General features: G+C 42.4%; 2 protein-coding genes across 6 annotated transcripts; both read left to right on the top strand.

Moving 5' to 3' along the window:
• The first annotated feature begins 962 nt into the window (after nt 1-962).
• LOC106586183 (RNA-binding motif, single-stranded-interacting protein 1) lies at nt 963-43,077 on the top strand. Of its 4 annotated transcripts, none has more exons than XM_014173152.3 (14): nt 963-1,312; nt 13,732-13,910; nt 23,547-23,605; nt 26,778-26,875; nt 31,060-31,217; nt 32,036-32,115; nt 33,058-33,173; nt 33,491-33,540; nt 33,710-33,797; nt 34,237-34,287; nt 37,716-37,781; nt 38,076-38,153; nt 38,453-38,531; nt 40,512-43,077. In XM_014173152.3, exons 1-13 carry the CDS (start codon nt 1,241-1,243, stop codon nt 38,522-38,524), a joined length of 1,167 nt encoding a protein of 388 aa, XP_014028627.1. In that variant the 5' UTR covers nt 963-1,240; the 3' UTR covers nt 38,525-38,531; nt 40,512-43,077. The 4 variants fall into 4 exon arrangements, with proteins under 4 accessions (XP_014028627.1, XP_014028624.1, XP_014028628.1 ...); XM_014173149.3 differs by having other exon boundaries at nt 37,671-37,781; XM_014173153.3 differs by having other exon boundaries at nt 964-1,312; nt 26,778-26,869.
• An 8,787-nt stretch (nt 43,078-51,864) lies between these two features.
• On the top strand, nt 51,865-56,907 carry LOC106586182 (CD302 antigen). 2 transcript variants are annotated; one of them, XM_014173148.3, is made up of 6 exons: nt 51,865-52,034; nt 54,056-54,181; nt 55,027-55,137; nt 55,645-55,827; nt 56,134-56,151; nt 56,253-56,907. In XM_014173148.3, the coding sequence occupies exons 1-6, from the start codon at nt 51,944-51,946 to the stop codon at nt 56,459-56,461; spliced, it is 738 nt and encodes a 245-aa protein (XP_014028623.1). In that variant the 5' UTR covers nt 51,865-51,943; the 3' UTR covers nt 56,462-56,907. The 2 variants fall into 2 exon arrangements, with proteins under 2 accessions (XP_014028623.1, XP_014028622.1); XM_014173147.3 differs by having other exon boundaries at nt 56,131-56,151.
• The last annotated feature ends 4,041 nt before the right edge of the window (nt 56,908-60,948 follow it).

The raw sequence follows: 60,948 nt of genomic DNA, 5'->3' as shown, positions 1-60,948 counted from the left end.
ACAACAAGCCAGGTGAAAGAAAGAGCCTGGTAGAACAAGAAAGAGGTCAAAAAAGATGACCACAAAGGCAACGACCACCTTAAGGTCAGCATGCATTCACATTCTGACTACATCACCACTGTTGGTTTTCCAATCAGAGACTGAGAATGGCAGGTGAATTGGTTTTGATTTATAGCCTAGCGCAGCCTCTAAGTGTATGTTTTGCTATAATAAAAAGCTGGGTCACCCTATCACTCACAATTGGGATCTCTGCTGAAGAGGGGCTTGAATCCGTACTGTTACATGCAGTGTCTTTGCACAGTTACTTCTCATCGATAGCATCCATAGACTTTGTAACTATTACTGGATTAGAACAGTTTACATTTTCAATTGGTTGTATATCTTTTCAATTACATTTTTCCATGTGTATTTTCATCTCACTGTTTGCTCTTTTTTGTCTGCTTTCATCAGTCTGATTAATACTTATTTCAACGAGTGTCCTATGGCCATAACCCTCAATGTACGTTTTCTTTCATTGTTGATTATCTTCATAAAAATTAAATCATTAGTGTTTAACGGACTAAGTTGTGGCCTGCGTTCATTCAATTTCTTAAATATTCATCAAATTGTAATAAGATACGAGTCCTGGATCGATCAAAAATATCGTACTGCTCCTTTAACTATCTGATGACCGAACTATGGAATGTATGGTATGCATTTCAGACTAGACGAAGTGTAGCAAAACAGGGAAACATTGTTTGTAACAATCTATCGTTTATAGACCTTTTATTTTATCATACCAGCTATTAACCAGCATGGCCTCTACATCTTATATAGGCTGTTTTGTTGTAGATTATCTCCTTGGAATTTGCTGAAAAAGTTATTATATAGTGTTGTTTTCATGTTATCCAGTGAAGTCATCATCCCTATACCGGATGGAGTAATGGTTTTTCCCACCGTAGCAGGGTCGGTTCTGCGGAAGACTCAATGCAAATCAATGAACTCAGTCAAAAGATCGGGGTTGGGCAAACGAAGTTCATACTGATTCACGGATACATTGCCATCGCTGTATAGTACAGTAGTATATGTCAAATACAGTATACTATTTAGGCCTACAGTAGTCTATAGTCTATGCTTTAGTGTAGCAAAGATACGATTTGTTTTAAAAACACATCTCTGGTCAAATGTACAACTTCTCCTAAACAGCCATTGGATACAAATAGTTCAAAATAAATCTGTTTTGGGACTTTGGAAACCGGCGATGATTTTTGCGAATTCTGCGAACATTTTTGCGAATTCTGCGAACCCATTGAGGACTCCGTATCGTAAGCAGGTAAATAGCCTATTTGATTATACAATTGTAATCCTCCTCACCACCAAGCGGACGTTATCCAAATCGCCAAGCAGGAATGTTTTGTTGGTCAGCCTATGGTGACGAATATCTTAATCGCAGAGAGAATTGAAGAACAGAAAGTTTCGTTTTCATTTGTAAACAGACTTTTACTGGGCATTTTAAAACGTATTTCAACTCATGTAGTATTAGTGGGTTACTCTGAAACTGCTCTATTCTCGTTGATTTCTTTCAGTAAACTGGTAGGCTATTGCTTCTGTTGTTTTTATGGTCCTTATGTCAGTGTATGTAGACCTTTAAAAGTAGCTACTCATCAACCTTTTCTGTGACCTGGATTTTAACCAACAATTCATTTAGTTCATGGTTTCTATCATATAGTTTGTTATCAAATGCAATTCATTTGATATGTCGTGGTAGAGAAGTGAAGGCATCCTCAAGAGAGGCTCTCTGAAATTCCACATTACCTTTAAACTTTGGAGATTCAGGAGCTTGCCCTCGCTATTGTAATGGGAAATTCCATGATAACAGAGTGTTAATGAGACAGATTTTTTTTGACGTTGTGTGCCAAACAAAAACCAATAATTGCAATGTTAAACAAAGCATACAGCTGTATTTACAAGGACTATTTTTAACAATTTCCACTGTATATTTTACAAAAACACACTTAGTTGAAGAACAGTGCAGATGCAACGTTTGGTAACAGAATGACGGTTTATGCTGTTTCTGCAATCATTCTCTTACCAAACTTTGCACCCGCACTGTTCTTCAACTAAGTGTGTTTTTGTAAAATGTTCAGTGGAAATTGTTAAAAGTAGTCCTTGTAAATAGAGATATCTGGTTTGTTTAACTTTGCAATCAGTGAAGAATCGGAGTCTCATCGCCACTCTGTTACTGTGGAATTGCCCTCGTGTTCCAATGTAGAACTGGTTCAGCAGCACTGCCTCAAATGTTGATATTTGACCTATTTATATTACTGGAAGGATTCTATGTAAACCATCCTATATCACTTTTTCACATTTTTCAAACCTACAACAATGTAACAATCCACCCAGATAACATTGAGGTCATGAAGAAATGTATTGGAATGACCTTGATATAACTGAGTGATAATTTGGAAAATATGATGTGCCTCTGTAGCTTGCTGTTTCGCATGTTAAATGAATGCATAGTGGAATGTAATTCAATCATGCATCCGATTTTCCCAACTTAGAATGGATTAACATTCCTGACATAATGAAACGATTGACGGTGTTGGATGACTTCAGGATTATTCATATTCGGTATAATTCAAGTCTGCTGTCATAACAAGAGGCCAGTTTTAGTTCAGTGCTGGGATAGTGCTGTGAGGGCGCGGTCTGTGTTACTGGAAGCCCAGTGTATTTCCAGCTCGGATATGACGGCTCTGCTGGTCTGGAGCATGCTGATAAGAGGCTGGGTTCTCCTCATCACACTCCCTTAGACTCTGGAGCTCAATAGGCATGCAGATGTATGAAAACAAGCAGGCTTTCAGTCCTGTAGAAAAGAGAGTTTCTATCCTTTTAGCATGTGGGTTTAGCCGAGGGAACTGCGGGCATTTTCCTCAAAGATTGTCTTTGTTCATATATATCTTGAGCTGATGGCTCACTTCCTAGTTGGGGGCCTGATGATGAGATCAGACGATTATGTCGAGCTATAACATTCATTAAATCTTCTCTGTCTCTTCACTATTACGTGGAACAGACTGAAAGTTATGTATAGAAAGTTAAAACAAGCCATTGAATACGTTGGATTGCTGTGAAGGGCGACATGATAATGAAGTGCTTGTTGTTAAAATGTTCATAAAGCACAAATATCCAACAACACCATCTTTAACATTACGAGAATAATCGACATGGCTCTCAACCTATACCCAATGCTTTCTGTACCATGTGCACTTCATACCAGATGCATCTGTTGAAAAGGTGACTGTGATTGAAGGACCTTTACAGTTAACAGAAAACACGTGAAAGAATTGACTGTTTTTTGTAAAGTGACCTATCAGGACATGATACTCTTTGACAGATGGCCTGGAGATTACATGTGATCCTTCTTCTTGCATATTACCTGAATTCATGGTATTTGGGGCATGTTTAAAAAAAAAAAATCCATGCAATGATTCTCAATCAGGTTCTACTGTCAGTGTGACCTAGGAAGACACATGTCAGCTTTGACCTTTTATCTCCTTTTTCTCGTGTCTTTTAGGCTAGGACTATGTATTGAGTTATACGGCCAACTCAATAGGAGAATATCCAATGCCACCTTTGGGTCCAGACTTTCAATGTATTCTTTATTTAATGCCCTTGCATAGTAACATTGTTGTTAACAGAACGAGACATGATGCTGAATGATGACTCATACAACAGTAAGTGGTTGAATTTGTGATATCTGACCATGGATAGTGAAAGGTGGTTTAAAATGGAAACTCCTGTTCCCTATAGATCCCACCATGAGATTTATGCCCGAAACAGAAACATCCAGGGAATGCAAGATAAACATGGAATAGTGGGGTGTTGGGTTTCTTCCGCTGTATTTCATGGAATGGACTTCCCTGTTCAAAAAGTACAGTGCCAAAGACCAGGGTTATTTTTGGCAGATTGGAATAAGAAAGTTGCATTTATGTCAGTTGCAATCTTTTGTCTAGAGGTTAATAATAGCCCGTATGTCAGATATGATGCTTGATAGATCAATTGTATCTCAAAACCTCTAGCCGATATGTTATGACCTCAAGCATGCACGCCATGGTGATTAATGTCTTAACCTGTCCTCCCACCATATAGAGGGAAAATACATGGGATCCTTCAAACGCCAAGAGTCCCGTCAGAGTTAATCGAGGACAGCCCTCCGAGATAATTTTAGAGTCATAGCAGCACTCTTTGTGAAAAGGTAGTCATTTAATTTGAATAGTTTCACACCATATAAAGAGCTGTAAGTGTCAGAAAGGAAAACAATGAAGGAAATGAAATACTCATCATCGTCGTCTTGAAAACAGCGGGTCAAGTCGGTTTCCGTGGTGAAGGTATGTGAACCGGAAAGGAAGAAGATCTCTTGCTTGGAACGAGTCCATCTTGAGGATTGCGCAATTCTGTCACCACTTCATGCTTGGGATTCCATCAAATCAAATTGTATTTGTCACATGCACCGAATACAGGTGTCGACCTTACAGTGAAATGCTTACTTACAAGCCCTTAACCAACAATGTAGTTTTAAGAAAAATAAGTGTGAAGAAAGTATTTACTACAATAAACTGAAGTAAATAAATATATAGATATTTTTTAGGGCCTTCCTCTGACACCGTCTGGTATAGAGGTCCTGGATTGCAGGAAGCTTGGCCCCAGTGATGTACTGGGCCGTACGCACTACCCTCTGTAGTGCCTTGTGGTCGGAGGCCGAGCAGTTGCCATACCAGGCGGTGATGCAACCAGTCAGGATGGTGCAGCTGTAGAACGTTTTGAGAATCTGAGGACCCATGCAAAATCTTTTCAGTCTCCTGAGGGGGAATAGGTTTTGTTGTGCCCTCTTCACGACTGTCTTGGTGTGTTTGGACCATAATAGTTTGTTGGTGATGTGGACACCAAGGAAATTGAAGCTCTCAACCTGCTCCACTACAGCCCCATCGATGAGAATGGAGGTGTGCTCGGCCCTCCTTTTCTTGTAGTCCACAATCATCTCCTTTGTCTTGATCACGTTGAGGGAGAGCTTGTTGTCCTGGCACCACACTGCCAGGTCTCTGACCTCCTCCCTATAGGCTGTATCATCGTTGTCGGTGATCAGGCCTATCACTGTTGTGTCGCCTGCAAACTTAATGATGGTGTTGGAGTCATGCTTGGCCATGCAATCATGGGTGAACAGGGAGTACAGGAGGGGAACAAGCACGCACCCCTAAGGGGCCCCCGTGTTGAGGATCAGCATGGCAGATGTGTTGTTACCTACCCTTAGCACCTGGGGGTGGCCTGTCAGGAAATGCAGAGGGTTTAGTCCCAGGGTCCTTAGCTTAGTGATTAGCTTTGAGGCCACTATGGTGTTGAACGCTGAGCTGTAGTCAATGAATAGCATTCTCACATAGGTGTTCCTTTTGTCCAGGTGGGAAAGGGCAGTGTGGAGTCCAATAAAGATTGCTTCATCTGTGGATCTGTTGGGGTGGTATGCAAATGTGGGTGGGTCTAGGGTTTCTGGGATAATGGTGTTGATGTGAGCCATGACCAGCCTTTCAAAGCACTTCATGACTACAGATATGAGTGCTATGGGTCGGTAGTCATTTAGGCAGGTTACCTTGGTATTCTTGGGCACAGGGACTATGGTGGTCTGCTTGAAACATATTGGCATTACAGACTTGGTCAGGGACAGTTTGAAAATGTCAGTGAAGACACTTGCCAGTTGGTCAGCGTGTGCTCGGAGTACACGTCCTGGTAATCCATCTGGCCCTGCAACTTTGTGAATGTTGACCTGTTTAAAGATCCTACTCACTTCGGCTACGGAGAGCGTGATCACACAGTCGTCCGGAACAGCTCGTGCTCTCATGCATGCTTCAGTGTTAGTTGCCTCGAAGCACGCATAGAAGTAATTTATCATGTCTGGTAGGCTCGTGTCACTGGGCAGCTTACGGCTGTGCTTTCCTGTGTAGTCCGTAATAGTTTGCAAGCCCTGCCACATCTGCCGAGAGTCGGAGCTGGTGTAGTAGGATTCAATCTTAGTCCTGTATTGATGCTTTGCCTGTTTGATGGTTCGTTGGAGTGCATAGAGGGATTTCTTATAAGCGTCCAGGTTAGAGTCCCGTTCCTTGAAAGCGGCAGCTCTACCCTTTACCTCAGTGCGGATGTTGCCTGTAATCCATAGCTTCTGGTTGCGGTATGTACGTATACCTGATGTGGTATACTCTTCAATGCAATCAGAAGAATCCCGGAACATATTCCAGTCTGTGCTAGCAAAACAGTCCTGTAGCTTAGCATCTGTGTCATCTGACCACTTCCATATTGAGTGAGTCACTGGTACTTCTTGCTTTAGTTTTTGATTGTAAGCAGGAATCAGGATGGTAGAATTATGGTCAGATTTGCCAAATGGAGGGCGAGCTTTGTACGCATCTCTGTATGTGGAGTAAAGGTGGTCTATAGTTTTTTCCCTCTGGTTGCACATGTAACATGCTGGTAAAAATGAGGAAAAACAGATTTAAGTTTCCCTGCATTAAAGTCCCCGGCCACTAGGTCCCCGCCCATAACTCATTGAGTGCGGTTTTACAGCCAGCATCAGTTTGTGGTGGTAAATAGACAGCTATGATGAATATAGATAAACTCTCTTGGTAAATAGTGTGGTCCACAGCTTATCATGAGATACTCTACCTCAGGCGAGCAAAACCTCAAGACTTCCTTAATATTAGATTTCGTGCATCAACAAATAGACACAGATCTTGCCAATGCACGGAAAATCCAGCCAGCTGTATGTTATCCATGTTGTTGTTCAGCCACGACTTGGTGAAACATAAAATATTACAGTATTTAATGTCCCATTGGTAGCATAGTCTTCATCGGAACTCATCCAGTTTGTTATCCAGTGATTGCACATTGGCTAATACAGTGGTTCCTCCTTTAAAAGTTGTGAGCTTGCAACGCAGGACTTAGAGGTACCCAGCATCACAGCTTCATTGCTCCAGACCACCTCAAGGGGGAGTTAGAGCACTCATTATGCATTTGGGTCCCAAGGTTTTTATATGACCAATCATATGGAGTGGTTCCAATGACGAATTTTGACGCGAGCCACCCTTGCCCTGTGGCGTTCTTCAACAAAGATGGCTTACAAAACATTACGGTGGAACCAGATGTAAGTTGTTATAACGTAATAACGAGTCAAGCTAAAAATGTACAATTGAGAGGAATATGTTAGTTAATGTAGAGACAAACGTTTGTGCACATTTGTTTGTCATAAAGTTAATTTTACGACTAGCCAACATTAGCCAGCTAGCTAGTGTTAGGAGAATTAATTTGTAATTCGTTTAATGTTTTAGGGACTCCTGAGAAAACCAGCAAACCAGGCTGTCATCTTGTGAAACAGTGGATGTAAAGAATCTAGCTAGCTAAAGCATTTACTGCAAATTGAATGTACAATTGTGTAAGCTTGCCTTGCAATGTAGCTGAAGTAACATAGCTAGCTAACTATTTACTTGCTTATTGTGTAGTGGAGGATAAAAATAATTGTATGCCTATGGATGTGTAGCTAGCTACAGTATGTAGCAGATCTGTGTATGGACCCTAAAACGTTAGGTTCTGAACTAATATTCATTCCAATCTATGAACCTCAGCTATCATAGTTGTATCAACTTCAAGTCTGAATGGCATTAATGAAGCCTATGGGTAGAGTAGAGTATAATAACTTTATTGTGCCAAGGATGCAAGTCCTATATACACATGTACTGTAGTTATTACCACGCATGAGATTCCCAAATTGTAGCCTGTACATTGAATATATTCACTGATTTACTCGTCCTTGGCGGTTCAGGAATGGATCTCTGAGACATTCTTTTTCAGCCACATCATACTCCATTATTTGAATGATGCTGTGTCTGCATGTATCTATTACAATTATACACTTCAACAGTGTTTACTACCCCAGCTCCTGGGACATCAATGATTACACATTGTAACTATGCAATAGACTAGAAACATGATTGATTTGTAATTCATATATACAGAAAAAAACAATGCACATCTAACTCCCTTCATCTGATTTAATCTGAGGACACAGGATAGTATTTCAATGAGATACTTAATTTCAACCAGTGGAGAATGTGAAACGCTTTATTGAAAGAAGTTCATTATCCAGGTGTTTTAAATACATAAATGCATTATAATTATGATAATTGTAATATTATAAATACAAGTTCAATCTGTACTTCAATGCACATATGGTGTGCATTATAAAACGAGGAAGAAAGATGAGGTGGGGAGAGAGGTGTAGAAGACAGAAAGGGAAAGAGGTAAGAACAGCGGGAGACAACATATGATTCATGAATTACAGTGCTACCCTGATATTCTCTCAGTTCATAACAATTGCGGTGTCTCCTAACCAGCCTCGGGCCCCTAGTTGGCCTGAAGTTTATCTTAAGAGCGGGTGAGGTTGCGATGACGGGACTGGCTTCCTCTCTCACATCAAAACATACCTGCAGATGAGAGAGCATGATTAAGCCTTGTTTTTTTATTCTACCACGGTCAGTCATCTTAAATCAGGAGGTGAAATGCAAAACTGACCTTGGATCATTAACTCTGGGACTACTAAATCTCTGTCTATATTTCAATGTAAAGCATCTCTTTAATAATACTTCCTGTTGACCCGACCAAGTGACCTCTCACTTATGATCATACTGTGCACTCTGTGTCAGCCTGTTCAGATGCGAGAGGGGTTCACCAAAACAGCTGATATAACCTAGAGGATTTAGGGGGGAGGGGGATGAAGTGAAGAAGAGAGACTGTTATTGTGTGTGTGTGGTCTCACCTGGTGTCCACACTAAGTGGCTACAGAGTACTTTATGCTGAAAAACAGACACATGAGGACAAACAATAGAAGATAATGTCAATATAAGATACTGTATGTGACGCAGACACCTATCGGAGTGTACCTGAAACGTTTAAATATAGAAGGCTATGTGTCTCACCACTTGATTATTGCAAGGCTAACCCACAGGGAAATCATGACTTGGCAGCAACAGATAGTCTAGTGAAAATGCCTGTGTTTATGTGGTGTAAATCTGAAAATTAGCAGCTGACATCTTAAGGGTTTTTTAATTAATCTGAGACAGGTTCCATGTACAACAAGACAGGCAGAGATGGAGAAAAATAACACAGAACAGTTTAATTAGCTCTGGTTATAGACACTTTTGCCAGCAATAAAGCTTCCACGGCCTGTTCCTCGGACAGTGAACATCTGGCAATATCTACATTTTCGACCCCTAGGTCAGCTCGCTCTCTGAAAGTAAAGAAAACAGCTTATTTTTTATAGATATGAAAACAATAACTGAGAAATGACCGTTCAATCTAAAGCAGCAGATGTCGTTTTTAGGATACGTCAATACAGCCCAGTGCTGCTTACCTGAGATGCCATCTTCAGAGGTGTCCGCTTTGACTTCCTTTGTGTCGGGAAAAAAAAGTTGCTTTCAGAACAATTATTTTTGATTGAAAATAAATCAAATGTACCTCCATAGCATATAACAATTTGCCTGTGAATAACCACACATTTATACAAACATGCTACTGTATGCAGAATTCTTGACGCACAACCAAAGCTGCTGCCATATCCTGCCAGCACGCCCACAAGCGAGCCACTCAGAAGCAGAATGATGACCCGTGGAAGAGGGAAAGGAATGAGATTTGTTGCAAGTTGGCGAGGAGGACTAATAGCTGAACAATAGACTATTCAACCTTTACTAAAGAATAGTCTAATAGCCGAGCTAGGTGTGAAAAAAAACTCCTATCACAGACCAGATTTGCCCTAACGACCAAGGGGTAGCTTGCTACTCAATTCAATGAAGTAATGACTTTTCAAATAGGTAACCTTACACGTTATGTTGGCTGATAATTTGTTTGCTACGCTGTCCTTACGAACCACATAGCATATCATTACAGCAGTATGTACTGGTATGTTAGCTAGCTACCTAACGTTAGTAGTTATACATCAAACCTGCCAGTATATTAACTATAGGCTATCTAACTACCCAACGTTTATTGACTTGAGTGTTCTCGTCATTCTTAGCTTAGCTAAATGGTATAGTCGTTGTGCTTTCTCAATGGACATTCGGGTGCTTTCAGAAATTTGCTCTGGCTATCTATAGGCTGGACAATAGAACGAGTCAAATTTCACCCAAGGCAGAAAAACGGCTTAAGAACGTTGGCTAAACTGGAACACTAGTGCGAGCCCATAGCAAATTCATGGAATCGAACGTTCGCGGAGCCTGTTTTGACTGGAGTGATGCTTAAAATTCCATTAAAAATGTATCTCTTTTTATTTTACCGCTACAATCTGTTCGTCGGACAAAACTGGAAAAAAACTACTTGTGGAGGAAGTAAACATCTGCACCTCGATGGTGTCAACTGTGCATATGTCTGCGTAATGAAAAAGTAGGGAAAAAATAAAAACGTCGGGCTATTTCAGGTCTAGCGATCGATGACAAACGAGCTCGCTGCCCAGAGGAGCGAGGAGGAGATTCTCCTGATTTACTATGGTACCCGTGTAACAGTTTTACTTCCTTCTCTCTCCTCGGCCCCTACCTGGGCTTGAACAAGGGACCCTCTGCACACATAGACACCAGCCACCCTCGAAGCATCGTTACCCATCACTCCACAAAAGCCGCGGCCCTTGCAGAGCAAGGGCAACAACTACTTCAAGGTCTCAGAGCGAGTGACGTCACCAATTGAAACGCTATTAGCGCGCACCCCGCTAACTAGCTAGCCATTTCACACTGGATACACCCGACTTGAAAAAAATCAAAATATACACATTGCAAGATATTTGCCGAAATAGACAGACATGCCTATATTTCCCCCATAGGAAACAATGGGAAGACTGCAGAGTTCCAATATTATTTTTGTTGTTTACATTTTAACTATAAAACAATGTGAGCAGGTCTCATTACCAACAATAGCGAAGCAGGCATTGTGATATTGAACAATAAGCTGGGAATAGAACGTTTGGAAGGTGAGTTGGTGCCACGGTGCTCAATAGAACTAATAGGAGCTGGCAGGGTGAAAAATGCACAAAAATAAGGCCTGTTTTTTCGCGATTACTTCAAAACGACTGCAAGCAGCTGGGAAATATTATGAAACTGGGCTCCACGGCGGATGTAATGAACTAGTTTTTATCAGAAAAGAACGTTGTTAAAATGTTTGTGTCCAGCCTACTATCTACACGGATTTCAGAGCACTCTCGTCTGAGTGTACCAGAGCGCAGAATAATTACTTTACGAGCGCTCAACACGCGTTGAATATGGCCGGTGTCAGTAAACATTGGAAAAAAATAGTAATTAAATTGTTTCCAGCAGCACATTTTAAAGTCACCAACACTCTGGTTAACACGAAAACTGCCTTACCAGCTCTGCTAGGGTGAGTAAAATGGTCAGAGTGGTCTCATTTGTGTCTGGAAGTAGCTAGCAAGCTAGCCAACGTTAGCTTGGGTACTTGACTGCCGTTGTAAGGCCAGAACTCTCAAATCAACCCTACTCCTCGGCCCGAACGTCCAGTGTGCGCTCCGAGAGCGAAACGGTCTGAATTTACAAACGGACAATTTTTTTCTGAATGGAAACACCATAATATTAATCAAATTAATGAAGCCAAATTTCTTAAAATCAATCCCATATACTACGTTATTACAAAAAAGGTTCTAAATTCTCTGGTAATGCCAATACGGAATACTATCAATTGCTTCTCAAAGATGCCCTCTGGTGGTCAAACTAGTAATAACTTGCAGTAACAGAAGAAATGGCTGAGAATTAAATGACGTGCCACAGAATGCTGCAGCAGCACGCAGGGTGTGCCGCAGTATGACGCAACTTTTAAAGGAGGAACCACTGTAGGACTGATGATAGAGGCGGATTACCCACTCGCCGTCGGATCCTTACAAGGCACCCCGACCTACGTCCCCGATATCGCTCTCTTCTTCATGCGAATTAAGTAAATCCTTTGCGTCCGACTCGTAAAAGAAATATATATCTTCGTAAAGTACAAGGTGAGTAATCGCTGTCCTGATATCTAGACGCTCTTTTCGGTCATAAGAGATGGTGGCAGAAACATTATGTACAAAATAAGTTACAAATAACGCAGAAAAAACACACACAATAGCACAATTGGTTAGCTGCCGTTTTACGGGCTCCTATCTCCTCCGGCGCTATTGTTTCATCTCAGCTTCCTCTCTTGTGATTCCTAAGAGGGGGAAGGGTGATAATCAGTGTCAGACACAGAACAGACACACAGATCAGTTTTAGAAGAGGGCCAGCTTTTAAGATCATAACATATGTGGCCCTACTAACAGGAAGCATGCTACAGATGTAGGATGTTAATTTCATCATCCTGTTGCAGGAGAATGTTCCTGCAATGCATTTGATGTTTAAAAAGTCTTCTGAAGTTTGTAATTTACACTTTGAAATATCAGACTTGGTTTTCCCTTACGAAAAATGTATCAACCCCTATAAAAATGTCCATAATTATAATCCACATAACATTTTTTTTTTGTTAATCCACATAGCAAACTGGCTCAAATTAAGATCTTACATCTGTGTAATAGCCTATTGCTCAATCACACAAGGGATCTTTTCTGAGATGTGGAAAACAAGCTATTCTTGACACGGCCCATCTGATTTATAGATGCTGATTGAATTAGAGCAAGCATCTTGGATATATATCTGAAATTCAATACTGGAAGAACTGGTCGACACATTGTTCGTGTACATAACAGAAATTCTCATCTCTTTCCATTTGATTCGAGAGGGTACATCGTTGGCATCCGGCAAGTTACAGAAAATGGGTGGCATGTCATTGTTTCAATCACGCTGATCCTCAGAGTTCAGAAATAGCAGTACTGGTCTTGAGGTTGAGTCACATTCTGCGCCATACCTTAAGTCTGCATGTTAGTGTAGGGGAGCATTGGAATGGGAAGAAAGCCATGTTGGGGGTGTGGTTGTTAAGATGTCTAGTTTGGAGTCAGTCAGTCACCAGGAGGCGATGGCCTCGGAAGGGCTCACTCTTTCACGGACAACCATCCTGTCTCACACTAGTGTCAGAGCAGATTTGCAGGCCTCTCTGGACCCAGTTTGTGCTGACTTCTCTCTATGTATCATTGCTCTGTGAAATATGAATCCTCACACTGGGCACCCACTCAATAGTCTCAAATGATGGAGTATCGGGACAGTTCATTTTTTAGTATGCACCAATATGGAAGATTTAGCTGGGCCACACAACGATATGCTTGTGGTGAAGACAGATGGTTTTCTGGTCCAGCGCACTAAAATACTGTTATTGGTTACAGTGGGAGTGAGTAATAAGAATCTCTCTGTGTAGCTCGTGGTGGAGACAAGATTCATGGACAAAGCTGAGGGTTGGAATAAGATCCACGCACACTTTGTTAACCCACTAATGAAATGCAGACTTTCATTGTTTCATGATTACTCTCTGGCTGGCAATCACTAGCTCTGCAAGACATCAATACAAATTTAACAGATATATTTATTTGAGCAATTAAATGGCCCTGCATCCATGCGGCAAGCCAATGTAGTCTGCTTCGTTTTGAGAAGTATATTTCTCTCTCTCATTTTCTCCCTCTTGTTTAGATAAAGGGAACACCAGTATTGCACTTCACACCGACATGTTGTTTTGTCTTGGACTGACACCATTCTGTGTGTTTCCCTTTGGCAGCCACCTGTTGCCTCCTCCTCCCAGCCCATGGCTCCGCCCAGCCCCAGCACCAACAGCAGCACCAACAACAGCAGTAGCTCCAGCACTGCAGGTTGGGAGCAACTCAGTAAAACCAACCTGTACATCCGAGGCCTTGCCCCAGCCACCACCGACCATGATCTGGTCAAGCTTTGCCAGCCGTGAGTACACTTCCTTCACCTTTTGATTACAGCTATTGACTGGTTATTGACTTGTTGGCTGTGGTCACCAACACCATGACTGTGGTAGAGAGATTCAAAGCAGCAGTTACTTATTTGACTTGAGTTGGAAATAATAACAGCCTGTTCAAACCAAATCAAATCAAATTTTATTCGTCACATGCGCCGAATACAACAGGTGAAATGCTTACTTACAAGCCCATAACCAACAATGCAGTTTTACAAAAAATACATGTTAAGTAAAAAATAGATAATAAGAAATAAAAGTAACAAATAATTAAAGAGCAGCAGCAAAATAACAACAGTGAGGCAACACAAAGGGGTACCGGTACAGAGTCAATGCACAGGGGCATTTTTTAGGGTCTTCTTCTGACACCGCTTTGTATAGAGGGGAATGGGGGATACCTAGTCAGTTGTACAACTGAATGCCTTCAACTGAAATGTGTCTTTTGCATTTAACCCAACCCCTCTGAATCAGAGAGGTGCACGGGGCTGTCTTAATCAACATCCACGGCGCCCATGGAACAGTGGGTTAACTGCCTTGCTCAGAACGACAGATTTTTACCTTGTCAGCTTGGGGATTCGATCCAGCAACCTTTCGGTTACTGGCCCAATGCTCTAACCTCTAGGCTACCTCCCAAGGTCCTAGATGGCAGGAAGCTTGGCCCCAGTGATGTACTGGGCTGTACCCACTACCCTCTTTAGTGATGCAACCAGTCAGGATGCTCTCGATGGTGCAGCTGTAGAACATTTTGAGGATCTGAGGACCCATGCCAAATCTTTTCAGTCTCCTGAGGGGGAATATGTTTTGTTGTGCCCTCTTCACGACTGTCTTGGTGTGCTTGGACCATGATAGTTTGTTGGTGATGTGGACACCAAGGAACTTGAAGCTCTCAACCTGCTCCACTACAGCCCTGTCGATGATCTCCTTTGTCTTGATCATGTTGAGGGAGAGGTTGTTGTCCTTACACCACACTGCCAGGTCTATGACCTCCTCCCTATAGGCTGTCTCATCATTGTTGGTGATCAGGCCTACCACAGTTGGGACTGAGCACGCACCCCTGAGGGGCCCCCGTTTTGAGGATCTGCGTGGCGGATGTGTTGTTACCTACCCTCACCACCTGGGGGCGGTACGTCAGGAAGTCCAGGATCCAGTTGCAGAGGGAGGTGTTTAGTCCCAGGGTCCTTAGCTTAGTGATTAGCTTTGAGGGCACTATGGTGTTGAACGCAGAGCTGTAGTCAATGAATAGCATTCTCACATAGGTGTTCCTTTTGTCCAGGTGGGAAAGGGCAGTGTGGAGTGCAATAGAGATTGCATCATCTGTGGATCTGTTGGGGCGGTATGCAAATTGGAGTGGGTCTAAGGTATCTGGGATAATGGTGTTGATGTGAGCCATGACCAGCCTTTCAAAGCACTTCATGGCTACAGACGTGAGTGCTACGGGTCGGTAGTCATTTAGGCAGGTTACCTTGGTATTCTTGGGCACAGGGACTATGGTGGTCTGCTTGAAACATGTTGCCATTACAGAAGGTTTGTTTGAGGGCATAGCAGGATTTCATATAAGTTTCTGGGTTAGAGTCCCACTCCTTGAAACGACAGCTCTACCCTTTAGTTCAGTGAGGATGTCACCTGTAATCCATGGCTTCTGGTTGGGGTATGTACGTACAGTCATTGTGGGGACGACGTCATCGATGCACTTATTGATGAAGCCAGTGACCGATGTCGTGTACTCCTCAATGTAATTCCGAAGTCATCATGATATGTCATTATTTGTCAGACCTCTGCAAGCATAATTTCTTTGAATCTAACTCATACAAAGAAAGGAACACTGAGTGTACAAAACATTTCCATGACATGGACTGACCAGGTGAATCCAGGTGAAAGCGATCCCTTATTGATGTCACTTGTTAAATCCACTCTAATCAGTGTAGATGAAGGAGAGAAGACAGGTTAAAATAAGTATTTTATTAAGCTTTGAGACAATTGAGACATAGATTGTGAATATGTGCCTTTCAGAGGGTGAATGGGCAAGACAAAAGATGTAAGTGCCTTTCAACGGGGTATGGTAGTAGGTGCCAGGTGCACCGGTGTGAGTGTGTCAAGAACTGCAATGCTTCTGGGTTTTTCACACTCAACAGTTTCCCGTGGGTATCAAGAATGGTCACCACCCAAAGGACATCCAGCCAACTTGACACAACTGTTGGAAGCATTGAAGTCAACATGTGCCAGCATCCCCGTGGAACGCTTTCGACACCTCGTAGAGTCCATGTCCCGATGAGGCTGTTCTGCAGGCAAAGGGGGGTGCAACTTAATATTAGGAAGGTGTTCCAAATGTTTTGTACACTCAGTGTATTTTCAGTGAAAATCAAAATACTTTAACATTATGTTTGGTGTTGCATGGTCTCCTTGTGATGTCACAAGGCTATATGAAGAACAAGACCTCAGTTACCAGTGGACCGTCTCCCTGTGCAGTTAATAGATAAATAGATACTAATAAGGTTAGATGACCCACTGTAGCTCAGTTGGTAGAGCATTGCACTTGCAACGCCAGGATAGGGGGTTTCGATTCCTGGGACCAGCAGAATGTAAAATGTATACACGCACGACTGTAAGTGGCTTTGGATAAAAGCGTCTGCTAAATGGTATATATTATTATTATTATTATTATTATATTACTGCGGTGTTTTAAGTAGAACCTAGCTGGGACAGGTCAGATCACTGGACCAGAGAGGGAGAGGGAGAGAGAGAGATAGCAGTGAGTGAAGGAGGGGGGATGGAGATATTTGAGTAGATGATGGCCAACACTGCAAGGGGAGAGCTGACAGGGGCATTACATCTGAATTTAAAATGAAAGATGATATTGGAAGACTACAAGGGCAAACCCAGAGAGCCTTAGCAGCTGACAGTATCTGAAGCGAGACAGTGGGGAGTTTATGTATGCAGAGGATAAAGGAGCCATCCCAGCCCGCTCTCATCCAGAGCCCCATTGTGTTATTGTGTACCTATCTATGGAAAAGACCACCGAGGTGACTTTGAAATCTTATTTTCATCTCCCAGACCCCCTGCTTTAGCTTCCCCCCCACCTCCACAATGTGATGTTGACTTTGCAGCACATTCAACCCCTCGATCTCCCAATCGGCTGGCATAGATCCTCTATCCCGTGTTTAGAAAGAGAGATACAGAGTGATAGCTGCTGTTTAGCGACCTACACCACACACAAGATTGTCTGGAACACACACATCTATGTTTACTTCTCCTAAAAAATTACTTAAAGGGGAATTTATTAATTGAAGAAAGCAAACCGGTATTGAATGTTTGAGTCCTGCACGGGTTAGTTTTTTGGAGCTGCACCCGCCCTGTGCCGGCCACATTAATTCCGAGCACCACCCGATACCCGATATCAGGACAGATTTTTCTCCGCAACCCGACTCTCCCGCATATAATTATCCTGAGAGCTGACCTGTGACCCGCCAAATAACATACATTTATTTAATTGTTTTTATGACTCCAAAGTCGGCCCAACTAGGTTATTAGGCTATTCCCTTTCCCTGTATTAATTAATTTGCCTGCATGTTTTTTCAACATTTCGATAAAAGGAAACCATGCCATGAATTAAAAACGATATGTTCTTATTTTCACAATGCTAAGCGGCACATTGACAATTCAAATCGCTTAAAAAAAAAAAAAGGAGCCTTCGAATTAGCCTTCTTACCTAATGAAAGACTATAGCTGACATAACAAAACAAAACCTTTATGCTTAGATAATCAAATAGCTTAATAAAAACTCCAATAAACAGTTCCCAGATTCAAATAGGCTACAGGCTGCAAAAATAGCCTACATTTATTTAGTAGGCTAAAGGCTACTCAAATGTTTACCAGTCTCACAGGTTTAAACTTTATATGGCCTGCATATGGTCTAAATTAACTAAAGCCTGAATTTATGTAATAATGAACTCTGGTTAGGCTACGTTAGCCATTTTCGCGTAAGCTAGGCAAGCCAGGGAAAGTAAACTTGAGAACACTGTCGCGCGTGTGGGGAGGGAACATAATCTCTGAATTTGGACAAATTAGTAATGTTTTAGCACCACACAACAAGGTTAAAAAAATATATAAGATCTTGATTTAAAATGTTTCCGACCCGCAATATATTTGTTCTGAACCGGGAGCCGACCCGTGGGTTGAAAGAATGTTTTAAATTCCACCCGCCAGCTGATTTATTTTGTGGGTTACCTGCGGGGAACCATGGGTATCTGACCCGATGCAGGACTCTATTGTATGTACAGTGAAAGGCAGTTAGATTCACTCTGATAACGTCATGTACATAAGGGAGTCATATCCAGACCATCTCTAGCACTGTTGATGGTTTGTCATAGCGCAGCCGCTGGCTGTTGCCATTTTAAGATTTGGGATTAGAGCTCACTTTAGAGATTCCGGGTCAACGGTTCTTGCTCTTTTACCCTGTGTTGTAACTAGCTTAATCCTTCCCCTGACTGAAATGTTCTTAGCGTATAAACTCACCCTAATCAATGTTATATCAATGCTGATTTTCAGTGACTAGTAGCCTAAATACTGGCAACAGTTCAGCCACACTCTCCCAAAATAAACTCTTAAAACGTTATATGAAGAACGTTGTGTTCAACAACCAATCAGTGACCCCGCTTGAAATTGGAGTGCATATTAACATTGAGATCGCAGAGGCCAGTGTGGTTGGTATGACCATGAATGGACACGAACAGGAGTTGGCTAATGCACAAACAGACTGGACCACCAGTCTACTCAGTCAGTAGGTCAGGGGTAATGCACCTTAGCTAGTTGTTTAGACAATCTAAAGAGGTTGGAATAGATCCCTGTGTTTTTCCAACTGATCCCATCTGAGCTGATCCACCACCCGATCCCAAAATATCCCAAAATAAAATCCTGAAACCTCTACTTAAAACCTTGAGGCAATAGTTGAGGATTCAAAAAGCACAAGGTATAATCAGTTCTTGTTGATAGTAAAGTGATTCTTCATATCGCATAAAAAAATAAAAAACACTTGCTACTCAGGAACACTTTACAGCCCTCAGTCAATACGAGGCTGTTCCCTTCGGCCATAACTCAATCCTGCTATTTTCAGAGCAGACAGAACAGTATCCCTCAGTGCTATCCGCAGGAATCAATAAGCATGCAGTGAATAGTAATCAGAGCCCTTTTAGCCACTGTAATGGGATAAAGGCAGGTGGAATGGGAGTACATTGTTCTCCTAGCTGCTGCTGCCACCACTTTCTCAGAGAAGACATTCTACCTGATTCAAACAGCTCACCCTCATCTGTCTTGACAGCACCAAGCAGCTCACCCTCATCTGTCTGACAGCACCAAGCAGCTCCATCACACTGTGATAGATGGTTAGTGAAAGCTAATGGAAAAGGGGGGAGTCTAATGGCTAAGGATTTCTTAAGAAGCGTATTTTCCTGGAAGATGTGTTTTAGCACACACACACAGAGAGACACCATTGGCCGTTGTCTATAGCCTTCCGCATGTTTCTGTTCAGCTGGTGCCTGGCCGAGCCGAACAAGTGTGCTCGCATACTCCCTCAAGTGGCAAAATGAGGAATCTTCTCTCTTTGAATGACTACAAACACTTCATTGAAGAATCCCATCGCTACTGTTGACCAATCACCGACGAATGGGCGTAGACTTCGGTTACCGACTTCGGCTTGCCTCGATAAAAAATGTCTTGTGCACGAACAGCCGGGAAAAAATTAACTAAAACGTCACAAAATGTTGCCATAATACATTGAATTTTGTAAAGTATTCAGGCCCCTTGACATTTTCCAAATTTTGTTACGTTACAGCCCTATTTTAAAATGGATTAAATAGTTTTTTCCCCTCATCAAATCAACCTACACACAATACCCCATAATGACAAAACAAAAACATGTTTTTATACATTTTTGCAAATGTATAAAAAAGAATCCCGGAAATATTTACATTTACGTCATTTAGCAGACGCTCTTATCCAGAGCGACTTACAAATTGGTGCATTCACCTTATGATATCCAGTGGAACAACCACTTTACAATAGTACATCTATATCTTTTTTGGGGGGGGTTAGAAGGATTACTTAATCCTATCCCAGGTATTCCTTAAAGAGGTGGGGTTTCCGGTGTCTCCGGAAGGTGGTGATTGACTCCACTGTCCTGGCGTCGTGAGGGAGCTTGTTCCACCATTGGGGTGCCAGAGCAGCGAACAGTTTTGACTGGGCTGAGCGGGAACTGTGCTTCCGCAGAGGCAGGGAGGCGAGCAGGCCAGAGGTGGATGAACGCAGTGCCCTTCTTTGGGTGTAGGGACTGATCAGAGCCTGAAGGTACGGAGGTGCCGTTCCCCTCACAGCTCCGTAGGCAAGCACCATGGTCTTGTAGCAGATGCGAGCTTCAACTGGAAGCCAGTGGAGTGTGCGGAGGAGCGGGGTGACGTGAGAGAACTTGGGAAGGTTGAACACCAGACGGGCTGCGGCGTTCTGGATGAGTTGTAGGGGTTTGGCATAGGCAGGGAGCCCCGCCAACAGCGAGTTGCAGTAATCCAGACGGGAGATGACAAGTGCCTGGATTAGGACCTGCGCCGCTTCCTGTGTGAGGCAGGGTCGTAGTCTGCGAATGTTGTAGAGCATGAACCTACAGGATCGGGTCACCGCCTTGATGTTAGCGGAGAACGACAAGGTGTTGTCCAGGGTCACGCCAAGGCTCTTAGCACTCTGGGAGGAGGACACAATGGAGTTGTCAACCATGATGGCGAGATCATGGAACGGGCAGTCCTTCCCCAGGAGGAAGAGCAGCTCCGTCTTGCCGAGGTTCAGCTTGAGGTGGTATATATGTAAATATCACATTTACATAAGTATTCAGACCTTTTACTCAGTACTTTGTTGAAGCACCTTTAGCAGCGATTACAGCCTTTGAGTCTTCTTGGGTATGACGCTACAAGCTTGGCACACCTGTATTTGGGGAGTTTCTTCCATTCTTCTTTGCAGATCCTCTCAAGATCTGTCAGGTTGGATGGGCTGTCAGGTTGGATGGGCAGCGTGTTTTCAGGTTTCCAGAGATGTTCAATTGGGTTCAAGTCCGGGCTCTGGCTGGGCCACTGAAGGACATTCAAAGACATGTCCCGAAGCCATTCCTGTGTTGTCTTGGCTGTGTACTTAGAGTCATTGTCTTGTTGGAAGGTGAACCTTCACGCCAGTCTGAGTTCCTAAGCGCTCTGGAGCAGGTTTTCATCTCTCTGTACATTGCTCTGTTCATCTTTCCTTTGATCCTGACTAGTCTCCCTGTCCCTGCCGCTAAAAAACATCCCCACGGCACCACCATGCTTCATCGTAGGGATGGTGCCAGGTTTCCTCCAGACGTGATCCTTGGCATTCAGGCCAAAGAGTTCAATCTTGGTTTCATCAGACTGAGAGTCCTTTAGGTGCCTTTTTGGCCAACTCCAAACTGGCTGTCATGTGCCTTTAACTGAGGAGTGGCTTCTGTCTGGCAACTCTACCATAAATGCCTGATTGGTGGAGTGCTGCAGAGATGGTTGTCCTTCGGGAAGGTTCTCCCGTCTCTACAGAGGAACTCTGGAGCTCTGTCAGAGTGACCCTCGTGTTCTTGGTCACCTCCCAGACCAAGGCACTTCTCCCCAATTGCTCAGTTTGGCCAGGCGGCCAGCTCTAGGAAAAGTCTTGGTGGATCATCATTCTTAAATGGAAGAAGTTTTGGAGGCCACTGTTCTTTGGGACCTTCAATACTGCAGAAATGTTTTGGTACCCTTCCCCATATCGGTACCTCGACACAATCCTGTCTCGGAGCTCTACGGACAATTCCTTCGACCTCATGGCTTGGTTTTTGCTCTGACATGCACTGTCAACTGCGGGACCTTTATATCGACAGGTGTGTGCCTTTCCAAATCATGTCCAATCAATAAAATTTACCACAGGTGGACTCCAATCAAGTTGTAGAAACATCTCAAGGATGATCAATGGAAACAGGATGCACCTGAGGTCAATTTCTAGTCTCATAGGGTCTGAATACTTATGTAAATAAGGTATTTCTGTTTTTTAATTGTAATACACTTGCAAAAATGTCTAAACCTGTTTTTGCTTCGTTATTATGGGGTATTGTGTCTAGGTTGATGAGGATATGTTTTTATTTAATTCATTTTAGAATAAGGCTGTAACATAACAACGTGGAAAAGGGGAAGGGGTCTGAATACTTTCCAAATTCACTGTATTTGCCCGAACTGTTTGGATGGGAAGCATGCGGACACCTTTACCCTGAACTACTGTACCGATGTCATATACATTCGATGCTAATCTACAGTTTTTTTGCAGAGTTAAACTGTGTCCTCTCAGTCATCCAACAATGGCCCAGATTAGGAAGCGGGTGTCGTAATCCTGTGCCTTTTTCAACCTCTTGCATTCAAGCTTTAGATTTTTTCGTCCCTTGATTGTGAGCTGCTCTAAAGGGAGGGGGCAGGGTTACCGTTGATACTGTGGTGATTCCTGTAATTGATTTATTTGGAGTCAATTAGTGGAAACCCCTTCATCCTCGAGGCTCTTTACCCAGTGGAACACAGAGTAAGGTCACGCCGGCCCACGGAGACTAGCACAGCACACACAGACATGTGCTGCTGCTCGCAAAGTCAGGCTCTGTAATTGGATTTCAAATATCATGGAGACTTATTTGTTTATATTAAGCCACTGCTGATCAGCGATCATTAATGGCAAAGGCACTATAGGTGACCTTTTCCACTGCGACAATCATAACACCATGACACACAACCAGATCTGTCACAATCGGTTTTATCTATGACTCACGGTCGGGATGGAGGCCTCATTTTCATAAAGCCACCACCTGCCCGCCTCCCAGCTCAGGTCAGAGCTCACACTTCCTCCTCCATCTAGAGAGCCAATCCCCTCATCAATCATTTGTCTGCCGCACTGATTACTACAAGGGAGGCTCATTTACTACTACGGCCTTACGTCTGTGCGTTGTTATTGGTCGCATTCATCATTGCACAGAGAGAAAGTCGCAATATATGTCGTTGTTGCGTTCTTTGTACTGATTTGCTATTCATTTTGAATAGAGTGAGCTAGCTTAGCGCTGAAAGGAAATGCAGTGCAGCCAGTGTTTCTAGGAGTCACCGCTGAGTTCATTTGTCAGAGCTGGCAGCAACACTGTGCACAAAATAACTGTTAAAGCACAGGGTGTGTTTATGGAATGCTACTCAGTCCCCCTGTGCCTGCATTGTCAAGAAATCGTAAACATACCGTGTCTAATGCATATTTCATTCAAGTTTATTCCTAAATGTTTTCTGATTTTCGGTACGTCTTTTTCACGAGTCAGACATCCTTATGCCTATGGAGGATAGGTAACCCTCCATGATTCTGTCGTTTGGTCAAAATCATGGCAACCTTTGCTCCAGCGCCGCAGAGATTCTCAAATCCACATGGAAACAAACGGCTTCCTGTTTCTCATGCTTTTTTGGGGGGGGGATGTCATACATTCTTGTGCAAGCCTCACTCTTTTTGTCTTTTATAACAGGCTGCCTCTGTCTGGGACATAACGCAATACAACTAAAAATACTTCTCTCTTCTTCTCTTAGGTATGGCAAAATTGTATCAACAAAGGCGATCCTGGACAAGACGACAAACAAATGTAAAGGTGTGTATGGCTTCCTCTGTTTTTACGAAGACTTTCAGTAAGTAGGGACGTGGTTGATTCTGCTAACAGATTTTATTTTTTATTATTATTATTTTTGCACAGAACTCAGGAAGTCATGCTCATAACAACCCCTAGGCTTAAAGCAATAAAAACTCATCACATGCGTCTTCATTGAGAGGATATTGTACGTAGGTATCACAATGATTCATTGTAAAGCAGGAGATAAGTGTCAAGGCTTTGGAGCTTTGACTTAGACTTCCAGTTTGTGATATGATGACACATAGTATTTTCACCATAATCCTCCTAATGCTATTATACTAAAGACAAAGGCCATGCTAAGGAATGAATGAAGATTCTTGCTTAAGGCCTTCTTGACTCACGCAGTGGGTTTGGCAACCCAATAGTGTCACAGTGTACTGGCTCTGCCTTGTTGAAGTCATCCAACAGCTATGTGGCTCAGAGGGGCTGGCCTAATCAGGAAACAGACAGACAGGCTGGCAAAAGGCTGCCACTACTTCATGTTATTTTAGTCCCTTTACTGATTGGCTGTCTGTCACTGTGCAGCGCGCTATGGGGGGTGATCACAAGAGGAAGTGACTGCTCATGCCCCTCCCTCTGGAGCGTGACAAACAGTCTTGGCTCTGGCTGCAGCCCTGGGCCCAACACCCTGTTCTGACTAGTGAGGAGCGCAATGACACTGAAGCCCAGCCCAGCCAGCACGCACCACAGATGGGCTAGGAAATAAGCTTGGTCACTGTCCTGCTGGGGATTATTATACCCTTATTCATCACAGGTGGCGACTGAGAAACATCCTTTCATCTTGCATGACGATTTTTACTTGAAATCACGGCTTGCTTGAAGAAAGGTACCTGAGAAACTACCCAAAATCCCAACTTGGAAAGCCAAATGAACGTTTTGCCATTCATAAAAACAAACATCAGAATGTTCCGATTCAGTATATACTTGGTTTGTGCTGTTTATCACCAAGATCAAACTAGAATCTGTAATTAGATTCCACATTGAGCAGAGAGTTTGCTGTGGACCTGTGAGGTTGTTTGATGGTTAAATATAGCAGAGCAGAGGGCAGGGAGGGACTGCAGGTCTGACTCTGGCCTGCATTGAGCCCCAGGGGAACAGTGAGCTGACCTGAGCCCTGGGCGTCATCACTGCAATCTGCAGCTTCAGCACTGTTCTCTGCTCCCCCGGCCTACAACACTACCTCACCACCAGTCACTGACTGACCACCACGGGCCACAGAGAGGTGGGGGTCAACCACAGAACATGGTGGCCTCTGGCCTGGTCTCGCTGTGGTGGCTGTCAATCACATCTTGTCACTTTCTGCTTGCTGTAGACGTCGATGTTGACCTGAGATTTAGAGTGCCAACCAAATGGCACCCTATTCTCTGTATTCTACGAAGCATGGAGGAGGAGGTGTGATGCGGTGGGGGGGCTTTGCTGGTGACACTGTCAGGGATTTATTTAGAATTCAAGGCACACTTAACCAGCATGGCTACCACAGCATTCTGCAGCGTTACGCTATCCCGTCTGGTTTGGGCTTAGTGGGACTATCAGTTGCTTGGGCTCCTGTGTGGCGCAGAGGTCTAAGGCACTGCATCTCAGTGCTAGAGGCTTCGCTATAGACCCTGGTTCGATCCCGGGCTGTATCACAACCGGCCGTGATCGGGAGTCCCATAGGACGGCGCACAGTTTGCCCAGCGTCCCCCGGGTTAGGGGAGGGTTTGGCCAGGGTAGGCCATCATTGTAAATAAGAATTTGTTCTTAACTGGCTTGCCTAGTTAAATAAGGGTTAAATAAAATACAAATAAATACAGAAGATAGCCCTATTTGGTAAAAGATCAAGTCCATATTATGGCAAGAACAGCGCAAAGAGAAACGACACTCCATCATTACTTTAAGACATGAAGGTCAGTCAATGTGGAAAGTTTCTTCAAGTGCAGTCGCAAAAACCATCAAGTGCTATGATGAAACTGGCTTTCATGAGGACCGCCACAGGAAAGGAAGACCCAGAGTTACCTCTGCTGCAGAGGATAAATTCATTAGAGTCAACTGCACCTCAGATTGCAGCCCAAATAAATGCTTCACAAGAGTTCAAGTAACAGACACATCTCAACATCAACTGTTCAGAGGGGACAGTGTGAATCAGGCCTTCATGGTCGAATTGCTGCAAAGAAACCACTACTGAAGGACACCTAAAATAATAAGAAGAGACTTTCTTGGGCCAAGAAACATGAGCAATGTACATTCGACCGGTGGCAATCTGTCCTTTGGTCTGATGAGTCCAAATTTGAGATTTATGGTTCCAACCTCCGTGTCTTTGTGAGACGCAGAGGAGGAGGAGGTGTGATGCAGTGGAGGTGCTTTACTGGTGACACTGTCTGTGAGTCATTTAGAATTCAAGGCACACTTAACCAGCATGGCTACCACAGCATTCTGCAGCGATAGGCCATCCTATCTGGTTTGCGCTTAGTGGCACTATCATTTGTTTTTCAACAGGACAATGACCCAACACACCTCCAGGCTGTGTAAGGGCTATTTGACCATGAAGGAGAGTGATGTAGTGCTGCATCAGATGACCTGGTCTCCACAATCACCCGACCTCAACCCAATTGAGATGGTTTGGGATGAGTTGGGCTGCAGAGTGAAGGAAAAGCAGCCAAAAAGTGCTCAGCATATGTGGGAACTCCTTCAAGACTGTTGGAAGAGCATTCCAGGTGAAGCTGGTTGAGAGAATGCCAAGAGTGTACAAAGCTGTCATCAAGACAAAGGGTGGCTACTTTGAAGAATCTACAAATATTTTGATTTGTTTAACACTTTTTTTTGGTTACTGCATGATTCCATATGTATAATTTAATAGTTTTGATGTCTTCACTATTATTCGTCAATGTAGAAAATAGAAAAATAAAGAAAAACCCTTGAATGAGTAGGTGTGTCCAAACTTTTGACTGGTACTGTATATATAAATATGTAGTGAAGTACTTTTGACCAGGGTCTGTAATTGTTATACTGTTAATTGCATTGCCAACAGAAGATAGTAATGATAAAGCTGAATGATGCATTACGTAGCATGGTTGTGCCATGCAGTCTTTCCAGGTAGGCTGTGTAACGCATATAGTGAGAAGTGTCTTGAGTGGTATGGTGTTCTCTCCCTCAGGTTACGGCTTTGTGGACTTTGACAGCCCTGCTGCAGCTCAGAAAGCCGTCACTGCCCTGAAGACCAGCGGGGTCCAAGCCCAGATGGCTAAGGTGAGGGTATGCTTGCAGTCTATTCCTATTCTCACACACAAACACCTGAAAATACACAGTCTCCAATGGATTTTGGTAGTCCATTTATAGGCAGCAAAAACCTGACCCACCCAGCATTACATAGATTAATAGGTATCTCCCTGCCCGGGTTGCATGTGTACCTCTCAAGTTTGTCTGCAGCCCCCCTGTGACTCTGTGGTCACTGTGCAGTAACATGAGCCCATAGGTGTGTGTGTGCTTGCTTGCTTGTGTTAGTGCTCTTGCGTTCGTGTGTGTGTTCTTGTGTTTGTGTGTGTTAGTGCTCTTGCGTTCGTGTGTGTGTTCTTGCGTTTGTGTGTGTGTGTGCTCTTCCATTTGTGTGTGTGTGTGTGTGTGTGTGTGTGCTCTTGCGGTCGTGTGTGTGGTGGTGGTGGTGGTGTGTGTGTGACAGTTCCTAAAGGCATCCTGTCACACACTTTGGAGGGGCACCAGGGGTGAGTGGCGCCGACAGGCAGACTGTTGGGTGGAGAGAACAGGCTGGTGATACTCTGCGATGACAACAGGGTGACATGCCGGAGAAGGAATTCCCCCTGGGGACATGTGTGTCTAAGCCTCAGCAGGAGCAGAGAGGACTCAGTGTGTCCTTTCTAAAGGAGGCTTATAGGGCAGGCTGTGTCCTAAATTACAGCCTATTCCCTATTGACTGCACTAGGGCCCTGGTCAAAAGTTGTGCACTATATAGGGAATAGGGTGCCATTTGGGACACGTCCAGTGTGTCCTTTCTAAAGGAGGCTCGTCTTGTCTGTTCAAAGGGCTCATTTACACTAGCCTATACTAACCTTTTTCACTAGCCTTGGGGCGGCAGGTAGCCTAGTGCTTAGAGCATTTGGACAGTAACCGAAAGGTTGCTGGATTGAATTCCCGAGCTGACAAGGTATAAAAAAAAAAATGTCGTTCTGCCCCTGAACAAGGCAGTTCCCCGGTAGGCATTTCCAAACCCGGCTCCGGCCAACTGGGCTTTGCGAGCACAACCAACCAAGGCACAAATTATTGGGAAATACAGTATATTTTCCTGTTTCCTCGCTCCACATCCAAAGAAGATGTAACTGTCAACGAACAGTGTTCCAGGTCTAGAAAGTCTTAATGGGTTCAGTGCAGACTGACCCTGAGACAAGTTTGATCCCCTTGGCTTTAGGCAGGACAGGTGAAGGCTGCTTTTTGACACAATGCCGAATATTCTTGTCTCACAGAATCTTAGCTCTAAAATGACTGGAAAATGATTCACATGTGCTTGTATAAACATACAGTATATGTTTACAGTGTAATAAAGTAAAGTGTATAAATTAGATGAGACAATAGGTTTTTCTCTCAAGCTTCCTGGAAGCATTGCTGTGGAAATTTGGAGGCAAAAAGGATGAAAGTAATGTGAAACTTTGAATAAGACTAAGTGGTGAAGAGGGATATTAGTTTGAGAAGCATGAGTCATGAGCCTTGCATTCTGCGTGTAACCGATCTAGCTTGCTGCAGCATTACTCACTGAAGTCACACCAGCATGTGTCACTTTAAAAAGGCCTGACTTACTGGACAGACTGTAATGAAAGGGCTATGAACAGCGTACGTGTAGCAAGTTTGTCCTGTTATAGAATGTCCTTTTGAAAGTCCTATGTGTCAGGCGGACTGAGCTACCCAGCACTGAGCTACCTAGCTATGCTTTACCCAAAGCATTACTGGAGAAGTTTTGAGGCCAGTTTCTGGTGGGAGTCAATTGGGAAGAGAATTCACATGGTTGGTCTTCAAAGGGCCAGCAGGGGCTATAATAACTTTGAACAAGGCAGTTTACAATCTTGGACAGAAGAAAAGGATGTCAATCGTTTGGAGATTGCCATGGCAACCGAGCCAGTTATAGTTGTGGAAATCAGGCCCGCAAAGCCTAAACAAGAATCCTCAAAATCCTCTGCTTCTTGACATGCCTCTGTGCACCTATTTCACTTTTAATTAAAATAAAGCCATTTTGTGAGGAATGCCTAAATTTAATCTAGGCATTGTTCAAGGTAAAGGCCATTTAAAAGTCAGAGCCTTTTCAGTTAACTTTTTCTCATTATTACCAGGGCTTGTTTGGGCTTAATGAACTCCCCAAACAAAGGTATTTTCTTTCTGCCCGGGCAACATTTAATAGGCATTCACTCATTATTATTTCAAAAGCAGGTGGGTGGGAAGTCAGCAGATGAGGGTTTCCTGTTGAAAATGTTCTCCTAATGGTATTCCCACCTAGATATGTTCCTTTTCCTAGATGGATTGCATACTTATATTCTAACATGTTACAGAAGGAGTCCAATATAACATAATAATGATACAATGTGTCTGTACAATAATATTGTAAGTGGATAAACTTGTTTAGGATGAAGTGAACATCCCCTAGTAATGACAGATGAGTGAGGTCTACTTTCCCACTTATTTTGGACGTGAACAGACGACCGTAATAATAAACCTGTGGCCTAAGCACAGCATTTGGAGGGACTCCCTCTCCGGCTAGACAAGCAATTGCCACGCCACCCCTCCCCCCTCCCCTCAGCCGCCACTGGCCCTCCTAACCTGCTCCGTAAGTTCTCCTAAACCTGCTCCAAAAACTACATTTTGACAAAATCTGTATCCCTTCTAGACAGAACCCTCAATGAGCATGCCTCAGTCACACGGCTTGTTTTGCTGGTGACCCCATTCACTGCTGCACAAACAGATGTCTTATTTTGCTGCCAAATTTCGGTCCCTATGTTTTAAGAGCCGCTTCACACGCACAGAAAGGCTTTTTTCTCTCTAATTTCTGTCAGATGATGGCGGAGTTAGGAGTTGAGTCGGGGCTTATACTAAGAGAACTCCTCTTCGGGATGACTCACGGGTAAACCATGTGGTAATTATCCTACACTCATTCCTCCCTTTGAGCCACTGAATACATCACTAGTGAAATTCTCTGTGGAATACAGGTTGTGTGTTGACTAAGTTCGTTTTATTTTCCGTCTATCGTCTATTCCATACTTCCTGTGTTTTAACACATAATGTAGGCAGCCTGTTATCCTGAATGGATATCTGTGGCCTATTCAATATAAATGTTTTAAAGGCCATTTAACTGGATGAATGCTTTACCATTACCCTTTAGGTAAGCCATAAAGGATAAAATGGTAAGGCAGTCTTTTTGCCCTTGAATATAATTAGTGTGTGTGTGTGTGTGTGTGTGTGTGTGTGTGTGTGTGTGTGTGTGTGTGTGTGTGTGTGTGTGTGTGTGTGTGTGTGTGTGTGTGTGTGTGTGTGTGTGTGTGTGTGTGTGTGTGTGTGTGTGTGTGTGTGTGTGTGTGCGCGCGGTGAGCATGGAGGATTGTTGCTGATGGCCACCCCCTCTTTCCATTCTAGAGAGCTTTTTAGAGTTATTAGAGCAGAACACACACACACAAACACCCTTTTGCTGCTGAGTGCTGAAACACACTCCTCCCTTCCTCCATCCATCCATCCATCTCTCCCTCAACTCCTCTCCAATCCCTCTGATTGAACACCTCCACTGGGTGCTTTGCTCTGCTGTTCTGTGTGGTGCCAATTCATTGTTCCTAATAGTTGGATGTAGATTTCTCTGTCAGCGTATTAACTTAGTAATCCAATGGAGTGTGTTAGGCTGGGCTCTGAATGCGGCAGGACGCTGATGAATATTAATGGTGAGCGGCTGCTCCCCGGGGACCCGTAGCCGTGTCTTATGTTTCTGCTGATGCTATTGAAATACAGGAAGAAATCAGCTGATGTGGGTCTCAACCAGCCGTGGGCTGCATGCAAATCACTATTCATGGTGACCCTTTATTAGCTAAAAACCCAGGCAGACAAAGACAGCAGAGGTCGAGAGAGGCATCATGGCCAGGGTTAACGCCATCACGGTAGTCAAAGAGGTCTCAGGGTGTCCCAAATGCCACTCTCTTCCCTATACAGTGCACTACCGGGCCCTGGTTAAGGGCTCTGGACAAACGTAGTGCACTATATAGGGAATCGAGCACATTTTGGGACACAGACAGAGAGTAGGAATTATTCAAGGGATATGACTGCCGTGCCCGAAACTGAAATTGATGCCAATAAAGAGACGGAGTTGAAGTGTTTGAGATCTTTTTTTCCAGGTGTGTCAAGGTTGCTCTTAAGTGCCATTAACACGTCAATGCTTCCTGTCTTTTATCACCATGCAGCAACAAGAACAAGACCCAACCAACCTGTATATCTCCAACCTGCCGCTGTCGATGGACGAGCAGGAGCTTGAGACCTTGCTCAAGCCCTTTGGCCAGGTCATCTCGACTCGAATACTGAGGGACTCCAATGGAACCAGTAGAGGAGTGGGCTTTGCAAGGTCAGCCACTAGTAGTAGAATGAACAGGAGCCACAACCCAACATTCCTGAATGCCGTTTTTTATTCATGTGACTGAAATTGATAGCCTAAGTGCCGGTCCAATTGTGCTATCACGCCAACTCCTTGTCATTCGCTGTCGTGCAAAACCAATGTTTGGCTTGGCAAGGATAGCAACCGAGTTTACAAGAGCACAAACGGATCAGACAAAAAATGTATTATCACGTAATCAAAATTCACAACTACATTGCTTGATTATAGCCCATTTATAGCCCAGGAGTTATTGTATTTCCACTTTTCCCCAGAGAGGATGAGTGAACACACTGTGGTTAGCCGTGGATTTTAATGGACAATGAAGAGTTAATGTTTTGAAGTGCCAGTTGAAGATCAGTTTCATTATGACTGGGATGGTGTAATTATAGTGTTAACGTGGGCCTCCTCCTTTCACGCTCACATAACAGGACACTTGACTGACTAACCTGAAAGGGAGGCCAGGCCCTTGATTCACAAAGCAGAAACACTATCTTCATAGGAATGTCTGTCTGTCTATGAGAGGGTGTGTGGCCAAGTCCCTGCCTGCATGCATGTTACCAATGATCCAGAGAAGAGATAGATTTACTACATTACATTTATATATGAATATATATATTAACCACAAGTGCACTCAAGGACCTGCAACCAAGATTAAAGCCCAGGATATTGACCCATTAAAAAAGCATTTATTGAAAGGTCCGCATTTATATTCAGTCTAAAACATAAAGCACTGTAGGATGCCACCATGCGATTCTGCAGTGTAACTTCTCGTCTCCTGCATATTTCAGGATGGAGTCGACAGAGAAATGTGATTCCGTTATCTCTCACTTCAACGGGAAGTTTATTAAGACACCACCTGGAGTTACTGGTAAGGGACTGATTTCTAAGAACCGATAATTGTTCCCCCTTTCAGCAGCTGCACTGGCTCTCAAGTGTTAGCTCTTTTATTAAACAGCTTCAAATTACAGTAAAAGGTGGATTTCCTATTGGTTCATTGGGATGTGAACCAATACAGTGAGTGGTCAAGCAGCGGATCGGTGGTCCCTTTAGGAGGCTGGGTCTGTGTCCAAAAATGGCATCCTTTTCCTTATATAGTGCACTACTGTTGACCAGGGCCCTAGTGAAGAAGGTGCCATAGACCCTCTACTAAGAGGCAGAGTGAAGAGCTGCCTTCTTTCCCAGTCTAAGCTATTTAATTGGATTAATCGACTGAAATAGTGTTCACTGGCCCTGCCGCCTTTAGGAAAGGACAGAGATTTACAGGGCCCCAGCTGACAAATGAGATGTCTGTGTTTCTCAGCCGGGCTAAAAAAAAACACTCCCAGGCTCAGTCCACGAATGACTGTATAGTAACATTTACATTTGAGTCATTTAGCAGACGCTCTTATCCAGAGCGACTTACAGGAGCAATTGGGGTTAAGTGCCTTGCTTAAGGGCACATCAACAGTTTTTCCACCTAGTTTACTCAGGGATTTGAACCTGTGAATATTTGGTTACTGGGCCAACGCTCTTAACCGCTGGGCTACCTGCCTCCCCAGTAAGCGATTCAGACAGCACCATGCATACTGTAGTAGTGTTTGTGTGATTGTGAAGCCCCTCTCTCTCCCTTTGTCTCTCTCTCTCCCTTTGTCTCTCTCTCTCCCTTTGTCTGTCTCTCTCTCTCTCTCTCTCTCTCTTTCTTTCTTTCTTTCTTTCTTTCTTTCTTTCTTTCTTTCTTTCTTTCTTTCTTTCTTTCTTTCTTTCTTTCTTTCTTTCTTTCTTTCTTTCTTTCTTTCTTTCTCTCTTTCTTTCTTTCTCTCTTTCTCTCCAGTGCCACTGGAGCCCTTACTGTGTAAGTTTGCTGACGGCGGGCAGAAAAAGAGGCAAAGCCAGTATAAATTTCTGCAGAACAGCCGTGCGTGGGCTAGAGACGGCGACGCTAGACTGGTGAGTGCTGCTGCCCTTTCGTTTCCGCATGCATGTTGGATGGAGTGGGATTGCTGCACACGGAAGAGCACATCTATAGGAATGGTGTTTAGATGTGTAAAAATCAGTCTAGTTCCAGTTTTAATAAACAGACGTCAAGGTTAAATCGTATACCTAGAACTCTTTGACAGAGTTATGAGGTGTAAGTACAGTAATCAGTCTCCACAGGTGTCACGGGGAGATTTGTTTAAGGCTAATGTGACTGTGTGTGTGGGTTGCCTCAGGGTATGCGTTATCTTGTCTCATTTTAGCTCTCTTGTTCTTTTCTATGTCCCCAGGCTGGAATGACCCTCACATATGACACCACTACAGCGGCTATGCAAAACGGGTAAGAGCCACCGCAACAAATCCACTGTGTTCATATTGCCATTTTTTATTATGTAAATTCAGCATTTTGTTGTTGTTGTCGTAAACTGTGAGTAAGGAATCAATCAAATCAAAGTCTTATTATTTTGGGGTGTGTAGGACTTTAGAAACGTTTGAATTTCCCTCTACAGATTTTATGCGTCTCCGTACAGCATCGGAAACAGGATGATCGCTCAAACGTCCATGTCTCCATATCTCTCACCTATCTCCACGTACCAGGTTGGCATCAACCTCATTCAATTGATATGGATGGATGGGTTTGCATGACTTTGAGTAGCATCACTATTCTACACAGCCATAATACACACTTTCTGTAATTGACCAGGTCTATATGTATGTATGTATTAACCTTTTATGACACTTACCTCAGAGGGCTCTCCTTAGAGGGCTGGGGCTGTGAGAGGTCACTATGGCCTTACTCCCTGGACTGTGTCCCACATGGCACATTATCCCCTAGTGCACAAATTTTGACCAGGGCCTATAGAGATCTGGTCAAAAGTACTGCACAAGTAGTGCACTTTATAGGGAATAGGGTGCCATTTGGGATGCATTCTGTAGTGCTGAGCCAAACAGAGAGGCATGTGAGCTCCTGAAATAGCTCTCTCCTGTGCCCTGTGCTGTGCCAGTGTGTTTACAGAGTGTATGTGTGATGTTCCAGGTACAGAATCCCTCCTGGGTTACTCACCAGCCCTACATCATGCAGCACCCAGTAAGCCCAAATAAACAACCTTTCTTGACCCTCTCTTTCACGCCCCCTGCTTATTTTCTCATCTCTTGTCTTTGTTTTCTTCCCTCACCTTGGAATGTAATGTTTCTCCTTTCTCTTTTCTTCTCTCTAGTTGGAATGTCTTGCTTCTCCTCTCCTTCTCTTCTCTCTCTTCTGTTCTTTCTTACTCTGGGCAGGTGTAGATCAGCTGTTTGCAGGTGTTCCCTTTGCTCTATGTTTAGAAAAGAGGAGAAATAGGGAGGTGAAAAGCACTTAGGTAAAAATACTTGAAAGTACTACTTAAGTCGTTTTTTGGAGTATCTTTACTTTACTATTTATATTTTTGACAACTTTTACTTTTACTTCACTACATTCCCAAAGAAAATAATGTACTTTTTACTCTAAATTTTCCCTGACACCCAGAAGTACACGTTACATTTGAAATACTTAGCAGGACAGGAAAATTGTCTAATTCACAGACTTATCAAGAAAACATCCCTGGTCATCCTTAATGCCTTTGATCTGGCGGACTCACTAAGCACATGCTTCTTTTGTAAATTATGTCTGAGTGTTGGAGTGTGCCCCTGGCTATCCGTAAAAAAATTGGTGCTGTCTGGTTTGCTTAATATTAAGAAATTGAAACGATTTAAACTTTTACTTACAGTGAGGCAAAAACGTATTTGATCCCCTATTGATTTTGTACGTTTGCCCACTGACAAAGAAATGATCAGTCTATAATTTTAATGGTAGGTTTATTTGAACAGTGAGAGACAGAATAACAACAAAAAAATCCGGAAAAACGCATGTCAAAAATGTTATAAAATGATTTGCATTTTAATGAGGGAAATAAGTATTTGACCCCTCTGCAAAACATGACTTAGTACTTGGTGGCAAAACCCTTGTTGGCAATCACAGAGTTCAGACGTTTCTTGTAGTTGGCCACCAAGTTTGCACACATCTCAGGAGGGATTTTGTCCCACTCCTCTTTGCAGATCTTCTCCAAGTCATTAAGGTTTCGAGGCTGATGTTTGGCAACTCGAACCTTCAGCTCCCTCCACAGATTTTCTATGGGATTAAGGTCTGGAGACTGGCTAGGCCACTCCAGGACCTTAATGTGCTTCTTCTTGAGCCACTCCTTTGTTGCCTTGGCCGTGTGTTTTTGGTCATTGTCACGCTGGAATACCCATCCACGACCCATTTTCAATGCCCTGGCTGAGGGAAGGATGTTCTCACCCAAGATTTGACGGTACATGGCCCCGTCCATCGTCCCTTTGATGCGGTGAAGTTGTCCTGTCCCCTTAGCAGAAAAACACCCCCAAAGCATAATGTTTCCACCTCCATGTTTGACGGTGGGGATGGTATTCTTGGGGTCATAGGCAGCATTCCTCCTCCTCCAAACACGTTGAGTTGAGTTGATGCCAAAGAGCTCCATTTTGGTCTCATCTGACCACAACACTTTCACCCAGTTGTCCTCTGAATCATTCAGATGTTCATTGGCAAACTTCAGACGGGCATGTATATGTGCTTTCTTGAGCAGGGGGACCTTGCGGGCGCTGCAGGATTTCAGTCATTCAGAGCGTAGTGTGTTACCAATCGTTTTCTTGGTGACTATGGTCCCAGCTGCCTTGAGATCACTGACAAGATCCTCCCGTGTAGTTCTGGGCTGATTCCTCACCGTTCTCATGATCATTGCAACTCCACGAGGTGAGATCTTGCATGGAGCCCCAGGCCGAGGGAGATTGACAGTTCTTTTGTGTTTCTTCCATTTGCGAATAATCGCATCAACTGTTGTCACCTTCTCACCACCTGCTTGGTGATGGTCTTGTAGCCCATTCCAGCCTTGTGTAGGTCTACAATCTTGTCCCTGACATCCTTGGAGAGCTCTTTGGTCTTGGCCATGTTGGAGAGTTTGGAATCTGATTGATTGATTCTGTGGACAGGTGTCTTTTATACAGGTAACAAACTGAGATTAGGAGCACTCCCTTTAAGAATGTGCTCCTAATCTCAGCTCGTTACCTGTATAAAAGACACCTGGGAGCCAGAAATCTTTCTGATTGAGAGGGGGTCAAATACTTATTTCCCTCATTAAAATGCAAATCAATTTATAACATTTTTGACATGCGTTATTCTGTCTCTCACTGTTCAAATAAACCTACCATTAAAATGATAGACTGATCATTTCTTTGTTGGTGGGCAAACGTACAAAATCAGCAGGGGATCAAATACTTTTTTCCCTCACTGTATGATACTTAATAGTTTAGCAATTACATTTACTTTTGATACTTAAGTATATTTGAAACCAAATACTTTTAGACTTTTACTCAAGTAGAATTTTACTGGGTAACTTTCACTTTTACTTGACTCATTTTCTGTTAATGTATCTATACTTTTACTTAAGTATGACAATCGTGTACTTTTTCACCACTGGTGAAAAAGGAAGATGGATGGTAGTGAGGACACACATACAGGATGTGACTGGGCACTCTGGGATTTACTGGCACTACGATGTTGAGAGAAATATTAGAACCAGGATGCCTGACTCTCTTGGTGATGCTCACCACTCACCACACGACAAGTTGGAAGTGCTTCAAACATCTTGTGTTTGATGACTGATTCCATTTGGTAGGGAGATGAGCAATTGTTGTTCTGTGCCGTATAGTCGTACCTGCTTTTACAAGGAAATTGTGCTTCCCAGTGGGTGTTTTTCTTACAAGTACTTCCATGTGCCTCTAGCTTGCTAAATGATAATAACCCAAGATTGTCAGTGGCTGCTTCCCAAATGCAACCTCTTCCCTATGTAGTGCCTATGCCTCTGGTCAAAAGTTGTGCACTATATACAGAATGGAGTGCCATTTGGGATGCATCCAGTGACTTCTATAGTCAGTGTGGCCAGCTACCTTGTATTGTGGATATAGGATATGAAGTCTGACACACTGAGCTCAGTTGATCTCTCTCTATCTTAGTCTGAAACCTAACAGAGGACATGCCCTTGTGGAATGATACATGATTCAGGAAGGGAAGGGTTTAATCTAGGTATTATTCCAACGCTCTCCAGCTCCACCTATCTGCCCTGACTAGTTCCAGAGACTTAACAGGATGGCTGCGTCTCAAATGGCACCCTATTCCCTTTTCAGTGGACTACTTTTGACCAGGTTCCATAGGGCTCTGGTCAAAAGGAGTGCACTACATAGGAATTAGCGTGCCGGTCTGTCCTTCTTTCTCTCTTACACTGTCTCTCGCTCCTCTGTTTCTGACATTTTGATCTTGCATGGTATTCGTGGATGTGTGTAGCATTTATTTGTTATAAGTACAAAGAAATATAGGATCCATGAATGTCTGTGTGCCTCTGCTACCGTGCTCTCATCCTTTCACACTCTCTGTCCCAGGGAGCGGTGATATCGCCCTCTATGGACCACACTATGTCACTACAGCCTACATCCATGATGAGCCCTCTCACTCAGCAGATGAGTCACCTCTCCATGGGTAGCACAGGAACGGTGAGAGATCTGGGGTCACGGGGTCAAATACGTCTAAAACTGTGTTCATGTGTTGTATAATTAGAGCAAAGGCCGTATGTATCAATCGTCTCAGAGTAGGAGTGTTGATTTAGGATCAGTTTAGCCTTTTAGATCATAATAAATAAGATAACATGGACCTGATTCTAGACCAGTGCTCCTACTCTAAAACGCTTAAGTACGGCCCCAGAAGTACATTTGATGTCGGAATCTGTATTGTATATAGTGCATTTTAGATGGATTTATGCTAACACAGTTCTGTCCTTCCTTGTGCAGTACATGGCTGCAAACTCTATGCAAGGAGCCTATATTCCCCAGTACACACACATGCAGACCACAACTGTTCCAGTGGAGGTTTGTGATTAACTTACTATTCATGAATCATATACCTTAGCTGTACCTATACCTTAGCTGTACCTATAGGGCCGGTTTCCCAGAGACAGATTAGGTCTAGTTCTAGACTCAAAAGTTATTTCAATGGAGAATCTCCATTAAGAATGATTTTTAGTCCAGGACTAGGTCTGTGAAGCCGGCCCGTAAGATTTTAACTATACTTACTACTTGGTTGTTTGTAGATGCTAGATAAGAGGTAATTCACATAGATAACATTTGATGTATTTATAGATGGTAAACTGCTTTTCTTTTCCTTCCAGGACAACAGTCAGCAACAACAGGTGGAGTCATCCGGTGATCATTCCCCTTACACCTACCAACAAACCAAGTAATACGGAGGTACAGTCAGTGTGGAATCTTTTTCTTATGTCGTACATGCTGTGCATCTCAAATGGCTCCCTATATAGTGCACGAGTACAGATAGGCCTCTGGTCAGACTTAGTGCACTACATAGGGAATATGGTGCCATTTGGGACCATGGTGTTCAGCCTAGCCTATATGGTTGTGGGTAAATATTTTATATTATGGATTGTTTTATAAATGGATTGTTTGGATCCTGGATGCTGATTGGTTGATAGCAGGGACTTATTCACCACAATCCCCATTTAATGCTTGTTAACAGTTCCATGTAAATTGTCAATGCGCATCCACTGTGCCACAGCCCAGCCAGGCCATTCATAAACGTAATCTCCCCTGGAAAAAGGCATTAAGACATTATGGTCCCATGTGGCTCAGTTGGTAGAGTATGGTGTTTGCAATGCCAGGGTTGTGGGTTTGATTCCCACAGGGAACCAGTACAAAAATATATGCACTCCTTACTGTAAATTGCTCTGGAAAAGAGTGTCTGCTAAATGACTAAAATGTAAATTTCCCCATGCTTGTAAGCCTAGCATTAGGTTTGTGTAAACTTTGCTGCTTGTCTCTCCGACCTGTGCAACAATGTTGTGATCTCCCCTGTGCCATATGAACATGTCCAAAAGAGACTGACAGCTTCTCTGAGCCAGGCAAATTAATTTGCCAGGATCATTATAATGGATATATCCATAGAAATGGCAATAGAAACAAAGGTAAAACAAACAAAAATGCACATAGTCTGCTGTCATTTCAGCTGCCTGGTGTGATTGTGAGTTAGTTTTAGTTGGCTAGCTACCAAAGCAGAAGTAGCTAGCCTACGTAGCTACATGCCAATGATTTGTTTAGCATAGCAACCATTGCAAATAGAATGGATAAAATGAATGGCCTGCCTGTTTGGCTAGCAACTTCAAAATCTCAGAACTAACAACTGGCTTTTTCCTCAGACTATATCGTCTGGTGGAAGGATGAAAGAAAATTAATTTACTAATTAAAATAACGTTTTTAATGAAAACATATTGTTAATCTTTTTTTAATGTTGGGAATCATCCTAGCCTATAACTCCCTCCTAAGGGCTGTTTCCCCAGGTCTTTCGCTCCGCATTGGGCCTAAGAACAACCCTTAGTCGGGAGTTATTCGCAACGATAATCCCCGGGTTCTCATGCCTTATTGCTTAATGATCCGTTTTCAAATTCTGATTGACCAAAGAGCAAGTTACAAGTGACCAAATCGGGGTTTGGGTGTGTTCAGACAGCAGTAATTTGCTGACATGGCTAGTTGTCATAGTAACGACGGTTTTGTGCGCAGAGGTGCAGGCTAATTAGTGGTGGTGCTCGTGCTTCCTATCACTCAAGAGGTTGTGTAGCAAGCTAACGTAACAACAATGCCTGCCATGGACGTTTCCCAGTTTCTTTGAATGTTCAAAATCATAGTGTAAGGACACTTTTAAAGCCTCATAGGATAAGATGATACAACTTTCAAAAAGAGTCCTTTTTGGCTAGCCACACCAGTCAACTAGCTAGCTAGCCACACCAGTCAACTAGCTAGCCAGGTAGCTGTTTAGCTTTCTAGCACGTTCGCTAATTTGTTTGTAAACATTTAACAAGCTAGTTATCTATCACATGTTCTTGTCAAACTGTCAACAGAGTAGCTAGCGAGCAACAAGATATGCCAAATAACAGTCTAAAAACCACTTGAGGGCAAATACATCACATTTGACCGTTCAGACACAAGTCGCATGGCCAGGAATCAGATTTGTATCTGATTTCAAATGATCTACCAAGGTTTGAAATGTGGCTTGAAATATGCGATTCCATGTGCTTTTTGGCTGTTCAGACTGCAGGAAAAAGAACAGACTCGAATCAGATATGCATACAAATAGGATTTAAGTCACTTCAAACTGAAAATGTGTACAAGGCTTTAGTACCAGAGTGTACAATCATTTGACTGTCTTGGTTGTGTCCTCAGGTGTGGTAGAAGCCCAGAAGACAGAGTGGGATGACAGTTGAAACAATCATGGCTGCTTCTGGTGATGGATTGTGCGTTAAGGATTTATCCCCATTTTGTACAGATTCTGCAATGATTTACTTTTGTTTGTGATAAGAAAAACAAGTGAGACAATTTTGATATAAGTTCCATGAGGTGCAAATAAGTGATTAATTTCATCAAAGGATTCAAATTCTCAAAAAAATAAGAAAAAAGTAGTTGTATTTTACTAAAGAAAGAACGTTTATTTTTTACCAAGAATTGTCACATGGATGCAAGAACCTATAGAGGATCATGTGACTTGTTGTTTATGGTGCATGATAGTAAAGATGTCTTTTGTTAATATTTTTTATAATTTGAATTGAGTTTTCCCTCTTATTTTGTACTGAAATAGAATTTTCTGACGTTTTATTATTTATCTTGAAAATGATGTTTTGTGCTTGCTGTGTGAGTGTTGCAATGGTGAAGTGTTCAATGTTTCTTATTGTAAAGTGATTTATCTTAGTGGTCTAGATTGATCTTTCCATCTAGACCACAGTAGCTGTATAGGCAACCTCCTAGGCTAGAAATGAGGAAGTCATGGTGAGAGCTATTGCCTTGTAAATCAGCGAAAATAGGGCTTTTACTTTGGATATAGCTAAATAAATCTGCTGTGTTTAAATGTTCCTGCCTTTCCCCTCTGAAAACGAATCTAAAGTAGAAGTTTTTGAGAAAAAAATGTTTAGAGTGAAATTACCCTCTAAATCTGATGATGTTTTAATAGGATGTAATGTTTGTATAATCACAGGGCCTTAAATGTCTCTGGTTGTTTGAATGTGCTAGAAATTCTGTTGAATTATCACATTTTGAATCTTGCCTTTTTTGATTACTTGGTGTTTGTAGATTAGCCTAAAATGAGCTTCTTGGGGTGGGGATGGAATAAGGGAGGGTGTGGTTGTCTTTTTGGGGGATGTTGTTGTTCTTTTTCACTTTCAGTTGAAATGCAAAGAGGCAAACTTCGATTTATCAAAGCCTTCCAGTGCAACTTACGGCAAACGTTTAATGGAGTTTTAGTTGGGAAAAAACTGAGATGAATATGTAGATTTTATTGCACCCAGCTCTTTGATAGGAAACAAACAAGCTCGGCACTTTCAATTATTATTTACTTCACCAAAGAACTGTGAGCTAGTAAATTGAGGAAATAGTTTAATTTCTCTCTAACCAGGATGTAATTGACTTTTTGCCAGACTAGATTGCAGTTTGGAGAATGTGCCTTTTTTGTACATTTACATTCAATTGTCATACGTTTTATGGGAGAATATGGACACAAACAAGCATGAAGGACGATTTGGATCCAACAAGTGCCACACACTGATTTCGTCACTACAGAAAAATGGAAAATGCAACGTTATAAAATGAATAAACCAGGAAAGAAGACAGTTTGAAACTATGAAATTACAAAAAATACAATAATAATTGTTTTGACATTGTGCAACAGAATGTTATTGCTAAAGTTTGATCATTTTTTTATCATAGCAGATTTGAACAGGCTTTATGATTAAGTTGTCTTCCAGAAGCCTGTGTTCTGGCCTATAGATGGTATGTTCTGGCCTGATGGTTGGACAGACCGACCAGTTATCTACCTCAGAGTTTACTTTCTCCTCTGTATTGAGCCGGGTTAGCAGGTCCAGCCCGCCCTTCCAGACCAAACGCCATGCTCAGGAGCTGGCCATATACACTTGTTTCCTTTCAGGTTGTTTTTAATACTTTTTGATTTTCTTCACAATAATTGTTTTATTTTTTATGACGTATTAATATAATCATTCGGAGGAAAATTGTGCGTTGAGCGTGTTTTAGTTGTGTTCAGAAATTCAGTTTCATAGTTTCAAAAGTAGAACTGCTGCTTTCATCACAATTCCAGATTCCAGAGGCTAATAAAAGTGGTTGAAGATAAATAAAAGCTGAAAGTTGTGGTATTTCCTGGATCTGTGCTCCTGAGAACATCATTGTTGCTTTGTCAGAGTCCAGACAGACTTGCAGCAGCATTTCCTCTGAAGTCAGCTTGAGTTGAGTTACCAAAGTAAAGGGCCATTGTGACTATACTTGAGATTTCTGTGAAACGCCTGAGACTGATAACTAATACTGGTGAATTCTTGTGAGGATTATGCTGCTAGTAATGTCTGAACCAAGTGCCATACTGCGTCTGGGTCAAGAGTTGGAAAGGTGCATAAAGAAAGAAAAGCTAATTTAATTAACCATCATGTTAAACAGTCATTCAGTTATACTGAAAAGTAGTAATTTATGAAGAGAGAAGTTTTGTACAGATCGTTTGAAGAAACAAAAGATTTTCATAGAGATATCTATATGAGAGTAAATATTATAATTTTTTTTACATGTGCCACACATTTGCCAGTGGTAACTTGTATGTCCAGTTTATGAAAACTTTCCTCTATATTTTTGTTTTGTAGAGTTTGTTAAAGCCAAAAATATTTTTTTTCAGTACATTGTTACTTAAGCGTTATTTCTGTTCAGTTCTTCGAATTTTTTTAAATAAAAACTTCCATTGGAATTGTTCTGTGTTCTGATTGTCTGTGTTGGTGTGAGAGAGGAGAGGTGGTATTATATTGATCTCTGACTGTTGTATGTCCCTGGATTCTTGCCCATAGTAAACACACACCCTCAGAGCTGAGACAATTGCTTATGAAGAGCTTGTTCATTTCCTAGCAACATGACAAAAAAAACCTGTTATAAATTACCATCATTTACGTTATAGGATCTCTATGCCTAAAACAGTCCAGGCCGAATTCCCCGAAGTAATTGTCTTTGGCTGTAAAATGTTGTTTCACTGTCTTTGCCTCCCTCTTTCTTGCTGATCAGCACCCCACCCCACCAATCCACCGTGGAGTCTGTATTGGAGGTACTTCATTTGACCAATGGGAGCTGCTCCTGCTCTATACAAACATACATTTTGAGAGTTATATTTATCAGTAACAATTGGAAGAAAAATGAAAGGATATATTGAAAACATATGACTTTGAAGATAAAAAAAACTGTTTTATTAGCTTATTTTATTTTCTTTCCTTACAGTGAAATGTGTCAAGACCAGAAAAATTGGAAGCATATCAGAAATCTAGCATATCTTTGAAAAGTTAATTATATTTTAACCTTTTATTTTTGTCTCTTTTTGTAAATGATACCCGTGACCTCTGTTTCCACAGTTAAGGTGCTGAAGGAAAACAATTTCAGCAGTTCCCGCTGACACAGCCTTTGCAGTGTTTTTCTTGTGGATCTTCCTCACAAAGCCAAAAGCTTTCAGGAAATGATTGGAGCGACAGTACAACATGGCCTGTATAGGCCTATCTCCTTACCAGCGACTGGCTCACCAAGGCCAGGGAGTGAGATTAATCCTACAGTAGCAATTTCCTCAGAGCACATGAGAATTCTAGTCATTGGTCTCAACACACTGACACTCTGACCTTCCCTCACATAGAGTTGAGATTGACACTGCTCTCTCATACAATGAAGATATGTGACACATTTCCTCTCGCGACAGAGGGGAAACTTATCTATGAGGTCCGTTACCTTTGCAAATGACACGCTCAAGAAAAGGAAATTGGATAAATGGGGTAGAATCATACCATGTCAATCCAACCCGATTAATATGTCTCTGACAATGCAATTTATCATGAAACTTTTGTCTGTTTTATTTCTCATCTTGTGCACTGTTTTGTAAATCAGCTATGGAGGCAATCTAATCAATATACCAGGACTCACTGCTCTAGTCTGTCCTTAGAATGCCTGAACAGACCTTACTGTTGAAGAGACCTTCTGTTGAGTTGGACATACAGTGTGTTTGGCACTAGCACATTCACAGCCCTGAGGGTGAGGGCAGTGTAGAGATTATCATCAACACCGGTCACGGTGTTAACATGCATGTCCCTGTCTCCGCCAGGGTGAGTGGTGACAGGAGGGAGGATAGAGGGACTGGGTCTTGGAGAGGGCTGTGGCCAGGCCTGGGTGGGTGGTGGATGGGAGGGAGGGTAGAAGGAAGGGAGCTTGGAGAGGACCATAGTGGCCAGGCCCTGGACTGGCAGATGGGTCTTCCTGGTCTCCTGCAGGGTGTGGTGCCACCCGACGGGAAGCCATGAGCAGCAGACAGAAAAGGAGCCAGATCCATGCTGCAGCTGCCTGTGGCTTGCAGCCAGCTGCGTCTACTGTACAAGCCGGGCACGCCTTCTGCCTCCACTATAACTATATCATTCTGCCCTTTTGTCTGGCTGCAGGTAATATCAGCACCTCCCTCCTGATATTAGGTATAAAGGTATAATGATTGTGCCGTCCACGAAAAATCATGTCTTCTGTTCCACCAAAGTATGTGGCGTTTACACAGGAAGGGGAAAAAAAGCTCTTGATCTTTTCTGGACTTTTCTGAAACGTCAACCTCCTGCATCTCAGTGGAGAGTGAACTAACAGTGGTATCTTTCTATCTGACCATTATGTTTGATCTGTTACATTTAACAGTCCCATGACATTGAATGGCTGGGTGTATTGCTCTTCTGCTCTGTCTTCACTCACATGGGGTTCAATCGAAAACATTTGCTCGGTATCAGGTCCTGGATGGCTCCTGAAGATAATAACTGTATATCCGTATTTACTGTAGGGGAGAGTGGGGTAAGTTGAACTGCCCTTGTTTCTAGGAAACCATACAGAAAATTAATTAATTAATAATTGGACCAAATATTTAGGAAGAGGGCATCATTTAATGGGGTCTGTGAAGGAAGAAAAAAAGTTTCACCAAGTTAAATAAAAAAATATTGTGTTAGAGGTTTCATGATACTTGTATCTATCTTTAATTGTAATTATAGGGTCTCTATAAGCTTCAATATGAGATCTTAAACATAGCATGAAAGTGCATCCTTGTTGCTGTGTGGACTAATATAGTCCAAATGTTCAAAGCACCGCTGCAATGCATTCTATTTTTACAGTGAACACTGTCCGAGTGAGGCTACAATACATTGAGTTTCACGGAGAAGCTGTGAAGCCAGCTGTAGCCTATTGCTACTAAAAGTCTAAAAGTCTAAGCCGTTGGGGGAGGGTTCTACTAAGCTAACATATGGAATTGTTTTAAGATGGTCATACAGTACCATGGATCATTTAGCTATTTGATTTTGAATTTTAGGACCCCTTTAGGTATCAAAGAAATATTGAGCCTTTACTACTATAGCCCATAGAAACACATTGAACAACACTTTCATAAATGGCAAAAAGAACAGTAAAAAAATAAATGATAAGGAATAAGTGTCTGTCCAATATCTAGGAGATATAAGAAAGCTCAAGAAATATTTTGGTTTTTTTGGACACATATTTAATCCCTTATTTTTGTTGGCACAAAACTACACCTGTATTTTCATCCATTTGTATGGGTTACCTTCAGACGAGTCCCGTGACTCTTGTGGGAATCATAGAGCAAAATGGAGAACACCATCGTGTTCGTGAGAGTCTCCCCTTTCCACAGTGTAGCCCAAACAGTTCGGACGCTACAGACAGAAGTTGGCACATCAGCGTTACCGACTTCAAACGAGTCCTGTGGGACTTGAGGGGGATGTAGAGCAAAACGGAGAACACCATCGTGTTCGCGAGAGTCCGTAGGCCAAACCGTTCGGACACTACAGACGTTTCTGTGAGAAGACCATCTCCCCCCTGCTGTGTACCGGAGAAAACCGTGCCTGACAGGCGGGGGCAAAGGACACTGTCTACGGGTGCTAGCATCACTGTGTGCTAGCTAGCTTGATGGTTAGCTAGCTAGGACATGGTGTCGCCCCTGCCTCCTGCCTCCTGCCTTCTGTGTACTCCTTAGGAGCAGCTGGCTAAGCTAGCACACAATGTCGTTCGCTCCCGCCTGCCGAACACCGGCCCTGGCTTCAACAGACAGTCCCCGACAGGCAGGGGCGAAGGACATTCTACCGGTGTGTACCAGCTACAGTTGTCGCCCCCGCCTCTTCTTCTTCTGTGGGGTTTATCGGCTGTTGGCATCCAACGTTATGGTGGATTATCGCCTTCTACTGTACTGGAGCGTCCCTGCCTCCCACCAATATACTGGAGTAATAGCTTATAAATTGACCAATAGAAGTATCAAGAGGGGTTCCTGCATATACAGGATTGCCCACGTGCAGGAACGCCCGAATTGCGGGCTGCAGTTGCACCCTTCTCCCTTCCGCCGCAGATGCAGAAGGCTGACATATGCGGGTGCGGTGGATTGAGACACATATACCTTAAACTGATGGGGATTTTTTTGTTGTTACTTAGATCGTTGCAATCTTAAGGATTGCATTAAAGAATGTGAAAGAATGTTGTGTATGTTTACTATTGCCTGGTTGTGTTCATGAGTCTGTTATTAAAGAATGTGAAACAATGTTTACTGCTCTTCATTAAATCGTGTATGGCTATTTATATTTTATATAGGCCTACATTCGTTCATGTGGGCAGGTATGTTAACTGCTTTTCATTCAGTCACGTATGGCTATAAATATTGTATAGGCCTATACATTTGTTGATATGGGCAAAATATTGTTTATATAGCCCACATAAATTGGTTCAGTTATGGCCTAAAATAAATGTATTGGTATGGGCAGAATAGTTTATATATATATATATATAAACTTAAATATATATATATACAGTACCAGTCAAAAGTTTGGACACACCTACTCATTCAATGGTTTTTCCTTATTTTTACATTGTAGAATAATAGTGAAGATAACACGATGAAATAACACATATGGAATCATGTAGTAACCAAAAAAGTGTTAAACAAATCAAAATATATTTTATATTTGAGATTCTTCAAAGTAGCCACCCTTTGCCTTGATGACAGCTTTGCACACTCTTTGCATTCTCCCAACAGCTTCATGAGGTGGAATGCATTTCAATTAACAGGTGTGCCTTGTTAAAAGTGAATTTGTGGAATGTCTTTCCTTCTTAATGCTTTTGAGCCAATCAATTGTGTTGTGCCAAAATAGTGTTGGTATAAAGAAGATAGCCCTATTTGGTAAAAGATCAAGTCCATATTTTGGCAAGAATTATGCCGCTCGGTCATTGCTCATCCATATATTTATATGTACATATTCTTATTCCATCCCTTTACTTAGATGTGTGTGTATTAGGTAATTGTTGTGGAATTTTTTAGATTACTTGTTAGATATTGCTGCACTCTCAGAACTAGGAGCACAAGCATTTCGCTACACTCACAATAACATCTGCTAACCATGTGTATGGGACCAATAAAATTTGTGTCACGTTTGTTGGAATAATCGGACCAAGGCGCAGCGTGAGTTGCGTTTCACATCTTTAATATAAAGTGAAACTCAGCAACATACAAAAACAATAAAGAATAAATGAAACATGATGACAATGAAACTACACATAAACACAATATCCCATAACCCACAGGTGGAAAACATGCTACTTAAGTATGATCCCCAATTAGAGACAACGATTACCAGCTGCCTCTAATTGGGAATCATACAAATCACCCAAACATAGAAAAACTAAACTAGAACCCCACATAGAAAATATAAACTAGATTAACCTCCCAGTCACGCCCTGACCTACTCTAGCATAGAAAATAAAAGCTTTCTATGGTCAGGGCATGACAATTTGATATGATTTGATTTGAGAACAGCTCAAATAAGCAAAAAGAAATGAAAGTCCATCATTACTTTAACACACGAAGGTCAGTCAATACAGAACATTTCAAGAACTTTAAAAGTTTCTTCAAGGGCAGTTGCAAAAACCATCAAGCGCTATGATGAAACTGGCTCTCATGAGGGCCGCCACAGGAAAGGAAGACCCAGAGTTACCTCTGCTGCAGAAGATAAGTTCATTAAAGTTAACTGCACCTCACATTGCAGCCCAAATAAATGCTTCACAGAGTTCAAGTAACAGGCACATCTCAACATCAACTGTTCAGAGGAGACTGTGTGAATCAGGCCTTCATGGTCGAATTGCTGCAAAGAAACCACTACTAAAGGATTCCAATAATAAGAAGAGACTTGCTTGCGCCAGGAAACACGAGCAATGGACATTAGATGGGTGGAAATCTGTCCTTTGGTCTGATGAGTCCAAATTTGAGATTTTTGGTTCCAACCTCTGTGTCTTTGTGAGACGCAGAGTAGGTGAACGGATGATCTCAGCATGTTTGATTCCCACCATGAAGCATGGAGGAGGAGGTGTGATGGTGTGGGGGTGCTTTGCTGGTGACAGTGTCAGTGATTTATTTAGAATTCAAGGCACAATTAACCAGCATGGCTACCACCTGGTTTGTGCTTAGTGGGACCATCATTTGTTTTTCAACAGGACAATGACCCAACAAACCTCCAGGCGGTGTAAGGGCTATTTGACCATGAAGGAAAGTGGTGGAGTGCTGCATCAGATAACCTTGCAGAGTGGACCGCAGAGTGAAGGAAAATCAGCCAACAAGTGCTCAGCATATGTGGAACTCCTCATGAAGCTGGTTGAGAGAATGCCAAGAGTGTGCAAAGCTGTCATCAAGCCAAATAATTTTTTTATGTTTTTTTTATATACTTTTTAATTAACTAGGCAAGTCAGTTGAGAACAAATTCTTATTTACAATGATGGCCCAACCCAAAGTGTTGCTACTTTGAAGAATCTCAAATATAAAACATATTTTGATTTGTTTAACACTTTTTTGGTTACTACATGATTCCATATTTGTTATTTCATAGATTTGATTACATTTACATTTAAGTCATTTAGCAGAGCTCTTATCCAGAGCGACTTACAAATTGGTGGATTCACCTCATGATATCCAGTGGAACAACCACTTTACAATAGTGCATCTAAATCTTTTAAGGGGGGGGGGTTAGAAGGATTACTTTATCCTATCCTAGGTATTCCTTAAAGAGGTGGGGTTTCAGGTGTCTCCGGAAGGTGGTGATTGACTCCGCTGTCCTGGCGTCGTGAGGGAGCTTGTTCCACCATTGGGGTGCCAGAGCAGCGAACAGTTTTGACTGGGCTGAGCGGGAACTGTGCTTCCTCAGAGGTAGGGAGGCGAGCAGGCCAGAGGTGGATGAACGCAGTGCCCTTGTTTGGGTGTAGGGCCTGATCAGAGCCTGAAAGTACGGAGGTGCCGTTCCCCTCACAGCTCCGTAGGCAAGCACCATGGTCTTGTAGCGGATGCGAGCTTCAACAGGAAGCCAGTGGAGAGAGCGGAGGAGCGGGGTGACGTGAGAGAACTTGGGAAGGTTGAACACCAGACGGGCTGCGGCGTTCTGGATTAGTTGTAGGGGTTTAATGGCACAGGCAGGGAGCCTGTGCCATGTCTTCACTATTATTCTACAATGTAGAAAATTGCAAAAATAAAGAAAAACCCTTGAATGAGTAGGTGTGTCCAAACTTTTATACATATGTACAGGTATGTGTGTGTGTGTGTGTGTGTGTGTGTGTGTGTGTGTGTGTGTGTGTGTGTGTGTGTGTGTGTGTGTGTGTGTGTGTGTGTGTGTGTGTGTGTGTGTGTGGGTGTGTGTGTGTGTGTGTGTGTGTATTCTTTTGTAAAAATATATTCTGTTAATAGTTCAATAAAGTTTACTGCAACATACTGACCACCTACTCATCTTCTTTCTTGGATTTAGGGTCCTACCTTCCCACTGCCCTCATCTCACCAGAATATTGTCTATCAATTCATTCATATGGTTACAGTATATAAAGGCCGAAGGCTAAAAACTGCCTATACTATATCTAGAGCTATAAAGAATGTATTTTCTTCGCAATTAGACGCAGGCAAGACGCAAGCAAACTTGGTCCTAGATATATGTTGTTAAAACCAATATATCTCTCCTCGCTGATGTCAATGAATGAATGGAGGGTGATTGAATTGTGCATGTGATTAGATTGTGTTTGAATGTTGTAAATAGCCTAATGATAATGATGAGGACCGAGTGAGCCTGGTAACAGATTGATTGCAGTCCCATTAATTATAGGCTATTGTTACTTTGTGTCTCTAAAATCACAATGTTTCTATTTCTATAGCCATGTGACTCTATTGGGGTAAGTTGAGCCAATGGTTGAGCCAATAGCAAGTTGAGCAAATGTAAGTGTTTTCTTCCCTGGCATAACGCAAGGCATTATCGCTGGGATATGAGGTAACAACAGGGCCTGACCTATGTTAAGTGTTTTTGTTTTTTTTAAGTACAAAGTGTTTGTTAGGTGTTAAGCCTTTGTGAAAAACTTTTTGGGAATTGTAATGCTTACATTAATTCTGATTCTTTCCAGGGATACACAACATCCTGAAATATATGTAGATATCTTTGTTAGAAAAAATAATATATTTCCCTTGACAGAGTGATGCTGAATAAAAATATTCTCAACTTACCCCACTCTCCCCTACATATGAAGTACGTGTGAGATATCAATCACAGTCTTGTCCAAGCTAATGTGTGTTGACTTATATTAAATATCTTCTCTCATTTTACAAGTCTCAACTATGCAGATTGGATGTTATTAAACCCCCCCAAAAAATGTCTGGCATCGCTGAAGAATTTTTGGAGTGGACATGCAGCAGACATTGCGTCTATGTTCCCTGTTGATTTTGTCTTGTTTATTAATGCAGTGTCTCTAATCTTCTTTTGTCTAGAACTGGCTTTCACGTACCCCACTGAGCACTCTGCCATTCCAGCTCTCACCAATGTTCTTCTCACTTCTTAAAGTCTCGCATCTTGTTTTTTTCAACCATATCCTGGTCAACTCAGCAGAATCACTGGGAGTTTTGCATTAATTAATGAGACAATAATGTTATTCATCATTTGAGTAATGGTAGGCCTACAAGTAAGGGCCAGGCTATACAACCTACAGCTTAATGGAATTTATTGTGCTTCTTATTTACATCCAATTGCTCACTAATTTCAGTTGAAGTAACGTATAAAATATGTTCCTGTGTGACTATATTTTTCAAAACATAAAGAGGCACTCTAGGCAGAATGTGATACCACTGGGTTGCAATCACTGAAATCTACACATTTACGCAGTTATGGCACCATCTAGAGGCTTTATGGGTTATTCTCTAAACCAATATCCTCATGGGGCGCTACTCCCGTGACAAAACAAAAACATAACCAAATATCCTTCTCCGCAATCCATAATAAAGCAAATGAAAATTCTATCGAACGTAATTAATGTCATGTTATTCTTCAACTTCACGAATAACGTCAACAGTACGCAGCTATGCAATATCATGCAATTCACAAATTCGTTTTCAGCATGATCATTTGTTTAGACAAGCTTCAAACACTTGAGTTTGAACTTTGCTCCAGTCTACTTTTTTGAGCGAGCATGTAAATGCAGGCACTCTAGGGGTGGGGTTATATTTCAATGTGAGATGCTGACGTATGAAGCTCTGAAAAACTTTGGAGTTCGCGGACATGGAGTCAATGATGAAATGGCACCTTCACCCCTTGTCCTTATGCAATCTCCTTTTTGTTGTTGTTTATTGGCAATCTACTTTAGCTGGTGGTAAGTTGAGATAATCAACTATTGTTTCATGTTATTGTATTAAGTGGATGGGAAATGCTCCCTTCGTGTTGTTCGAGAAAGTTGAAGTATTTGTTGTGCTTTCAGTTTAAACGTGTAACGCGATAACATTTCGACAAAGTTCACTGGACGACATTGTAACATTGCTCACGAGTTCCTTGTCCGCGTGTGTTTTTGTAGGGATTCATATTTTCATTCGATTACATGCCAAATATTCAAGTATTTATTAGAAACGAATAAAGCTGCCCTCGTAATTTGGCTTGTAACCTTGTATAGTTCAGACATCGAGGTATAATGTTGAAGCAAACAATATGTGTCCACATAATTTCCAAAGGTAGCAAGGCAGTGTATGTAGCCTAGTCTTCAAATAGTCTTCTGTAAAATGTGCATAATCTCAAAGTGGGCCCACCTACAAAATGTAAACAAACTATTTATTCCATGACATTTTCGCTGACATGGCACTTGATTTCTATTTGACAAGATAATACAATTGCACTAATCTCACGAAGGTATAATATATATATACAATTTAAGGGGTATATTTAATTAGTTGAAATTACTGGAAAACATCCAGACTGTGGCTTTAAAAGTACTTAATGCTTCTCTTGCTTAAAAAAAGTTCGTGATTCCTAACGTAACACAGACAAAAAAAGAGTAGGATCACTGCTAGTTTTAAAGTTATGGCCTATTTTATCCCATCCTCGTCGATTACTTTGGACTCCCGAGTGACGCAACGGTCTAAGGCACTGCATCTCAGTGCTAGATGCGTCACTACATACACCCTGGTTCGAATCCAGGCTGTATCACATCGGCCGTAATTGGGAGTCCCATAGGGTGGTGCACAATTGGCTCAGCGTCGTTCGGGTTTGGCCGGTGTAGGCCATCATTGTAAATACGAATTTGTTCTTAGCTGACTTGCCTAGTTAAATAAAAAAAAATACATTGGCATGGTAGGCAATGTAACCAATCCCAGCCCTCCTTTGCAATGACAGAATTTTGAATCCATTTTTATTCCATTTTCACATTCACTAATTTGGTAATGCATACAAATTGGATCATACCTGTAACTCTAAAAGTAGCAGAGATCCCACTTGCAAGTAGAGTATATTATGTTCTTTAAAAAATATCGAAAAATGAGACAAATCAAAACAATTTTATTTTCAATATTCATGTTTATATTTTGGAATATTCATAAATTAAATGTAAAAAAAGTTTTCGAAATCAAAATACTACTCCTATTACAGAGCAAGTGGTAAAGCTTCATCTGACACTTTGTAGCACCTATAGATGAAACACTATGGAGTCATAAATAGGCCAGCTTTGATAAATTATTTCTCAATTATGCTTTTAGATACAAATGTCAACAACCCTTCATCCAAAGGACTGTTCTATGGATAAATATTATGTCTGGGTTTTGTGAAGAATCACTCCAAACATCCTTGTTTGCCAGTGTTACAGCTTCACGTTGCTTGCTTAGCGAGTACCACTCCCCCCAACCCCCGATTCGGCTCGAACTCGCGACCTCCGCTTTGCTAACACAGGTGACCGCCCTCTGATTCACAACTTTCCAACGATTTGAGACACCCATAAGGTACCAATTGGATGACTCCATCCGTAACATTTCAAGTTAGCTGTGGAGTGGGCTTATGGTACGTTCTTAACTCCGTTACACTCACCCTCTTTAAACTCGCTACACAGCGAACCCAGCTGTCGAGCTGAGCCCATTTGCGCATCCGGGTCACGGCATCACTGTTATGGATGGTTTGAGCCACCCAAAAGGTACCAATTGGAAGGGTCCATCCGTGACATTTCAATCTAGCTGTGTAGTGAGCTTACGGTACGTTCTTAACTCCATTACACCAGCCACATCCCAACTGATAACACTTGCTTGACTTGTTTTCAGTGAGCTGTTGGAAATTTAGGTTGGACCAGGTACACCTTACTTTGTTTGAAAATGCGGATTGAGACTAGTGGTTTTGTCTCATGATTAATTCTCCCCACAGACTGTCCTGCAGATGGGCGCACCTGGGTGCCTTTTGGACAAAGATGCTACCACTTTGTACATGGAGAAGAAGACATTGCTAAAAGTTATACGATTGAAGCTGCGAAGTCTCTCTGCTCAGGACATGGTATTTGCAAGTCATCATATGACTTTTTATCCCAATATGTTGTAACTTTTTTATCATTTAGGTCAGGGATGGGCAACCCTTTTCTAGGCCCACCCTTTTGTAGACCACGGCGCCCGTGTGGCGCACTGCTCCGCAGTGCAAGCTGTGCCACCAGAAATTCTGGGTTCGCGCCCAGGCTCTGTCGCAGCCGGCCGCGACCGGGAGGCACAATTGGCCCAGCGTCGTCCGGGGTAGGGAGGGTTTGGCCGGCAGGGATATCCTTGTCTCATCGTGCACAAGCGACTCCTGTGGCGGGCCGGGCGCAGTGCACGCTGACCAGGTCACCAGGTGTACGGCGTTTCCTCCTACACGTTGGTGCGGCTGGCTTCCGGGTTGGATGTGCGTTGTGTCAAGAAGCAGTGCTGCTTGGTTGGGTTGTGTTTCGGAGGACGCATGGCTCTCGACCTTCGCCTCTCCCGAGTCCGTACGGGGGTTGCAGCGATGAGACAAGACTGTAACTACCAATTGGATACCACGAAATTGGGGAGAAAAGGGGGTAAAAAAAGAATAGTAGAATACACAAGGTGCAATTTTGAAATTTGCTTGTGCATAAGCAGTTTTCCTCTTGTAAATTTCACTTAGTGCCCCTCCAAAAAAGCTCTGACTGCATGTATGGATGTGGGTATGCAGACCTGCAAATCACTGTGTTCAGATTTTTTGTGGCCCCCATCCCCTCAAAGTTGCCCATTCCTGATTTAGCTGATAGGCTTTGATTTAATTGAATTGATTGATTTAATTTAACAATTTTAAACTACTCTCAATGTTTGTTTTTCAATTGCAACAGATTGTCTTGTGTTGTCTCTTAGAACTGGTGAGTGTCCAAAGTGCAGAGGAGAATGATTTTATCATCAAGTACAGTCCACAGGTGTGGAAAGGCAACATCCATGTGTGGTTGGGCATGTATTATGACAGTGACGGTAAGTAAGTAAGTAAGCATGGCACCTCCGTATTATGAAGGCTACTTTGCCCTATTATGTGATTGTACAGCATAATGTGCTTACGTCACCCGCTGCCATAATCCATATTATACAACAGGTGGGTCTAATCCTGAAGGCTGATTGGTTAAAAGCACATTCTAGCCGGTGTCTATTCCACAAGTTACCACCGGCATTTTAATGTCATAGATTTAGCCGATTTCCTCTGTTCCATCTGACTGCGCATTCCGCTGTCTCATCAGCCCAGTAAGGGAAGTTATAAACTTCATCTCCAGTATGAAAAAGCATCTATACATTATATGGAAAAAAGCCGACACCACTGGTATTCTTTGAACAGGGTTATTTTGACTATGTGTATAACTTTATTTCTTTCAGACAAGGTTTGTTTGGGTTATGAAGGAAAGAAAAGTAAAATTAACAGAGAGAGAGAATAAGTGAAATAATTTCTATTTTTCAAATTTCGATGTGTTGTTTTTTCTGTTTGATAAGATGATGATTTTAAGTGGCAAGATGAGACGGGCCTGAGCTTTAAGAACTGGGGGAACAGCTCCAGCTCGCCTGACTTGATTCCCATGGACACCTGTGTGGCAATGCACAGCACCACAGGAGAGTGGGAGAAAGTCAGCTGTGTTGAAAACCTGGAGAATGGAGTGGTCTGTGAGACTGCTGAAAGTAAGGCCCTATTTTTTTATTATTTTTTTTAAAGATTTTTTTAGCAGCAGCATTTGTCTTTCTACTCGGGACACCCCATAACAAACATTGTCCGTGCTCAGCGGGCGGCCGTCAAATAACCTCCAAACACAGAAAAATGTATTTTCATTTCCTGCCGACCAGTGGACATAGGCCCACTGTAGCAGCAATGTGTTGTTTTGACAATTTGATCAACAAGTCTATACAGATGCTGTTATTTTCATTCATATTAGTTATTTTTTTAGTCATCTTTCACTAATATATTGTTCATTTATTTTTCACAAGCAGAGAAAAACGGCAAATCCGGTAAGTGAAGCAAAGCCGTTTTTCCTTTATTTTGTTCTTAAATAGCCATACGGTAAGATCAATGGTAACCTCTCTCCCTGCATTGTTTATGTCCTGCTCAGCTACGAGTCCACTGCTCTCAGCTCTGGTCATTCTGAGTGTGGTCGCCATCATGGGGATCTCGGCAGTCTTTTGGTTCCTGCACCAGAAGCACCAATTCGGTGCCGTCCTCGCATCGTTCGAGTACCACCCCCCGTTCAGGGCTCCCACCTCTGACGAGGCCTGCCTAGTGGAGACAGAGGAGACAGAGGAGACTGATGACATGGCTTAATGGAGATCCTGCTCTTAGATTCTGCTGTGTGGAGTCACTGTTGGAGGAGAGGCCTTAGAGAGAAAAAGGTGACCCTCGTAATTAAGGTTCCATTGTCCCGAAGAGGTGCTTTGACAGGTAAAATGACTTCCTGCTATGGAATGACATGCGTAGCAACACTTTGACCACCAACTAGTGCCACGGTATGTCCCGTCCTTTGCACTTTTTCCTGTCTGAATTGGTTCCCATATGGCTATTGGGTCAGTCTGCTCTTCTTCTTTTTTGTGCTAGCCAAACAGGATCCGAACGCAAATGTGTTGTCAAATGACATTTAGCCTACGCACCGACTGCGTTGCATGCCATTCATTTGAAACTCTTGAATTGTGAGAATCACGTGTTTCAATTGTCAGACGTTTGGTCTCCCGATTGTCTTCTGTCTGCATAAAGTTAGTGATCTTTGTACCGCACGGCGAGTCTGAGATGCGTTATCATTCACACATCTTTATGTTGTATTGCCCTTGTAAGTGCTCATACTTTTCAATGTGTCTCTTACCCTAGTGTCAGAACTTTGAATTTCTTAGTTCTCAATATGAGATAAAAGTCATTGAAAGTACAGAGGGACTAATACATCATTCGTATCTCAAACAAACAGATTAAGGCTTGTAAAATAGGTCCAAGAGCCACATTTCAACCAGTGTGCATTTTTTCTCAGCAAGGGATCTGTAATCCTGTGTCCCATTGTCGTTTTGTGTGCTGTGAAAGGCTTCTACAGATGATTACATTTATAATATATATGATTTGTTGTGCATTAGTATGTAATGACGTATAAACTTCTATTCATGGGAGAAAACATTTTTGAGTGAGGATCGTTTGTCTTTCTCTAACAATGTCCTTGGTGGGACTACCTGAATAAACACTCATAATTCATTTTTACAAAGCTATTAATCCAAATTCTAATTCATGAATATGGTCAGTGGTTTTACTAATGCATTAGTGATATGTTACAGTTTGGGGAGTGGTCCTTAAATGGTGTTTTGTCAGCACTACATCCCTGAAGTTCCAGGAATGTATTTGAAAGCGTTTTGCTGATTACCTTGCTATATTTGTTTCATTTGGCTTAAACTAAGCCCTGTTTGTTACACACAATAAAGTTTGGGCATCACCTGTGAGCTGGTCTCGCGTGACCAAGTCCATTCTTAAAAAAAAAATGTTTTACCCCTTTTTCTCCCCAGTTGGTAGTTAGTCTTGTCCCATCGCTGCAACTCCCATACGTACTCGGGAGAGGCGAAGGTCGAGAGCCGTGCGTCCTCCAAAACACGACCCCGCCAAGCCCGCACTGCCTCTTGACGCACTGCTTGCTTAACCCGGAGCCAGCCGCACCAATGTGTCGGAGGAAACACTGTACACCTGGCCACAGTGTTAGCGTGCATGCGCCCGGCCCACCACAGGAGTCGCTAGAGTGCAATGGGACAACTGTAGTGTGTCTGTGGTGACGCTGCGATGCAGTGCCTTAGACCGCTGCGCCACTCGGAAGGCCCCTTTCAAGTCCATTCTTGTTGAAGCCTGAAGTCCGAGGCTACTTGTGAGTTATGAGCCTGCCTGTCCTATGTTTGATTTACACTGAATGCACAAAACATTAGGAACACCTGCTCTTTCCACGACCGACTGAACGGGTGGAAGCTATGATCCCTTATTGATGTCAGGATTTTTAAGCCTTGGGATAATTGAGACATGGATTGTGTATGTGTGAATGGGTAAGACAAAATATTTAAGTGCCTTTGAACGGGGTATGGTAGTAGGTGCTAGGTGCACCGATTTGTGTCAGGAACTGCAACGCTGCTTGGTTTTCACTCTCAACAGTTTCCTGTGTGTATCAAGAATGGTCCACCACCCAAAGGACATCCAGCCAACTTGACACAACTGTGGGAAGCATTGTAGTCAACATGGTCAGCATCCATGTGGAACGCTTTCGACACCTTGTAGAGTCCATGCCCTGACAAGGTGAGGCTGTTCTGAGGGCAAAAGGGGATGCAACTCAATATTAGGAAGGTTTTCCTAATGTTTTGTACACTCAGTATGTGAGCATCTCCTCTTACGGGGGCAAATTTTGTAAGATTGTGCTTGTTTGAGACGGTACATGCAGTTGATGTAGTTGCTGTACTTGTTGCTTCTTTGACAACAAGTCTGGCAAACATGGCACAAGTCGACATGGATAACTGTGTTACATAGTTTGTCAATGGAATCTCAAAGTAATCCCTCATACATTGATTTGAATTTCCTTTCCTTTAGGAAGGGCTTTCAACCTTTTAACCCAAAGGCATGGAAATACCTTCTATAAAGTACTGTATGAGAAGAATCCTACATAACCCTATGGGTTCAAAATTCCAGTAAGTGTCAACATTTCCAGGTTTTCCAGAAAACACAGTTGGAGGACTCCTGGATTTTTGGACCCCCCCCCCCCCATTCCGATAGTCTTCAATTTCTGGGATTTTTGCAAACCTACCTAACCCCAAAGTGCAACACTTGAAAAATCTGAAGTGATGTCAACCATATCCATATCAGCATTATTCTGTCCGTTCCTCAGATTGTTACAGAACTTTACAGCTAAATATACATCTGTCAATGCATAATTAAATAGGTGATGAATTAGGACACCGGATTGAGGACATTCTAATTACTCCTTAAGGGATATTTAATATTATAAATCACTGTCATCTGTCAGGCATGAGAAGTATCGCACCGACACTCCATCTGTATGAAAACCTGTCCTGGCTCTGCTATGGCACTAGAGGGTAGTATTCATTAGGCCCAAAACGGACTTAAATGGGGAGGGATCTATCTGAATTTGTCTTTAAGAAAAACTCACTTTCATTTTCCATTGCAAAGCGTTTTGGTACGTTTTGAAACGGTGTACACTAATGAATACAACCCAATTGTCCTTGTTCCGTACCTTCGGATTAAGCTATCTATATTTTGCTCCCAGAAAATAACTTCCATCTGGAGAATGTATGTACATTTTGGTCATGCAGCCCTCCAGCAAGGGTACAATGGTGATGTCAACAGTTAGAGATCCATAACATCTCACAGGGTAAAATCAGGATATAACGTTGATTTAGGAGCTTGGCCACTAGGCGGGACAGTGGATCACATTTCCAGCCTGTACTTTCCAGGAACAGCCACAGAAACAGACTGCGTAAACTCTTTGAGGTAATCATGCATTGTGTATGGGTTGTTTTTTTTTTATGTAAAAAAACAACTTGATAATTGTCTAATCTAATTGTAGAATAATTAGATTATTCAGGTAGAGATTATGATAATGATCAAGTGTAAGTATATCGTATTGAACTTGATTAAGATAAATATTCCGGGCTGCTATCTGTTCAGTTTGATTTATGGCACATGTGCTAGTTTGTGGGAAAAAAACAGTTATATGATTGGTTGAAAAGTCTGTTCAAATGCATCGTTTTTCAACTGCAACCTGCACTCTGTTTTCAAAGTATAGGCTTTAACTTTACTGATTAGGGCATGGCCATGTATATAGATTAAACAAAGCTAGCCCATCCTGATTCAAAGTTCAGTTGAAGGAACATAGATTAGCAGTAACTAATCCCACAGATCAAATGGCAACTAAGAACAACAAATGATAAGGTCAGGTGAAACACAAGGCCCAGTGAACCCAGAGGAGTGTTTTTCTTGTAATGTGATCCATCAGGACTCCCATAGTTCCTCTTAGGAAAAGGTATATTTCAGTCCTTAAACTGTTTATATTGGGCATTTTCCTCAGTGCTCCTCAAGTTACTTTGTGCTTATTCACTTGAAAGATGTATAAGCATGCACAAAATGTATACTTCTTGCTATGGAGGCACTATGGATATATTTCAATATTATGAATGCATATCCTTCAGACAAAATACATTTAAACAGAATATTATGTTTACAATATTCTCTGTCTAATCATGGCCCTCTGTGGCTTGTAGATGAGTCAAATTGAAATGGTCAGTCTGATCATCATTTTCTTTTTCTTTTTTTGCCAAGGGGTTACATACAACAATACATCCTAGAAATAGACTTTACAGACAGACATTAGAAATGCCCCTCTGTCTGGATGGGATTTCAGCAGATGTGTTGCAATCACAGAAGAATGCTTTGTGACTTGTTCAACCCAACTTCACCACAATTTTCCCAGGACCCAGTCTGTTTCACCCTCCTTGCTCTGGACAAGGCAGCTATGAATATTCAACAAAGCATAATGCATTAGATAGGAATACAATAGCAGCTTGCTGTGAATGCAGTTGTCCATGAAAGGATCCTTGAATGAAGCTTTTAGAATGGTTTTGAGTGTGTTAGAAAAACTATGCTATTTGAACCCAACCCAAGAGCTTAAGCACATTTTTTGGAGCTGGAGAGAGCATTTAAAATGTTTATACGAATCCATTGACAATCAATTTTATTACATTTGCTTTGTCTTTGGTTTTAACAGTAATGCCAGATCAATTCAGCCATTTATT

This window comes from Salmo salar, chromosome 25 (genome assembly GCF_965601325.2).
Source record: "Salmo salar chromosome 25, fSalSal1, whole genome shotgun sequence".
Lineage (NCBI taxonomy): Eukaryota > Metazoa > Chordata > Actinopteri > Salmoniformes > Salmonidae > Salmo > Salmo salar.
The sequence above is the reverse complement of the archived record's forward strand: the minus strand, read 5'-3'. Positions and strand labels throughout refer to the sequence as shown.

What these genes read in the sequence shown, in the direction of transcription:
- LOC106586182 (XM_014173147.3), top strand. Translation starts at nt 51,944, where the DNA reads ATGGAGTCAATGATGAAATGGCACCTTCACCCCTTGTCCTTATGCAAT. An exon ending in CATGTATTATGACAGTGACG is followed by an intron (nt 55,138 to 55,644) that starts GTAAGTAAGTAA and finishes CTGTTTGATAAG; the next exon opens with ATGATGATTTTAAGTGGCAA. An exon ending in AGAGAAAAACGGCAAATCCG is followed by an intron (nt 56,152 to 56,252) that starts GTAAGTGAAGCA and finishes TGTCCTGCTCAG; the next exon opens with CTACGAGTCCACTGCTCTCA.
- LOC106586183 (XM_014173149.3), top strand. Translation starts at nt 1,241, where the DNA reads ATGATTTTTGCGAATTCTGCGAACATTTTTGCGAATTCTGCGAACCCA. An exon ending in ACAGCGGCTATGCAAAACGG is followed by an intron (nt 33,541 to 33,709) that starts GTAAGAGCCACC and finishes TTCCCTCTACAG; the next exon opens with ATTTTATGCGTCTCCGTACA. An exon ending in CCACAACTGTTCCAGTGGAG is followed by an intron (nt 38,154 to 38,452) that starts GTTTGTGATTAA and finishes TTTTCCTTCCAG; the next exon opens with GACAACAGTCAGCAACAACA.